Below are 72,089 nucleotides of genomic sequence, written 5' to 3' on the forward strand. Positions count from 1 at the left end.
TCGACTCTTGGCATGCCAACTATACCCCTAGCTCTCATGACACAAACATGGGTATTATCTTTTATATCCTTTTTCATATTCATGTAACCATATCATATATTCATATAAGCTCATGGTTTCCTTTACATATACATGTAATCAAGTAGTTCATATCCATTCTCATATGAGTTCATCCATATAAACATAGGATTCACTTTCACATATCCCATATACTTTCTCTTCATATAACTCATGTCTTGTGATCATGTAAACACTATCACATAAAAAACATGTCAAACATATCACGACTGATAATATCTCATATATTCATGTAGTCAGTATCACATATCTATGATCGTATAAATCATGTCACCTATACTCATGCATACATAAAATTCACAAATCAAATAACTTTTAAGAGTTACTTATTACCATAGTAACTCCGTCACTGGCTCATTGCAAGCCAATGCTTATTCGATAACATAAGTACAATGAAATTGCACTCACCTGGCCTCACTAGTCCATTCCAATCTCTTATCTTCCCTTTTTATCGATATTACTGTCAATGATTCCGGAACTCGTTTAGGCTCTGAATCTACATAATATACATTTTTAAGACAATTATTAGATACCTACACCTTGTAATTTGATACTAGCAACTTAAACGAACTTATTAAACCAATATTTACAATTTTCCTTTAGGGGGAATCGGTTCCCTCCTGTGGGGGTATCGGTTCCCCCATGACATTCTGGAAATTTTATTCCTTGAAGGGGTATCGGTTCCCTTGAAGGTACCGATTCCCCTAGCCCATAATTACATTTTCAGCACGAAAAATACTTCATTTCAACTTAAACACTTCATATTTCAACCTCTTTTTCATTCTTAACTATAGTACACATACTTAAACCAATCTATATTCATTTAATTCATCTTAAACCTCAATATCCTATATTCCTTATTTAATTCAATAATTACATCAATTTTGCAATATGTTTCAAATCCAATTCTATTACTCCAAATCTCTTAATTTAACTATTGACAAGTCAAATTCAACTTAAAATTCAACTTATCAACTTTATTTCAAGATTTCATTCAAAAACTCAAAATCTTTAATCTCCTAATTCCACCATCCTTTGTTTTAAGATGATTTAAGCTTTCCTTAAGCTTAGTTATCATCTAATAATCAAAACCCAACCTTAAAATCAACAATTCATTTATAAACAAAGAAACTTACCTTTGGCTCTTGGCTTCCACGTGAAGAAGAAGAAGAAAGGAGAAGAGAACTCTGGAGAATTCTCTCCCTTTCCACGTATATAATTCCATTTTTTTTAATTCCTTAAATGATCAAATGACCATTTTACCCTTTATTTCCTTTAATAATTACTAAATAACCTTCATCATATATATCCAATAATCATTGAACTATTTCATTCTTCTACTTTAGTCATCAAATTCTAAAACTTTACAAATTGGTCACTAACCCATAATTTGGGATGTTACAGTTGTTCTTCCTAGAGATCTCGAGTTTGAGTAATTATGTCTGCATGGTGTATGTTCATTGTCAATAATTAAGAAAGATTCTAAACAAATAATACATTATATTCACTCAAACTATTAGAAAATAATAATAATTAGAGATCATATAATTTAATACTTAAAATATATTAAAAGAAATGAATACAATATCTTTTAATCCCTAAACTTAATATTTTTTAAAATTGATCCTTACACTTTCTTTGATCCAAAATAACTTTCAATTTAACAAAAACTCAAAATTTTGTATCATCAAAATAAATAAAAATAAGAAATGTTAAATCTAGAGACTAATATGGATAAAAGATTCAGGGACTAAATTACAAAAAATTGTCAAGTTCATGTATCAAAAGTTACTTAACCCAAAAAAGAAAACTGCAAAACGTGTGGAATAACAGTATAACACAGATAACAAACTCGTGTTTGCAATATGGGCTGTTCAGTGAAAAGTTCAATTTTTTATTGAAAAATGTTCCTTTTGCTTTTAAGAGAGCCACAAAGCCACTCTCCATTCACAGTGACGGCTACCAAAATTTGGAAAATTTTATGTATAAAAGAAAACAACGAAAACCCAAGAGCTCCGAGTAGGCAACTGAGCCAAAAAATACAGCAAAGAACACCCAACAGTGGAGAAAATAAGCTTCTCCCAAATATATGTTTCTAAATGTAATCACTTTTCTTCTCTTTCTCTCAGTACCACATCTCTGATTTCTTCATATCCTTGCTGTTTTTTTGGGTTTTATATGTCTTATTTATTGTTATATTATTCAAATGTGCGAGCTTTTCTTTTCTAGTGGTGCAGATCTTGAGGCTGTGAAGGCAGTGTTCGAATCTATATAAAAAGGTTTTTTTATAAATTCTTTTGGGGTTTTAGGGGGTTTCAGCAATGACATCTCCTTATCCCATTCCGGTTATTGCTACTCAGGTACTTTAAAAAAACCTTTTTGTTCATTGTTTTTTCTCTTTGATTCTTTTAAAAAAATTTGTTTTTTTTAATGTATGGTTGAAATGAATATACATAAAATCTGGGTTTTTGTGTTGTTCATGTTGTTGGTTTTAGGTGGGAACATATTTTGTTGGGCAATATTATCAGGTACTTAAGCACAGCCGCACTTGGTGCACCAGTTTTATAGTGATTCCAGTACCATGGTTCGCCTTGATGGCAATAACAGGGAAACCGCCACTGGAATTCTGGTATTTCTCTAGTTTATCGTTTAATCTTCGACAAAATAAAGTTACTTTGATGCCCATTTTGTTGCATTTTTTATGGAGTATAGTCATGTGTCAATAATTGTATATCAATAAAAAGTGGTATTATGAACTTACAAATTGTAATTGATACACTTCTATGCAAACCTGTGATAGGGATGGTGCTTTCATTCTGTTTGTGTTGTCGTCAATTATCTATGTAATATATGCGCTTAGCTATTTAAAATGTTTCTCTGTTCTCATATGCGTACTTAAATTTACTTTCATTGTTCATAACAACCAATTTTCATTCATGGTCTATTTCCCCATTTTAATGATTTTTATTGTTTATTTATGCATTGAATGAATGGAACTAGGCTTATTCTTTCCTTTTTTTCTTTTCCTGTTTTCATTCGGAAGCAAATTCATGTTCTTGTTATGTCGCTTAACATCACCAGGATTGAGATAAAGACATCGTATTCCCTAGAATCGTGGAATGGAGGTGTTCTGGTGATGGTTTCCGGTGCAATGCAAGTGAAGGATTTCAATTCCAGGAGGAAATTTGTGCAAACATTCTTCCTTGCACCGCAAGATAAAGGCTATTTTGTTCTAAATGACATCTTTCACTACAATGAAGAGGAACAAATTCACCAACTTCCTGCCATCTATTAGCCCAGTACAATCTTGATCTCAAACTCGATGCTTTCGTAACAAATCCTGAACCAGGTATTCTCGTCTAATTCATAATCTGAAATTTATGGTTCCTCATCAGTGGCCTGGTATGAGTTTTGGTTCTGAAATTTATTCAAATTACAAATACAATTTAATGTGGCCTTATAACTTACATTTCTTTAAATGTACTTACCATCTTAGAGAAAGTACTATTTTTATGATGGCTTTGATCTGGAATCATAGGTTGTTGATTTCAGATTTCTTTTAACATCTGATTATAAGTGATTCTGTAATGTGTCTAAGCATTATTATTGTTCTTGATAATAAAATTTCCCTCAAAAATAGTATTGCATCGAGACTAGGATATCGTAGATGTTTTTGCTGATTGCACTAATTCTCGTCGTAGTGCCAAGCTATATGCTGGGAGGAGATATCCGTGGACAGGAACTTTTGGCTCCCGTCAATGCCAAAGAAAATGGTCTCATTGACAAGTATAGCTTCCCGGAGCAACAACTACGGCAAGATCTGGAATCTGAAAGTATCGTGGAGAACAGTTGTGTGCAAGAGTCCAATGGTTCATTTCTACATACAGTGAATACTGTCCTAGAGCATGTGCCTCCTGCTGCTGAAGAACCTGTTGGGGAACCCCAAAAGCAAACCTATGCCTCTATTGTATGTTCTACGTGTGGTGGTTAATTTTATGTAATTCATATGTTTATACACTCACGAGTCATGAAATATGTGTATGTTGAGTTATAATATTTTCTTCTTTCCGCGTTACTGATTTTTTTTTCTGTGTGATTGTCAAAGTTACGAGTTCCTAAAGGACAACCTGCATCATCTGTTGTTCCTCAGGTTTCTGTTAACATGAACACACCACCCGCTTCCGACTCGGATCATGACACTAATCACACTGCTCAGCAACCCGTTTTATCCTCTAATGCAGTTGAAGTGTCCAACACTGATATCGTTGATGAAATTTCACCTGCTGAATATGAAGGTAGAAAACATATGTTTAATCGTTTTACTATACGGGATGGTGGCGTGTGTGAAATGTAAATTTCGTAGAAACTCTACAGGATTTTGTTGCAAATCTCGAAACATTCATCGTGTTTGCAACTTTAGAAAGTCACTTCTTGGCTAGAATTTGGAAGCTAAAATATATGTTGTTAATTTGCTGCTCGTTTTGTTTTAGGTGAAATAAAATCTGTTTATGTAAGGAACTTGCCCACTACTGTGTCTGAGTCTGAAATTATGGAGGAATTCAAGAAATTTGGCGAGATCAGTCCCGATGGAGTGGTGATCCGTAGTCGCAAGGTTAACTTTCTAGCTTCTTCCTCGGTCCGAAGATTGTTTCTGCTTTTAATGCTAAAATATTCCATTTGTGTGCAGGATGTTAGCATTTGTTATGCATTTGTTGAATTTGAAGATACGACGAGTGTTCGTAATGCCGTCAAGGTCTGAATTTACTTCCAGAATAAATAAAACATTTCTCTCGTTTTAGTAACTTTCCGTGTTTCTGATTCTTGCTCCAATTTTCCTTCTCTGCATACATGATTCCTCTAAATTTCTCCGATTAAAATCGATCTTCCTGTCCTTTTCCATCATTCCTGCCAAGCACACTGATAGCCCTGTAACGCTTATTCTTCATATTGGACTTTAATCTCGATAGATATTATATGCTAATTTAGTCAAGTCTTATGTAGGCGGGCAGTGCTGAGGTTGCCGGACAACAAGTGTACATCGAAGAGCGGAGACCGAACAGCTATATACCGTCTCGAGGAGGGAGTATGAATATCTTTCCCTTTTCTTTTAATGGATGTAATTCTTTCCTATCGGTATATGCTTTATTGGCATCGTACAATCTCCGTATAGCTGTCTAACAGGTGGGCGGTTGTCTCACCGGGTCAGCATCTGTGTGGTATAGATATGTACACACATACATATTGTACAACCACTGTATTGCCGTGAAAATTACCGATACGATTCATTTCATAATGACATGTGACATCAAGAACATCATTTTTTATTCTTTAGTGGTGGATAAAATGTTCCTGACAGGGAGGGGGTAGAGGCCGAGGGGCTATCCAATGGAAGCTTCAAGGGGACGTTTCGGCGGTCGAAGTTATGGCAGGGGCAGTTCCTACGACAGGAACAATCAAGACTACACTCGATTACGAGGAAACGGATTTTACAGGGCGACTCCTCGCCAAGATCGAGTCCTGTCCCGGCATCAAGTATCTAGAAATGGACATACTTCATAGATTCACAGCATCTTTTGTATCTTCTTAAAGGATGGAACTTCATACTTCAAATTTTGTTCTATCAATATTTAATTGGCAATATATTTGCAGTTTTGGGGCTCGGTTATGCTCCTTTTGTACTTTGGTACGCCTTCAAATATTTTTGTCTATTTTCCAGTATAACATTGAAGGTTTGATATTTTCTCTTTTTAGCCCCAATAATTGGCTCAGGCTCTAGCTATTTAACATAGTTTTTATTTCATATTATTTAAAAGTGTTTTACTTTTAATTGGGAGTATATTGTTAACTTATCTGATATTGTGTTTGGTAGGAGTATTATTTGTTTCTCATGTTTTAATACACGAGTTGATAAAAAATTAACTTCATTTGGTAAATTTTAGCAACTATATGACCTAGATTGAAGAAAAATATTGTTTAATTTGAATATATATTGTTTTCTACTTGAGGTTTTTCCGTCTTTTAACTTCAAGCTTAGATTTATATTAAGAGTGTATTTGGTTTGAGGAAAAATGACGTTTTTATCTAAATATCATCATTACAAATTAATTTTTTAAATGGCCACTTATTAAGACTAGCAATTGTCTTATGTGACACACACACATATATAATCAAATTAAAAGAATTTTAGAAGTATAGGACTAAAATAAAAGATTCTAAAAATTGAGATAAACAAATCGTTTAATGTGCTATTTCAAATATGATTATATTATAAAATTTTTAAAAAATCATAGTCTTATGTTTGAGTATTTGATTGAGGCGAAATTATTTTTATTGCATGTAATTTTTCGAGATCTATGCGTCTTGTCAAATACATTGATAAAGAGTCTAGTGCTTTTATCATCGTTTTCGTTTCGAAAAATATCATTTTCACTTTTAATTGATCATATGACAAATTTTTAACAAAAATATATATTAAGGAACTAACATGATAAGAAATAAATTTTCAAGAGTTGATGTGAGAATTTTACTATAATATGGGTCAAAATAGGTATTAAAATAATATTTATTATTCTTTTAGGAAATGATTTGTCAATAAGTAAATACCAATTAACTTGTACTTATGATATTATTAATTCAATAAAGGGATTAATTTTATAAGGATGAGAATATTTTCAAGTTTTTAATCATACTTTGACATAATTCATTTATGAGTAAACTACACGTTTAATATCTCAACTATCACTTTTATTCTGTTTGGGTCACCCAATTATTTTTATTTCAAAATTATATTTAACATTACGGGTTGTTTCATTCTGATCGCCCACTGTCAAAATATTAATAATAAAATCATCGTATCATAAAGTAAATCATATCATCAAGTAATATCATATCATCATTTTGTTAATTTCTTTTAACCGCGGGTGATGTATCTTACTACACCACCTAGGAAGAGAGCCACCTCTCATGACTGTCGAAAAATAACAAACAACGGTTTCGTCTCTATTACCACAAATCTCGCACCATTTTTCAATTCCCTCCATTTCCTTTTCATTTCCCCCCCCTATATTTCTCGTTGCCGATTCATTTTGCCCTGCCAGTTTTTGTCGTCGTACATGGCTTAAGTCGGCAAAGGGCCGACCTTTTATCATCAATAACGACGAAACGTCATCGGCATACAACTACAAAAACAGAACAGAAACACCGACTTACTAGGTTTTTGTCTTCTTTTTTAGACCAAGTTATGACTGTCTTGCCACCACCATTCCACTTATTGGAACTCAATATCATCTCCGCCCAAGATTTGCAGCCGGTATGTCGTCGGAATATGCGAACCTACGCGGTGGCTTGGGTCCATTCGAAGCGGAAACTCTCCACCCGAATCGACACCCAAGGCCACACCGATCCTACATGGAACGATAAATTCGTTTTTCGTGTTGACGACGAGTTCCTCGATAGCGAGACCTCCACTTTAATGATCGAAATCTACGCCGTGCATTGGTTCCGCGACGTCCATGTAGGGAGCGTACGAGTCATCGTTAAGAATCTTATTCCACCAGTTTCTCCGATGCGCGGCGGCCGCCAAGAACTCCCACTAGGGATGAGTTTCGTGGCGTTTCAGGTTTGAAGACCATCGGGTCGACCCCAAGGGCTTGAACATCGGGGTGACGTTGCTCGATAATTCGATGAGGAGCATGCCATTGTATTTTCAAATCGGGTCGTCGGCGGCGGGTTATCGACATTTGATGGGGGAAGAAGACGCGTTTCAAAGCTCTAATAATCTCAAGATTCTTTCGAGCACAAAGCAATGCCAATAACAATCACCGATCAAACCTGAACTTCGACGAACGAAGAGCAATTCGAGTTCGATTTTGGGAATTGAGCCTAGACAATCGATGAAAGAATCATCGATTGTCAATGGCAATCGATCGTTAATGATTTTGATATATGAAAAAACAACTACAAGGTTGATTCAAGAGGTAATTCGTTGGTCAATTATGTGTTTGAAAAAAAGTAATGGGAGAGAGATGAAATCAAGTTCGATTCTTGATGGTTCTAGAAAAGGACAAGAATTTGGACCAATTCCGAAATTGGTCCCTCGTCATCGGAAGTGGCGGCGGCGGTGACGAGAAACATGAACCATAACAAGATGGAAGAGGTGGAGAGTTCGGTGGGAGAAGAGTGGAGTTTAGATGGAAGCATTGAAGGGCTCGAATCGAAACTAGGACGGTGGAGAACTGAGCTCCCACTGGTTTATGACCAAAGTAATGAAAAATCGAGTTTATTTTCCGATGGGTCCGACGCCGATGACTAAAAGGTCAAGACATTCTAGAAAACGGTCTCACAAGAACAAGAAGGGATTGTTTTCATGTTTTGGCACCATTTGTGGATGTGAGATTTCAGTTACTTGTGGCCAAATTTGTTGAATGTCGGATTATTTATTCGATGAATTTGACGTGGTTAATGATATTCAACTAATATAATAGTATTTTGTTATTTTTAAATAATAAAATAAAACATTTTAAATTAATCTAATCAAGTTTTAGATAAACAATTTTTAATCATCTAAATCTAACAAAAACTACAAATATTTCATCTCATATACATCAGTGAAAAAAAACTATTTTACAAATTGTATCGGTATCGTGTTTTATTTAAGGTTTAAAGATATAATTTCTAAAATTTAAGATTTTGATTCTAAAAAGAAAATACACTTTATTTATTTATTTTATACAGCATATTCAGAATTTTATGATTATCAATATTTTATTAGGAGTTTAATATATATCATTATTATACCTAATACTTTAATGATTTAATACATGCAAATGATGGGTTAACTGATGAGATGGCGAAACCTAGTGTTCTAACTGCAAGTTCTAATACATCATTGGTTAACACCCCCTTGACGTGGGTACAACCCCCTACTGCCTGGGTCAAGACAAACTCGGATGGTACAGTTAGATCCAGTGATAACATAGCAGCTGCAGATGGAATTCTTCGTAACTCAGAGTCAGAGGATGAATGTATTTTCGGCTTCAAGATGTCCAATCTTTATTGCTGAACTGTGGGCTGCACACGATCTCTTAATGCATGCTTACAAGTTAGAATTCCGATACGGGTAATCTTGAGGTTACAAGAATATATATATATATATATATATATATATATATATTCATTCTTCAGTGGCTTCATCCGGAAGTACATGGATAGATGCGATTGTGATTGGATTACAGAAGGACAGGCATGTCCGTCGAAAGCAAAATGCAGCTACGGATAGATTGGCTGCGTTGGATCGTGGTACTTCCATTGGTGTCACTGTATTCACGGAGCCTCCGGTGGAGTTGTCTGCGGAGTATTTTGCATACGAATCTTCTTTTTATTTTTATATTAAGAAAAAAATTAATGATTTAATAATTATAGTAACATTCATTACATTTGTAATTACGAGGAGCGTATCAGTGTATTAATTATTATGAAAAAAGTCAATGTGAAATGACAATTTAAGCCCGTGTCTCGTGGACATATTGCATTACAAAACAAGGAATCTTTGAGTTTTTGGCCACTTTAAATTGTCGAGTTCTTAGCATTCCAATATTGAAATGCAACTTGCTTGACTCCTGATAGATAAGAATAAGAGTCTATGTTATATAAGTCGAGTTGAATAAAAGAATTTCGAGTTATTTGAGTTGGTGAAATTTAAATTTATATTATAACTCAAATTTTATTTAATTTTTTAAACCGAGTTGAATTTATAAAATTTGAGTCGAGATAAATTGTTTGAATTTCTATTTAAATTTAATTATAAATATTTATAATATTATGATATTTTTTTTGGGATAAGTAGTTGCGTATATTATCCAAGAAAAGCATAAACTTGTTGCATCCAAATAGGATATTCAACAAAAAAAAACCTACAAATTAATACCCCAGCTAGTACAAAGACTCCTATTTACATCATCCCTCTTATCAATACTCTTATGAACAAGCTTAGCTCTCACAATTCCACAAATATTGTCAAGAATTACCCTCCAATCTTTAGCAACATTCGTGAATTGCTTGCCATTCCTTTCCTCCACATAGTAAACAAGTGCATTTCTAGCTACCCTAAGGATAAAGGAGATTAGAGTTTAAATAATTTTATGATATTATTTGGTTCTAATGTAAATAATTTTTTGTAATCATATATAATACATATATCATTATAAAATTAAACATTAAAATAATATATTATTGATTATTTATTAAAATAACACCATTTTGATATCATGTACGTTACGTTAATCGAGTTTTCATTTTACGTAAAAGATTAACGTGTCCAAGAGAAATTATGAAGGGGGTGCTTAGTTTATCTCATCCACAATTTTCCTATCCAAATATTGTTTCTTCATGTGATTTATTTTTTATATAAATAAAATAAAACAACCTTATCGAGACAAGGACGACCAGTTCCAAGATTCTAGGGTCAGTATTATTACCACAATTCACAAGATTCTATCCTCAATTAAAGAAGATCAACCTCACCCTTTTAAGAAAGCAACTATTTATCGCTTTAATACATTAGTATTTTATAAGAATATTTAATTTTAATTTTAAAGATTAAAAAGATATAAGGCTATATTAACCTTGTGTTTACTGATTTCAGGTGTTTTTATTTTGATCATCAAAATTGATTTTTTATTTGAATAGTATGATTGATTAAGATATATTTGTTCAGATTTTTTTTTGAACAATGACAACTAGATTTCATTAATAAAAATAATGGAATGAATCTGAATTATAAGACATCTAAGCATAAAGAGAAAAATGGGGACAATAATTATAAAAAATTCATACAAAAACAAAAAGATTAAACTTAAAGATACAAAAAACAAAACAAAACATTCCATTGAGAATGCATCCAACATTAAAAGAACCTAGTAACCTTCATAAAAACTTATTGTTTCTATTGAACGAGAAGCTTTATGAAGTGATAGAAGAGTGATGAGTGAACCAACGTATATGACAAGTTGCTTTGCTACATAATTCTAACTATATCGGCAAACAATCGACAAATCAATTATAAAACAAATGTTGTGATGGCATTTCTACGAGCATAAAATTAAACAACCGCAAAGGTTTGCGAAAAACGTGCCAAAAGTCATAAGAAACATGCCACGAGCATAGAAAAACACTCCACAGTGACAAATTTTTATTCAAAATTAAAAAAAATCAAGAAAAAAGAAAAACAAAAGACATAATATGAAAAAAATGTAACTGAAAACTAACATTAAAATTGATACCGTAGTCAGATAAATAAAAATCAAAGAGAAAAAAAGAATGCAACACAATAAGAGAAAATCTAAATTAAAAATATTAATTTAGAATTGATCATTGACAATTCACAATAATTATCTTACTAAAACTCAGTTTATAATAAAAGAAAACAAGCAAAAATTACTTTTAGATTAAATTCGAAATCGATAAAATTTAAAAATTATTTTACATAAGATTCAGTCTACTTGATATATGCACAGTGGATTGAAAAGAAAATGATTATTATTAGAGTGAAGGATCAATCTTCATCATTTGAGTGCCTTGCTTTTAACTTTGATCTTCATCGTGATAAGCATAAGCAAGACCACCGTGCCTCGTTAAATCCATGCCGGCCATTTCATCATCGGCCGAGATTCTCAAGAGTCCAAGATATAGAACCTGTACCGCACCAGAATCTGTACTACCTGCGCCGCCACCAGCCTCCATCTGCCGCCCACCAACAGCCCGTAGTGAGCTGGTCTGGTGGAGTAGACTTCCCTAACGTACTTCTCCGACGCGAACAAGCCCGTGAAAAGGACACCCCAAGCGCCGCATCCGCCGTGCAACTGGGCGGCCTCCAGCGGGTCGTCGAACTTCACTTTCTCGGCGAGTTTGTTGCACCCGATGAGGACTAAGGCTGCTACAAAGCCGCAAATGATTGCGGCCCATGGTTCGACCACCGAGCAGCCTGAGGTGATGGCAGCGAAGCCACCGAGTAAACCATTGCAGACGTCCGTCACGTTCCAATGCCCCGTCAGGATTCTTTTACCGAAAAGGGTGGTCAACGCCGCCGTGCATCCGGCTAAAGTGGTGGTCACCGCCGTCCTCCCCACCGCGCTCCACTGGCCATAATATTTCTCTCCAGAAGGGTAAATAATTGAGATTTTGTTGAACGAACCGGGGTCTACCCGTATGATCGAACCGGCCGATCCTCGGTCCCTCAATAAGTGCACCCCATAAACCGGCGACGCCTCCAACGACATGAACAACAACGCCGGAGCCGGCGAAATCGATGACACCGCTATTAAAAAGGAAATTATTACCGTTTCGAGAAGCACTGGCCCAACCCTCACTCGCCCAGAAACCAATGGGAAACAACGGGGTAAACGAAACCGGTCAAAAACGATGAATATATAAGATAAGCAACGAATTGGGTTCTTTCAGCAATGGAACCACTGGTAATTCCGGCAGCCGCAATGGCAAAAGCCCAGTGATAAAGGAAGTTGCTGTAATCAAAGGAACACGAAGGGGTCGATCCCAAGGCAAAGTTATGGCGGCCAATGAAGCCATTAGAAGGTGACCCGAAGGCGAAGGCGAAGCCGAAAAGGTAGTAAAACAGACCTCCGGTGGCTGCATCGAGTACGTTGGTTAACATGATGTTCATGGTGTTTTTGGCTCGGACTGAGCCGGCACAAAGCATGGCAAAGCCGAGTTGCATGGAGAATACGAGGTAGGCTGAGAAGAGAAGGTAAGTGTTGTCGACGGCATAAGAGGCATCTCTGAACATGTTGCATATATAGTCGGCGGCGCCGGTGGCGTTGGCTCCAAGGAGCGGAGCTAAGTCCCCTGCACAATTAACCTCCCCTGCACAATTAACCATTGACCTAAAATAATCTATTAAGTGTGAGGAAAGAGAAGGAAAGTTATCGGCAGAGCAAGATAAGTAAACAGTATATATATACCGGGAAATGGAATACTTTTCAGTTGGGATAATCACATTTTTAGCCCTTAAAATTTCTAAACAAATCAGTTTAGCTCTTCAACTTTTTAGATGTCTTTTGTCCTTGAACTCGTTGAACTGATGTCGATTATACAAATATTAGTTATATTTTATGTAAAAATGGGAGTATAATAATTTTAGAATAAAATGGTATACCCAAAACCCTCCTAAATATGTATGAAAGTTTGATAAAAGGGAAGCGCGTTATTAATTTTCCTTTCATTGCATTTTAGTATTTATCTGCCAAATTATTAGGTGTTATCATTTTTTATTTTTTTTAAATTGAATTTTATTTTTTATGGTAAAGTTTTGAGTTTTTTTATTTAGGCAAAATGCCAGACATGTTTTCCTTTTATTGCATTTTAGTATTTGGCTGCCAAATTATTAGGATAATGGTACTGTCTGCCTTCGGTCAAGTAATTGGTACTCATATTCTGTAATCATCTTTAGGGTAAATTATCTCTTTCACCACCCATTTATACTCATATTTGTATTTTGAACATCTAACTATTATATTTTAAAAATATATCCAATATTACATTTCCTTTCTAGTTTAATCACCCATCAATATGTTTCATAGTTAACTTAATAAAAATAATAATGTGACATAATGCAATAACAATTTTAGTTCTTAAAATTTATATATTGTACCGATTTGATCTTAATTTAAAATAATTCTATCAATTTTACCTTTATTAAAATTTATACATTATATTAATTTGGTCATAAAATGAGGACTTACATGTAATATCATGTGACACGTCCAATAAACCTTTCCTGGCTAAAATAAAAAAATTCATCCTCCACCCTCCAGTCAGTAAACGTAACCTTCGGTTCACAACTTAGGTAAGGTTTTAAGTACTTGTAAAATTCTAGTGGACGAAAATAAATTATCAAAAAAAAATATTTAAAATATTATCTATAATATATAATAATTTGAATTTTCAGGGGAAATTGTCTCGTCCTAATCCATCTATGACCGTCATAGACGCCAAAATAGTGAAAGCCGCCGACGGCGGAGTCCTGGCTTTGGTGGTGGAAAGATAGATGAATAAAACGAAGTCTTCCATATCTATTCTCCTTCCACTAACCGAAGCGATACCAAAACTTAGGATGTAAATCTCAATCGGTCATGAGATTCAATAGTCCATTTTACCCTCTCTTCATTGGAAGCAGAAATTTCATTAGCGTTTTCACAATTTAGAAAAAATTAAAATTTTCCTCTCCTTATCAAATAGAAAGATATATTAAAAATTTTTACCTTCATTTTTTTAATTTTTTACCTCCATTTTTACAATAATATTATTTTAAAATTTGAATTTATTTTATTGAGATTATAATATATATCATCACTACATCTAAACGAATATAAATAAATACGGAAAATATAGTATAATTTAAATGAAAGATTATTTACGAAGGAACCTAATCATGCATGTTGCATGGGATACAACCCCGACTAAATGAAGACAAGCAAAAGCAAGGTGGTATCAAGAATTGGATAATAAGCTATACATCATTATTATTTTACTATTTTGAGTTATCCATGGTTGATGTTCATTCATTCTTTTCTTTAATTGATTTTGTTTTGAGATTTTTTTTATTTAGTTTGAGAATATAAAATAAAATTTGTTTTTAAATATTTTTAATTGTATGATAATAAATGTTTTATAAATTTATGTGGACGTTGTATTTAAGTCTGAGACATTAAAAAATAATAAGAGTCTTTTAATTATTAAAACCTTTCGATTAGTTGTTCGATAACTTTTTTATTACAAGTTCAGAAAAATTCTTTGATTCTCCTATTCAATTGATTTCGTTTCGAGAATTGTTTAGACTTAATCTTAGGTCAGATGATCCACTTTAAGAGTCCGTATGGGATCCAACGGTTCATAAGAATTTCAGAACAAAAACGTTACACGTGTCATCACATTCATCGCCTAATAAGGTCATCACTCATCATCATCATTTTGTATAGATTTGATATGACCCCATAACTCCAAGATTCAAGATACTATGAAAACCAAATTCTATTGCGACCCTTCTCCAGAAAACAACAAGAAAAAGCAAGTTAAACAACAAAAATGGCTGGAAAGCTCTCAAATTTTCTCATTGATTCTCTCAAACTATTAGTTTTATATTCATGGCCTCTGATTACACCACTCAAAACCCTTGTCTAGAACTTTCTCGCTCTCCAAACACTCAAGGATTTATATTCTTTCTTCTTCTTGGAGCAACATATCCTCTAATTGTTGGAATGTGGGATTTATAGCATACTTTGTTCCCCTATCAATTCTCTTCAAGCCTCACCAAAGGCAAAACCATGGTTTACCCTTTGATTTCCATTAAAAACCCAGTCTTTTTAACCAATCAAAATACCCCAAGAATCCAGGAGAGATGCTCAAGTATTCAACTTTTCAATCATTCAGGTCTTTTCAGCAACAAAAGCCCAAAGCCCAGTTTTTATACCGTGTCATAGGAGCTAGTCCTGGTGAATTTTCTGTGGGAGAAAGGAGGAAAAGTAAGGGAAGTTTATGGCAAGATGGATTTCAAGAGATGATGAGATTGTGTGGGTTGGGGTATTGGGTTCAAGGGTTTAGGTGTTTTCCATGGTTGACTTTGAACTTCCACATGGCTCATAATCTTAACTTGGACCCTTCAACATTGCAGCTTGTGCAGAACTTTGGTAACCTGCCTATGGTGGCTAAGCCACTTTTTGGAATTCTCTCAGATGCTCTGTCTATTGGGGGTGCTCATAGAATACCTTATATTTGCATTGGAGGTCAGTTAATATGATCTTCCATTCAAGTTTGTTTCTTGATGAATTTCACTGCATTTTGTTACCTTTTTCTTTTGATTCAATTATATTGTTTGTGCTTTTGATTTTGTGTTCTATAGTTCAAGTTTGGTGTTTGTGTTTTGTTGTTCTTTTATTCCTTTGTCTGGTTTCAGGTTCTTAACATTTTTTTCATATTTTGAAGACTTATGGATGTTCTATATCTGTTGAAATAAACCTGTTTGTCAAGAATTAGGTTATGCTTTTTTTAACGAGTAGCAGATGCTAGAATTCGAGCTTCGTATTTGTCGTCTGGTAAAGCTTGAGTTTATGTACTAACTAGACTAAGCACCTCGTTCAAGTTTGAGTAACTTCAAATTTATTATTATCAGAGAAGAAAATCTAACATCATGTGTAGGAAAGGAGGAATTCATACTCTTGACTTTATTGGCTTCATTGGAAGCATTTTAAATTCAAGAAGTTTTGAGTCGTTGATTGAAAAATTGATCGAATCTTACTTAGAATCCAACTTTCAGTCCTTATGCAGGTCCTGTCTTGGGTCAATTGGCTTTGTTTCCAGATGCATGTCAAGCTCTTCCCGCTCTCATGGCATGTGTTCTTCTCAGTAATACAGGGGCAGCCATTACCGAAGTTGCAAAGGATGCTCTTGTTACAGAGTATGGCCAAAAAAACCGAATTAATGGACTTCAGTCTTATGCCTTCATAGCTTTAGCTGCTGGTGGGATCCTGGGGAACTTACTAGGTGGATATTTCTTACTCAAATTACCATCCAGAATGATGTTCCTTGTTTTTTCGGTTCTATTATCTCTTCAGCTGGCAGTTTTTGCATCCGCAAGAGAAGAATGTCTTGGTTTAGCTCGACCTTTGGGCCATATTACAACAGGACAGTCGGTTTCGGAAAATATCAGAAAACAGATATCTGATCTTATGATTGCCATTAGTGAAGACAGCATTTTCCGGCCTTTAACTTGGATTGTAGCTTCCATTGCCTCGGTTCCTATTCTGTCAGGCTCAATCTTTTGCTACCAGTCTCGGTGCCTACATCTCGATCCTTCAGTTATTGGAATGTCTCGAGTAATTGGCCAGTTGATGCTTCTTTCCTTGACTGTGCTTTATAACCGTTATTGGAAAGAAATTCCCATGAGGAAGTTGATCGGTGCTGTGCAAATTTCGTACGCATTTTCCCTTCTTCTTGATCTTGTTCTGGTAAGACAGATCAATCTCTGTATCGGAATTCCAAATGAAGTGTTTGCCCTCTGTTTTTCGGGTTTAGCAGAAACCCTTGCGCAATTCAAGATCCTTCCTTTCACGGTGCTACTTGCAACTCTGTGTCCACGGGGTTGCGAAGGATCTCTTACTTCTTTCTTGGCATCAGCATTGTGCCTATCATCGATTGTTAGTGGATTTTGGGGAGTTGGGTTGGCTACTTTTCTTGGAATAAAATCCGGTGATTTCTCAAAGTTGCCTATAGGAATTTTGATACAGTTCCTTGCTGCACTGTTGCCTTTAGGATGGATTCATCGAGTACCTATGTCTCTATCTGATGAGAAGAAAAGAAAGAAAGGTCTGAGTAAAAGAAACCGAAAACCAGAAGGGTTGGAAGAGTTGTGGTTGGTTCAGTTTATGCTTACCGACGAGAAAGAGAATCTGATGCAAAGTAGTAGAGAAGCTATTTGGGAGCTCCTTATGAGCATATGACCTGAAAAAAACAAGAACATGCCAGATAGTTGAAGTCCGATATTTTATTGAGCTAGGGTCATCAGCAGTATGAACCCAGCAGTTTGGCAACATACAACAAGGTCTTGTTTTTGAACATTGCATTTCTTTTTTGTTGAGCTCTGACTCGAAGGAGATCGGCATATGCATTACTTTGGAATTTAGTTGAAATGTAGAATCTATTTCTTCTCAAGCTTTACTGGTCTGTAATCGGCTTGCAGTACCAACCAGATCATGAGGCTGTTGCTGCAATCAGTTCATATTTTTGTCTCGGCAGTGACAGTGTATCCGTCCGATTGAGTCTACCATAGATTTAGTATGACGTGCAGACGAAAATATTGTAACAAAAGTTTTGAATGGTTTATGTTGTTTGCACTGTAACAAAGATCCTAGTTTGAGAAAAATGAGATCACTCCCTGTAAGATTATAAATAACTACCAAAACAATATACCATAAAGCTAACTTGGAAGTGATAGATTTATCGAACTTTATCCATGGCCGAGGTTGCCGCATTGACTGCAAAGGTGCTCTTCGATTAGCAACTAACCAACTCTTCAAAATCAATAAGATAATCAACTCTTCAAAATCAAAGTGAAATGAGAAAGTGCCTTATAAGCCACATAAAAGCTGAGTCTTGCTAGTGATGCTAATCCAACTACATCCAGGTGCCTTCAAGCCTTTTTCCTTCATCATTTTCCTTAATCTTGCCACAACATCACATCTTTTAGAAGAAGAACGTATATTCGAAAGTGAGATGTAATTTGATGGATTCGGGTTCTAAATGAATAAGAAACCTGTGAGCAAGTCGACAACAGAAGCACTGATCTCAACTGTCGGCTCCATCCCATATTTGTTTGTTATTGTGTTGTAAAAATGAAGACCTTCATTTATCAATCCCGACATAATGTAAGCAGAAAGCACGCCTACCACTGTTATCATGTCTGGTTTACTCCCTAGCAAAAGCATCTGGTTATACAGACTTATGGCTTCGTCACCCTTTCCATGTAATCCATATCCACAAATCATTGAACTCATGATATAGCATCTTTACGGAACGATCCTTTATCGAAAACAGCCTCGCACTATTCAGTCTGCCGCATTTAGAATACATGTCAATCAACGCATTACACATTTGACATCACTGGTCAGGTCTTCGCGAAACCATGAATCTGTTTCCCAGCCATTAAACCAGCATAGGAGCTACAAGCGGGAAGAACACTCACTACAGACACTTTATTGGGTTCTATTCATCATTCAACTGCATTTCCTGAAAGAATCAATGCTTCATCAAAATCTCCATTTTCAATATAACCATTGATCATTGCTGTCCAAGAATAAATATTTATCCATTTGATCAAGAACATTTCTACCCATCGAAACTTTACTGCTTTTCGAGTACATATCGATTAAACTACAACCCAAAATGAAAATTGAAACCGATACCGAATCGAGTTCATTCTTCAGAGTATAACAATGGAATTCCCTCCCATAGTTACGACCCCAAGTAGCCTCACCGCCACTCAAAGGCAAAAGGCTCGAAAGCTTGAATCCATTAAGTTGCCATCAAGTCGCATACTTTTAACAACTTCCCGCAAATCCTTAACCAGACTCCAATCCCCTGAATTCGAATAACCCGAAATCAATGCATTCCAAGACTCCACGCTTATCTCAGACATTTCGTCGAACACATTCTTCATCTCCTCAAACTCTCTACATTACCCGTACATTGAAATCAAAGAATTGGAAACAACGATGTCCAACACCAACCTAGTTTTTATACCTTGGCAATGAATCGATTTCCCCGCTACCAAGTCTCTTAACCCGCAGCAACTTTCGAAACCGTTGCCAAATTAAAATCATCAGGCTTTACGTTGAAACGACCCATTTTGCAGAACAAATTAAAAGCTTCAACATACGAGTAATTTTTGAGACACCGATTGATCATCGAGTTCCAAAGATAAACATGTCTTGAACCGAATCAAAAAGGGTCTTTGACTCGGTTAAGTGCCCAAAAGAGGGGTATAAAGAGAGGAGCTTTTAGGCTAAAAATGGGTTACAAGTGAACCCAAGGAAGTAGACTCGCGCGTGGGTTTGCTCGGAGAGTTGGAGAGGTTGATGGGTGAATGAGAGATTGAGATGGAGGAGAATGAAAGGCGAGTCGATCGCAGTGGCAGATACGTAATAAAGGCCGGTTTTCAAAGCAAGTAAATTGCGAGTAAGGAGGAAGAAGAAGGTCATTCGGATTTTTGGCTGTAAATGATAAATGATTAATGCTAAACGATTTGACATGTAAGATTCGGAATTCAAAATATTAAAAGATAAAAATAAGTTTGTCGATTATTGAGATTGTTTAATTTATACAAGTAAATTTGATTTTTTTTTTATTTTTTTTATAATTGTGAGTTGAATATAAAATAGAATTTATTTAAATACTTTTTAATTATTCTATAATAAATGTTTATATCTCTATATACATTATTGATATCATTTCATTTATGCTAAATTTAAACTTTTAACTCTAAGATTTGGACAAATTTTCAATAATTTAATTGAATTTAAATTATTATTAATTAGTTTTTTAAGGTTGAGATCTATTTTAGATCTTAATTTTTTATTTAATGTTATAATATTTACGTCTGGGTTTGTCTAAATTTATTTATTTATTTTGTTTTTTTTACTTTGTTAAATTAATTCTTAGAGTTAATTACATCATGTGTCTTTAAATTATAATTTTTATTTTAAATCGGTCTTTAAACATTTTAATATTATAATTTCATCCTCAAACTATAACTCTCATTATAGATTAGTTCTTAAATTTTTGAATATTCTAATTCCATCCCTAAATTATTACCCTCTTTCTAATTGGTCCTTAAATTTTTGAATATTCCAATTTATCCCCAAATTCATCCAAATATATAATTAGTTTCAATCATAGTTTAACCTAAATTTTGTTTCCCCCCCCCCTCAAACATATAATAAATAACTTGGTATAATGATTTTACTAACAATAGATGTAATTAGTATATGCATATAAATTGGGATGAAATTGGAATGTTTAAAAATTTGGGGACCAATTTAGAATGAATGTTATAGTTTGAGAATGAAATTAAATTCTTTAAAAGTATGAGGATCAATTTAAAATGATAGTCATAATTTAAAGATAAAATTAAAATATTTAAAAGCTAAAAGACTAATTTAAAATGAAAGTCGTATTTCAATGACATATAAAACAAACTCTAATTCTTATTATAATTTTCAAATGTGTCGATTATGTTATACTTGTATGCTCTTAAAAATATATTCTCGTGTCAATAATTTATATAACAAATAATTAAAAGTTTTTAGTTAACAACTCTTTTCTTTCATTAGGTTACGAATCTAATATCTATTAGGAGTAAATTTTTCCTTCTTCTCCCAACTAAGAATTGTCGAAAAATATATTATCATTATTCCGTTATTTTTGTTTTGAGTTTACAACTTCATGTCAAGTCATATAAATAAGAAATGACAAAATTATTTTAAAAATTAATTGATAGATTTGTTTTAATAGATGTAAAAGAATACGACATATAAGAGTAAATATAAATATACATATTAATCAATAATCTCTATAGTAGGTGGTTAAAAACTCTCACATGACACATCTCTTTTAACTTAGGTTGTGAGTTCAACACTTATTCCCATTCTAGCGGGTATTAAACTTATGATCTAAGTAATATTGATAATTATTTTAAATTTGATGAATTTAAATAATTTTATATGACGATTTAAAAATTAATTCTTTTAATTAGTACGCTACGTGTTAAGTTAATATTAGTGGTTTAATGTTTAAAATATAATAAATTAATAATATAATATAAATGATCTTTTTTTTCTTTTTGAAATAAAGGATTAACTCATGAAAAACTATAAACTAAAAATGACCGGTATAATTTATCTAACTAAGATCAACTTTTCCATTCTGATGACCTCGTAGATCCCTGAAATCAAACCTCCTGGAAATTTTCCATTCTATTTTCTCATCAACCAAACAGACAATAATAATAAAAAAAAACTAGAAACGAAAATTGAAAAACAGAGAAATGGACGAGGTGGTGGAAGAAGTGGAGAAGACAAAGAAAGCGTGGGACGAAGCCTATTCAAATACCGAGAAACACATACAAGAGATTCAAGAATATGGGAAATCAACAATGGAGGAAACTAAGATCAAAAATTCATTGCCCAGATTAAACGGGTTGGCTCAAGACGGTTTGGCTTTGCTTAATTCATTGCAATTCAATCTCGATCTTCTCGCTCCACAGCTTCCTACCGATGAAGAGGTCCAGTCTGCTAAAGCTATTCTCGAAACTTGGAAAAGTCAATCCCAAAGGTGAATTTAAACACCAAATTTTGAGTTTTGTATCGAAAATGCGATTTTTTTTTTGTTATTTGGTTTTGGGTTTTGGGTGTTGGGTTTTGCGTTTTAGTTATTGTTTTAATAGATTGAAACTTTTAATTCCAATGTTAATTGTGTTTAGCTGCAATTTAGCAAATCTTGTTAGTATTTTAATTGCATTTAGTAATGAGATCTCATTGTTTTTACTGTGATTAGTTTGAGATTGAGTCTGAGGAATGCGAATTTACAAGCAAAGGATAATATGAGGAAAACTACTCAGAAAGAGGTAGGAAATTTCATTTGCTAAACTGATAGTAATTGCCATGGATTGTCATTTTCTTTATGGTTTCGGTGTACTTTGCTGTCGATATTTGATTTAATTGTGTCCATTAGGTCTGCAACCGAAATAAACATCATGCAATCGGGAATGCGGATCGTAATTTAAATCCCCAGTAATAGCCCTTTGATGTGTAAAATATTTTTGTTTGTGACAGTATCTGAAGATGGTTACTTCCCTATGCAAAGTTTGATAGATATGTTGTTAATTACATTATGAGAAATGTTCTGTTTTTCGGTTTCTCACAAAGTCATAGTTATATTTTTGTATCTTTTGTAGAGAGAACTTCTTCTCGGTGGTGGAGAAGAATCCACGGTTCGTCGGCGCAATTTGCAGTATGTATTAGATTTTTTTCTTCTATTTATAGTTTCTTTGGCCTTCATGACGTAGTAATTAGCCTAAAATCCCAGAATTTTATGTGGTAACTTTTTTGAACGAAAATAGAATAATAATCTTCTGCTTTTTTCGATATAACTCATAATCATTTTCAGGACGAAGGCTGGAATGACATCTGCTGCAGAAAGCATCACGGAGAGCCTTCGCCGTTCTCGTCAATTGATGGTTCAGGTTGGTAACATGATTTTTTTTTCGCTTCTGTTTCTTCGTTTTAATTTATCTTTGATGGTCTTATAGTACAGCTCCTTATTGTTTTCCCAATATGGTTTTGTTGCTTTACATATACGTCTATATAGGAGGTCGAAAGAAGCACAAACACCCTCATGACTTTCGGTATGTCTTCATATCCCCATTCCGAAATGTTTATTTAATGAAACTTACTGAAAGTAGTGTGGTTTTAGAAAATTCGTTACTTACGAATGGAGTCATGTTTGTCCGAGGTTTGATTAAATGTTCATGTTCTCCTTAAGAAACTGATATGAGAATTATATCTATGTTGCTTTGGCAAATCTGTTTTGGATTTTTGGAACATAGACTGGAGTTAGTGCATTCCATTTGTTGACTTATATCATGCATGTTGCAAGTGTAGAGGAATCTACGGGAGTATTAAAGAAGGCTGAAAGTGAATACAAGGGGCACAAATCATTGTTGTCACGAACTCGGAATCTACTGTCGACGATGCAACGCCACGATGTTATTGACAGGTATTATCAAGAAGTTTGGTTTCCCTTTATATTCTAGGACGTCACAGCTTATGCTGCATCATGTCTGGACAGGGTAATACTCGTAGTGGGATTTTTATTGTTCTCGTTTGCTGTACTTTACGTTGTTTCAAAGCGAATTGGCATACTTAAGTTGCAGAGGACAATTACAGCAGCCATAAGAGCCGGAATGGCCGGAAAACCGGAGCTTGCTCGCAAAGCCGTAGAAGAAGGTATTAACCAAGGTCGATTCGATGGTAATGTAGTTCCTGATAAGGGACTGCCATTACAGCAACCTATGCACGATGAACTTTGACACTGATATTTTCACAATTTTCCAGCACTGTAATTGAACCTTCTTAGAGGATTTTTCTCTCCTTTTCTCCTTTATGTTTGGTTAGAGGGGAAAAAGAGCACTGCATTTCTTTGCTGTTCCGACTCTTGTTCTTCTTGTACAATCAGTTTCTGATACATATCGAGACGGGTAAGAGAATATCCTTTAAGGACTCTTGAAATACATGAAGATTCAAGTACTCATTGTGAATCGTAAAAAAATGTCGATTATAAATGATTTATTTAATTAAATTTATGGTTATATATCTCGATAGATTTCAAAATAATTCGAGAAATCATTTTCTTAAACTTAATTCTCAATATTTATATTTTCATCAAAAGAATAAGTTGAATTTGATCTCAGAATCTAATTACCCTATATTTCTTTTCTAAAACTAAATTATTAATATTTTCCAACACTTATATTAATTTCATCCATTTTACGTTTAATCCCTAATGAACGAAATGCCCAAATGATTCTATACGACAAATAAAAGGACATACAAACCAAACCTGTACTTTGTTAAGGAAATAATGTTTCAATTATATTTGCATACCTGGATCCGAGTATCGAATACAACCAATCGACACTTATTATGAAAGCACAGAGACACACCCCGATCCAGGTATCGGATTCGGACACAATACACAAATATGTAAGTAAAGTACGAAGACTGGTAGCTAGATGACTCGGACAATCGCCTTCGACGACTTTGAAAATCAAATAATACCAGACTGCATTGACATTCCTAAACAAGATATTAGACTGGCTTACCATTTTATTTATATACTCTCTTATATCAAAGGTCAGATAATCCTTGCCCGAAACTCTACTTTCCTTGGAAATCAGTTTCCACGCCACGGATGATCAATGCTTGGAACTAGCATTCAATAGAAGTAGAGCAAACAAGGAGAAGAAACTTAGCGTTTAAGGTTATGCAACCGTGATACTTGTTCGATTTCCTTTATAATTAGTTCCTTTTCCTCCTCGAATTCCTCATCTTCACCACCTGTGACAGATAATTGTTTCTTAACAGATGAGCACAACGACAACTGAAGAAATGGTTACGAATGGAAAGTTTTTAACCAAACCATACATCCAGTGTCATTCGTACAAAAAATGTATGGCCAAAAGAAGTACCTTTTACCGAGAGATTTTGAAGAAGATCTACCAACTTCTCATGGTTTTTTGCCAGAATAATCTTGATCTCTTTTGGCTTGTTCGGATTAGCAACAAAAACCTGCACGTTAATAGCAAAATATATAATAAATTAGAACAATTTTAATAACCTTTAAATGTTTTTTTTTCGCTTTCATACATATATGTAGGCTAATAGTCCAAGTAATACGTTGAAAATGCCGCAGAATTATACCCAAATTCATAATAACCTGAGGTTAAATTTCAATCTCAATGGTCAAAATTGAACACTAATATCTGCAGAGATGTCGGGCAGAACATCTTATCACCATCATGAGATGCAAACGAGTTCACATTTACCAAGACATATTAAAGTGAGAGAGAGTTGAGACATTGAGAACCATAGCCGAGTTGAAAGAAGTTAACTTGAATGACTCGGCTCGTCTCTTCAAGTTACTATGGTTAACAAAGTTCAGTGTGGTGCATACGAGTGCCGTCTCTATCAGTTTCAAACTCATTATCATCAGTCATCTTTTTGTGTCCGATTATTAACAAATAACACTGCCACAAGGCTTTCTTTATGAAGAGGCTTTCTAGAATTCATGACGGAACATATTCATGTGCACGGGTAGGCTTGTGATGGGGACTTGCGAAAATGATGTGCATGTGTGTGAACGAGAGAAAGGCGAAATGGGAGAGGTAAAATATCACCTTGAAAATGTGGAAAGCTGAAATCTGAATGTTTTTGCTTGAATCCTGGTTTGACAAAAAGGATACGAAAATAAAAATTCAAAGCATATAACCTACAATTGCAAACAAGTTACTCTCAACGGTTAAGATACTTAATACTATAAATGACACTCATGTCTGAGAAATTTTTAGACAAGAGTATGTGAATTTGACCCTCCAAATACACGGAAAACTTCTATAAGAATTGATGATACTTATGTGCCACAAATCCGTATTTTGACACTCACTCCCAAGTCCGAGCAACATTGATTTAATAATGTAACCAAGGAAGTAGACTACGACAATATTATCAAACATACAAGTCAAACCAGAGAGCTTGAATGGTTAAACTAGGTCCTATCTATTCAAAGTTGAATATCCAAAATAATGTCTAATAAGTTCAAGTTGTTTCTATAAAACATAAATACCAACTGAAACTCCCGGCTTTCACTCTTGCATTGCTGGTCTTTTATGTCCCTTCAGGCCCAGTGGATGATTCAACCCAATTAACACCAATAGAGTCATAAAGGAGCAAAAGTATAGTTAATAAGTACCTTCAGCAATGTCATCATGACTTTCAAATATCGAACTTCTAAAACATAGCGCTTCATTATATTGGAATTTGATGGCTCCAAAAGAAAGTCCGATAGAAGCTAAACAGAAAACAATGCAGCATTACCAATCAAAACATAGCAATAGAGCAAAAACTGGAAGAGAAAAAGACCTTAGAACCGACCTTTAAAGACTGCCTTCTTGTCACATAATTAGAAGATGTCAAAAGCTTTTCATACATATCGAAGAACTGGAACAATGAAACCTCATTAGCAAGCCAAAAGCGAAAATGGAAAAATCAATATTTCAACAAACTTAAGAAAAAAGATATCTTCACAGCTCTACACACCATATGCAGATTCATCAGGTGTAGTTTGATGTCATTTACCAAAAAGGTATATATATATATATATATATATTGTTGAAGAAATTTGTTAGTTCAGCAGGTTATCTAGTGAAACCTTTGATCAGCATACAATTCTAAAGCAAAAGCAGGCTCAGCCTAGATCATTCTGGAGTCGCATAAGATATGAGATAAAGCACTATGTAAGTGTACCTCATCATAGTGAGCAGTCAAATATTCAGATACCACTGTTCCATGTTTTGTAAGCAGATCCTGAGAAAATTCAGTGAAAGACATATAAGAGGAAGAAAGCATGGAACCCAAAAATGTATATACTTAACACAAAAGTACCATTAAGATTTAAAAACTAAACCATCTAACCTTAAATGTTGAAAATGAATCAGAAGCAACATCAAAGGTGGGCAGCTCCACATATTTGAAGAACAACACAAAGCTAGCGGAATTTAACATGTATCTGAAAAACCACTACAAAATTTAACTGGTGAAAAACTGAAACTTTCGTTTCAGTAAAATATTAAAAAGAAAGACATGAGCTTAAAATGAAGAAAGTGATCTAGTAGCTAAATTTCCTCCTTTAGGTTACTTGGACTAGTTTGTAGAAATAAATCAGCAAATAGTTTGACATCCAATAAAAGCAGAAACCATCACTTCTAAAATAAGTAATGTGTCACCACCCTCTTAACTTATCCAGTCCTGAATTTTCCTGTATGCAAGGTGCTTTTACACTTGATCTTTTAAAGCATCCCAATTTGTAATATGAAAAAGAAATTTATGTGCAGGAATCTAATCTTCAGTTAGCATCAACATAAGATATTGGAAGTGGCGATTACCAAGTATCTGAATGTTAAACTTAAAGATCATATTTCATGCATGTTTCGCTTCCTCACCTAAAAAAAGTACATAAAATTGTACTTGTAAAAGAGCATGCAAAAACCTTTAAAAAATCAGCATACAAATGAATGTGATAATTGGTAACATGCAAGTTTAGATGATATAAAATATAATTAAAGAAAATATCTCCTCCAAAATCCTTAACAATCATTATTGGGGAAGAAGCAACTTCTATAACCATAGCATCATTTCAGCAACATCATTAAGTACTTCAATCATGTTAAAGAAAATTCATAAAGATCATATGCCTTACTGTGCAAGTGTTGGAAATTTGATGCACTCCCTCAACATATTTCCGCAATGTAAAGCAATTTCCTTGTTATCATAGCTGCTTGCAAAAGATAGAAATCACTCTTATAAACCAAACTATAATGAATTTTAAATGTTATTTCGGTAAACAAACTGGTCAATGCCATCCTATGAAGATGAACAACCCACTCTGAATAAAACAAATAGAGAAGAGAGAAACAGTAGCACTAAACCTGGTTTATACGCATTTGATTAGCATGTAATAGACAATAAATTATAGAGGTTTTCAAGTTGAAAAGAAGAGAGAAAAAAAGGCATCGACAAAGATGAACGTGAAAAATGGCATTCATAACCTTACCAAGCTACAAGAAAGTCGAGTAACTCCATATGGTTCTCAATGTACTCCACACAGCAATATCTGGAGTCAATTTGTTGCTTCAACAATATGGACCAGCAGTGTACTAAATCTTTTCTTGCCTGTAAACAAATATATCACATTGGGATGCTTAATAAATAACCATATATGAGCCAAAATGGTAAAAATATCAAGAACTTACTTCCCATCCTAGAGAGGGTAACTCGTGAACAAGAAGAGAAAGGACATCCTCTTTAGAAATTTCAAGTGCCAACTCTAAGACTTGATCCACATCCGGTTCAACCTCCCCATCTCCGGAAAGCATGCATCTCATTGTCACGAAATTCTTTTCCACTTCTTCCATAGCCTAATACTTAAACAAACTATCAATATCCAAATTCTAATCCATTCTTGATGTATTCCCAAATATAAAATCCCTCAGAAACAAGATCACAAGGTTTTCCTTGATACCATGAGACAACATTAACAGACATTGACACCAAGCAAGCATCCACCCCCCAAATAGCATTAGAAATTGAACATTCCATTTGGAGGTCTCAGGTTCAAATCAAGGGAGAGCTACCTCAATTTCAATAGTTCATAGGGCAATGAATTTTCTAATTTACAGAAACAAATAGGGGGATTCACCATTTCTTCATATCCCAATAAAATGAATAAAATGTGAAATATTTAAAAAAAGCAAAAAAAAAATCGTTCCCAAATGAAATAATTCATGAAACCCATTTCATAATTTCAATATTACAACGAATCTAAGATTCACACACTTCGTCCTAATCCAAAAAAAATGAAAGAATGCATGAAATTAAACCAAGATAAGAAAAAAATGACCCAGATCAAAAAATAAAAAGAAGAGAAGAAAAACCTTTTCGTGAGATTTAACTTCAGAAATGGTTTTGATGTCGAGTGCCATGAGACTGTCCTTGATCGCCTTGGTTACCTCTGTCGGGGTTTTGGGCCTTGACGGCTTGAAGAATGAGAAGGACATGATGGATCAAAAGCTCTGATGAATATACGACTCAAAATTCAATTCTCTCGATTCCGTTTCGATGAAGGATTTGTAGATTGAGGGGAAAAAGTAGAGGCCGCCCGTTTAAGCCTGCACTTAACCCGTGGGTTTTGACGTTACGGGTTTAAACGGAACTGGTTAAAAAGTCCGTATTCATAAACGGTTTTAAGATTCGCGGGTTGTCCATTTAATATATGGGTTAAACGGTCTTATTTACGGCCCGTTAAATAAAAATAATTTTAAATGCTTTAAATGCAATAAAAAATAATGTTTTAACTTATTACGCCTTTAAAAATGATCGAGCAACTTGAAAAGGAAGGTAACACCTTCAAAATAATAAACAATATTTAAATTTTATTTTAAATAACCAGAAATAATTATAAAATAATATATTTTTTAATTTTTTAATCATTAATATAAATATATATATAATGATATAATTACTTAAACTCAAATTAAAAAATAATATTTATTTATATCACCAAATTGAAAAACAAATAAAATAATAATCACATTATACTTTTATAAAACACGATTATTTAAAGTTATAATATGAAGATATCGAAGTGTCTAAAAGCAGAAATTCAAACATAAAAATTCAACAAAATCAAACATTATACAAATCTAACAAGAAAGTTGTCAAGTTGTCATAATGATTGTATTTTATGAATACTTTAGAGAAAGACTAAAACATAATATAAAAATATAAAATAAAATACTTATAGTATAAGAGTAAATTTGAAAGATATAGTTATACTAAAATTGATAAAATATAAGTCATTAATTTGTTAAAATATATTTATTTTGTAAAAGTCTTTAAAAGTTGAAAAATATGTTTTTAATTTTTTCTTTTACTTTTCTTTCTTATTTTTAATTTAAATATTACATGTCATGTGATATATTATTAGAATATCACGTGACTTTTTATAATTAAAGAATAAAATGGATAACATACTTCATGAAAAAAAATGAATGTCAGAATTAAATAAAAAAATCTTTAAATACCAAAATGATAATGATGTATATTTAAATGAAAAAAATATTAAGAAGTGGCAAAATTATGACAAACACCCTAATAAATTTAAAAACTACAATAGTTATAAGTAACATCATATTTATAGGTAATTTATTTTTTTCTATAAAATTCTTTAAATTTATTTTTTCTAAAATTTTATGAATTTTAAATTAAGCGAGCTTTAGCGGGTTTCACGGGTAACCTGTGGGTTTAATGGTCCGGACTAAAAAATTCACAATTTAAACGATTTTCAATTTTTAAGGTCCGAAACCCACACGGATCACAAGTTAATCGAATAACCCGCGGGTCAGCTCTAGGAAAAAGCGTGAAAGGATCCGTTGATCACTTCGAATTATGGGAATTAAAAAAAAAACTGCTAAACAAAAGTCGGGAGAAAAAAGCTCGGTAAATTTACGTTTTGTATTATTATTTTAGAATTATAATACAAGTCATTGTATTATGATTAAATTTTCAATTGGATCGTCATATTTCAAACAAAAAAAATTTAAATTAAAAAATTTACAAAAATTCAAACCCACATAAACACAAATATTTTCAATATATATATATATATTAATTCTATACCCTTAACTCAAATCGATAAAAATGTATGTTTCTTTTTCCTTATCATTTTTATATCAGAAGAAAATAGGTAATCAAATATGATAAAATTCTAATTAACTAATTTATGGGTAAGCTACATTATTCATCACTCAACTATCTTGTCACTCTTATTTTTATCACTAAAATATAAAAGTTTTCAATTTAATTACTCAAATTTCAAACTACTCAAATTTCAATTTAATACCATGTAGGATTATAATAAAAAATAAATTTAAAAATCTTAAATTATACCTTTAAAATTTAGACTCAAACCTTAAACCTCAATATCAAACCTTAAACTCCAAATTGTATCCTCGCCCCACCCTTATCCTCGACAGCCCAACTTTGTATCCTTCAACAAATCCCATCTGCACAGCTTGGCCAGTCCAGATTGCAAGGATGATCTAATTATAGATGAGGTTCGGGTTGTCTAGGTAGTCAAGGCCACCCTCGAAGAAGATTTGAGAACCAATCTTGAACCAAACCACCTTCTGAAACTTCAATCAACGAAAGAATTCTTGTTAAAACTTTGATCAAAGGAAAAAGTAGAGCGAAATTACCATTTACAAAGGAGATCCAAAAAATACAACAATATTAATGATTAACAGCATTAAATGGCATAATAAATCTATGAATTTATATATGTGCCTAACACTTATATTCAATTAACATTGAAGAACCACCTTACCAGTAATATAGTGAAAGCATAGTGGGACCATTTCTACAATCTGTTTCCAAATTGTATGCGCGTGGTACAGTAGCTCTCAGTAAAGTTCATTAGTGCTCCCAAAGCTTAAAAAAAATACCCATCAAGTAATATTGGGCATCATTTTGCACAATATTGCAACATGTGTGGTAGATGTATACGCATGCAAAGCATACATATATATGGCGGCTAAAGGCAACTTGTTACATGCCCCTGTAAAAATCAATAGGGTAAATTATAAAAAACTTATCGAATTATTATAAAAGGATCATTATACGTTTGATGGGTCAATTCGGTCTTAACAGCGCTACCTACGTACTCTATGTAGTCATGTTATCCAACTGCCAATGGAAGCATCAAATGCAAACCTGAGTAAAACAATACCAGGGCTCAATCGCACAACTGGAATCCACCCCTGGAGGCTTGGTATAAACTAAAGACGGATGGGGCTCGAAATTCCAACTCAGGTTTGGCCACCTGTGGCGGAGTAATTCGAGATGCCAATGAGTAATGGATTGTGGGATTCACAAGAGCTATGGGACGTTGCTCGGTTTTGGAATCAGAATTACGGGAAATATACACATGACTACGATTAAATTTTTTAAAATTATAAAATGATCATTAACTTTATCAAACTACGATATGATAATCAAAATTAATACAAAATATCATAAAATTTATCAAAAATTTATCAAATAATTATTAAATTTATCAAACTTTTATAATTTAATACAACATTACAGTTCATTTTGTGAAAAAAGGTTAAATTTTATAATTATTTTATAATTTTTAAAAATTTATTAACTAAAACAATCAGGTAAACATGATTCAATGATCTATAATATACTTTATCTAAAATTTTATGTATAATCAATCTTATATCTAAGAAATTTCCATTCAACATTATTAATTTATCAACCAATACAATGGATGATTTGGTTGAATCACCAACTTAATATAATTATTAATTTTATCTCATTATTTAAAATATTATTTCTATCGTTTAATTATTGAGGAAAATAATAAAAATGTCTTTAAAGGTAATCAATTGATTCGATAGATTTATTTTTATAAATATGAAAGAATTAGATATATAAAAATAAAAAAATATTATTATTTATTATTTTTTAATTAGACGTTTTTAATAAAAAAAATTAAAATCTAAAAGGAATAAATTTAATAAGAGGGATGAAATATTAATTTTCCATCGATCTATATGATTCTAACAACGACTAAATCATAAGTTATTTATGAACAATACTGTATTCCCCATGTAATTAGATAAGATTACATGTCTCATCAAAGATCTCCCCCCAAATGAAATTCCAAAGTTGACAACGTTAATCATCATCTTCCTCACTTCATTATGCCTGCAAATCATCATTCTTCCTTGCCTCAACCCGCATGCCTTCCCACTCCCAATCTCCCTATAAATTCTCCTCTCTCTTCTCCTCCATCAAACTCCCACCGGATTGGTCTTCTTTTCAACTCTGTTTTTCCGATTTGGTAATGTTTTTCCGGCAATGGCTGTTTCGGGCTTTGAAGGCTTCGAAAAACGCCTTGAACTCCATTTCAACGGAGACGGCAATGGTTTCCAGCTGATTGATTTCGACGCACTTAAAATCGATTTCACCGGCCGTCGGAAACCATTACTTTGATGCTAACGTGTTGTCGGAATCGAGTTTGTTTATGTACCCTATCAAGATCATCATCAAGACCTGTGGGACCATTCAGCTTCTCAAATCGATTCGGCCGTTAATTCGTTTGACGAACAATCTCGGCCTCACGTTATGCGGGTGTAGGTACACTCGAGGCAGCTTCATCTTCCCTAAATCACAGCCGTTCCCTCATCTTAACTTCAAGCAAGAAGTGGTTTACATTGAAGAGAATTTTCCACACAATCTTTGCTTCAGGAAAGCCTCCGTTACGCCATCGAGACTCCCTTCGTGTTCGTGGCATGTCTTATCCGCCGTAGACGGTGATCATTTCTTTTCCGGCGACATTTTCACCGTCGAAGTTTGCACGACGGGACTTGACCGAATCATGGCTCGAAAATTCTTCAAAACAAACCACGACTCGTTGGCTGCAAAGGGAATGAATGAGTTGGCTGGAATCGACAACATTAATCCACGAGCTTTCGTTTGTGATTTCGAGTTCGATCCTTGTGGTTATTCCATGAACGGGGTCGACGGTGATCGTTACTCGACGATCCATGTTACGCCTGAAGATGGGTTCAGTTACGCGAGCTTCGAGAGTGTTGGGTCTGTTTACGATGACCAGGACGACATGTCGAGACCTTGAAGAAAGCGGTTCAGGTCTTCCAGCCGGCGACGTTTCGGTCTCGACGACCAGCCATCGACGTGAGGTTTGGACGAGGGTGGCTCGTGCCATGGAACCGCTGGGACTCAAATGCCGGAGTTTTGCTATGGACGAGTTCCCCGCCGCCGGTAACGTTGTTTTCCAAACGTTCACGGCGGCTTGCCGGAATTGATATTGGAAAAAAGGACAACATGATCAACGACAACAAAAGGTGGATAAAATGTTAGAAACAGTGAAAGCAGATAGGTTGGGGGACATTTTTTAAGTCAAATTGTAGTTTTGGTCCTCTACTATACTAAATCATTAAGACTTAGTTCCTATATTTTATTTTGGTATAATTTGATCATCTATTTCTACAATATCATTAGTTAGTATAAATCATTAACATTGTTAACTATTTCATTTAAAATATTAAAGAGTTTATTTTTCTTTTTGCTATAAATATATTTTTCAACTTATCATATTAACACAACTTTTGTTATGAAGTAACTAGGTTAATAAGATGTATAACGACATCACTTATAAACTTTAGAATACTCTTTTTCCTTTTTAATATGATATTCATATCTCTCATCTCTTTAGAGCATTACATTTTTTCTACTTTATTTTGCGATATTTTTGTTACGTACTATCTTGTTTATCTTGTTTAATATGACAATTGTCTATCTTGTTTATCTCACACATTAGGATGTTCAGTGTAAAATCAAATATTCAAAAGAATTTAAAATTTAAGAGAATTTAAAATTTATAGGGGTGCAGCCCCACCCCAACACCCTCTATGAATCCCTTATAGGATGTCTTATAAACCCAAGGATTGTTTTTACGATATCAGATTAATTCATTCCACTTCTCAAGGTGTGACCCTTGCATTATTTTCTTCTACGTTGAAATGGGTATATTTAAGTAAAACACATTAGTATTTTAATTGAAGTAGTTGATTATTTAGATTAATTAATGATATTATACAATTAGAGGATTATATTATGTTAAAATTATATATGTGGATAAGTTCCAATTTTAAGCATAGTAGAGAGATTAAAATCAAATTTTGACCAAAATTTTAAAAGGATAAAAAAGAGCGGTTGAAAACATATGATGACGTGGACGGATATGAGTGGTTAGAAAGGGTTATGAATTTGGGGTTGACTTAAGTAAAAGTAAAAAGGTTAAAAGAACGATGGTGATGGTTTGGGATGATGACGTGGCAGCATCAGGAAGGTGGGGGGAGCATGGTTTTATTTTTTTTATTGGTAAACGAAATTAAAAACAAGCTTAACATAAATAATATATAGTAAAAGATCAAGTTTAGTGTAGTACGAGATTGTTTATCTCTGCGGACTAGAAAATTATAATATACTATAAATGTAAAATCACAAAAATATTAATATATGATATCTTATGTATTAAAATTCGATATATATATATATATGTATTAATATCCAGTCCTAAAACAATGATGAATGTTCATAGACTTATGGAAATATTATCTAGTGAGATTGATGTCAAAGATGCGTTAAGTGGTACCATAAAGATGATTGTTCTTGTTGTTGGAGATACTCCTTATGTTGCTAACGTAGGTGCATGATTTGAGAGTTTATGGTTATTGATAGATTAACGGATAGGTAGATTTTATTTTTAAATAATAAATATAACTGATAACGATCATATCGAGGGATTATAATTAAGTGAAAGGAATGCCGGAGTTATTTTCGGATGAGCCATGGAATATATTCTCCCAATTGCTTATAACGCTAAGGTATATTCATCGATACATCATTCATCTGTTGACATTCAAAAGCATGCTGATTCCTTTTGATTTGCAGGCAGCAGAGTACAAAGGGATGCTCGTGCTGCAAGTTAAAGAATTAGGAAATGCATTTGTAACCAAAATGAAATTTGCAAGTTAAAGTTCTCGAGCTCTAATCTTACACCATGTCGAACTCGGAAAAATCCCATTAACAAGCTCAAAGATTATTATCATAACTCGATAAAATTGAGTTTCCAGAATTAAGAAATATTGTTCTTTCTATGTCGCCTACACGATGATGAAGTCACAACCATAGATGTTTTACGATTTATGTACAACAACAATAAAAAAACATCGATTACAAATTGAATCGAGAAACTGGTAAAACGAATAAATTTTGAACTATCAAATAGTAATCTTGTAAATTCTAAAACATCAACCGTTGTAACATACATGATTTTTGCTTAATTTTTATATATAGATCACTTTTTTTTCTTATATATTTAAATTCGAGTTTAATACGTCTTTTAAATAAATTTAAGTTTTTGTCCGAATCCGAGTCTAACATAAAAATTATTATAAGTTGATTTAATTATTTTGATTATTTGATAGTTTGGTAAAAGGTAAGTGAGGAAAGCTATATCTAGCTCGAACTAATTAAGTTGGGTGTGACTCTACTCCATTAATTATATTCACAAATATTATTTTAATAATAATAATTAAATCATGTTAAAAAGTTTAGAGACTAATTTAAGATAACGTCATAATTTGAGGATCTATGGTGCAATTAACCAACTTTTAGTGTTAGAATTTGAAACTCGAAAAAATAAATAAATAATGTCTTTTAAGTACTTTAAAAAAATATTTACTAAAATATTGTTTTGTTTTTGTAATTATTTTTAGGGTAAACTACATGTTTAGTATCATAATGATCACTTTTGTTTCATTTTTGTCACTCAACTATTATTTTTTTCAAAATCATACTTAATGTTATATTTTGGTTTTATTTAGCCATCTGTCATTAAAAATTTAACATAACTACTGACGTGACATTTTAAATTTTTTTCAATTATAACTTGGCATTATCTTATGGTGACACATAAACATCACCATTAATTTTTTAACGGAGGGTGATCAAAACATAACACTAAGTATGATTTTGAAACAAAAAATAGTTAGATGACCAAAACATAATAAGAGTGATAAATAATCCAAACATAATAAAAGCAATAGTTGGGATACTAAACGTGTAATCTACCCTTATTTTTATTGATCAAACGCCGTTGTTATTATTTCACCTAAAATAACAAAATTCCAAACCACTGCCAAAATTTTAACTTAACCATGGTTCCAAAAACACATCGAGCTATTATTTATATAAAAAAATTTAAAAATACTTTTATATAACATATTTAAAAATAATATGATAATAAATCTAACCTTTACTATTATATACATTATTAATTTATCATATAAATTATTATATAAAAATCATAAAAATTAATGATTAAATTATCGTTCGGACCAATATCGTTAAAAGTTTTAACATATATGTGATCTGTTGAATAGAAACTGGGAGGTGAACATTAAACATATATTTTAGGAAGGTAATCAGGTTGCTGACGGCATGAGCAAAAGATGGAAGATGTCATCTTTTTCGCATCACCAGCGGATATAATAAAAAATCTCCTCTAAAGGAGAAGGAGATAGTTAGAATTACTAAGTGTTAATTCATCTTGTTCACCGATGCTATGAGATAGGCGAATTTTCTCAAACATATAAGCTTTCAATCGGGTATGTTTTCCGGTCATTGGAATCTGATCGTTAGTCTAATGACACGATGCTGTGTGTTACCTCATCAGTGACCCAAATTATAATTATTTTGTAGTATTTCGTTGATCTATTGATTTTTTAAATAGATTCTAATTTTGGACACTGATAGATTGAATTCAAATTTTTCGGTTTTACTCGATGGGTATGTTGTTAATACTTCTATTAATTAGTTTTTGAATCTGAGCTGTTTTACTTTTTTATTGATTTTTCCCTTTCTTTTGGCAGAATTTTAATTGTTGCTATTGTCAATTTTGATAGTTGAGATTAAAGGTACGATTTCCATTTTTTTAATATATAATATGAAATTATCAGTACTTTTAGTTTGCTAGTGAATGATCTATTGAGCTTGTTATATAATCCTTTCAAATTTGGAATTTGGATTCAGGATTGTGTTTTTGATTAAGTTTGGCGATTGGGTAATTGGATAATTTAGTTTTTGCATCGAGGATTGATAGATAGTTTGATATTGTTGTTCGTTCCTGATGCAGCTTAAAAATGGCATCAATGGTTCTTAAAGGTTGCAGTAGTAGTCATGTATCTCCATTTATGTCGATTCAAGAAAAAGGTAGCCGGAATAAGTGAAAATTCCAGGCTGATCCGCCATTAGGTGATCACAATAAGATTATAACCTCGCCTCAAAATGGTTGTCCAAGTTATGAGTTTTGTGCTGAGAAGTTCGAAATCACCCCAGTCCATCATCAAGCTAGTGCGTGCGACATGTGTGGTGTTAGCCAAGACCATTATGACGGATTAAAACTCGACCTGAGATTGTCTAGCACATTAGTTTCTTCTGAGGTCGGGCCGAGTCAGCCTAAAGACGAACTTGAGGCAGATGAATTCCAAGATGCTGATTGGAGTGATCTCACAGAATCTCAGCTAGAGGATCTTGTTTTAAGCAATTTGGATGTGATATTCAAGAGTGCAATAAAAAAATCGTTGCTTTTGGCTACACGGATTTCTACGAAGGCAGTTTTGAGATCAGGCCTTTGTTATGGTTGTAAAGACACTGTCTCGAATATAGTGGACAATACCTTAGCATTTCTTAGAAGTGGCCAAGATTATCATCCTTCTAGAGACCACTGTTTTGAGGATCTGCAGCAGTTGGAGAAGTATATATTAACGGAACTGTTTTGTGTTCTTCGAGAAGTTCGGCCTTTCTTCAGCACTGGGGATGCTATGTGGTGCTTATTGATTTGTGATATGAATTTGTCGCATTCTTGTGCTATGGATGGTGATCCGTTGAATGGTTTTGTTGGTGATGGAGTTTCCAATGGCGTTTCTTTTGCTTCGAAGCAGCCCCAGTTGAAGCCCGAAGCCAAAACCTCTGAATTGAATCTTCCAAATCCATGTAGACTGGTTCCGCCCTTTCCTTGTTCTCATAGTTCCCCACCTGAGGTACTGTCAATCGGACCTAACAACACTGAAAAAATGAAGAATTCTGTTGTTCGGAGTGGAGTAGTCTCAGAGAAAGTTGGAACAAACTCCTTTGCTGGTGGCACGGATAAAACTTTCAGTGTGGCAGGAACATCTCAATTTTCAACAATGGAAGAAAAGTTAGTGGGCAGTAGAAAGACTCACTCTACCAAGAGAGAATATCTTCTCCGGCAGAAATCGCTTCATCTGGATAAAAACTACAAGACAAGGATCTAAAGGATCATCGAGAGCTAAGCTGAGCAGTTTGGGAGGTTTAATCTTGGACAAGAAAGTAAAATCTGTCTCTGACCCTGGTGCTTTTAATATAAAAAGTTCGTTGAAAATTAAGTCAATAGGAGCCGATGTCCCTCAAGATAATGGGAGTCATCTTGTGGTTAATTCAGGACCCTCCTCTTCCACAACATTTTGCTTAGATAATGTTAACAATATTTCTCCAGTGCCTAAGACTGATGTAGCAACTATTTCTTCCCCGGTAAACATGCCACCTGAATTTCCACCTATGAATAACCCATCTGCATTAACAACTGCTGATACTGAGCTTTCCCTTTCACTGCCTACCCAAAGCAATTCACTTGTGATGCCACCTGTTTCTTGTTCCGAGGCTGTTAATCCAAGCTATGTTGGGATGCCATTCGGTAATTCCTTGGGGGATTGGGGCCCTCAGGATAAGAAGGATGAGATGATTTTGAAACTGGTACCGCGGGTGCAAGAACTACAAAATCAGCTCCAAGAGTGGACTGAGTGGACTAATCAAAAGGTTATGCAAGCTGCTCGTCGATTAAGTAAGGACAAAGCTGAACTTAAGACTTTGAGGCAAGATTAAGAGAAGGAAGTTGAACGGCTTAAGAAAGATAAGCTGAATTTGGAGGAAAACACTAGGAAGAAGCTCATCTAGATGGATGTTGCTTTGTCCAAGGCGAGCGGGCAGGTGGAACGTTATAATGCTACTGTCTGCAGGCTTGAGGTGGAAAATGCGGCAATAAGGCAGAGTCGGCAGCTAGCTGTCAAGAGGTATCAAAGAGGGAGAAGAAAACTCTGATGAAAGTCCAGTCCTGGGAAAGGCAAAAAACCTTGTTCCAGGAAGAGCTCATGACTGAAAAATGCAAGGTCATCCAACATCTACAGGAATTACAACTGGCTAAGGTTATCCAAGAACAACTTGAGGTATGTCTTAAAGAATGTTTAATTTGGAAACATTTCTTTTTCTTTAGTCCTTTCCCAGTTTTCTCCTAGAAAACAGTAGTAATCCTTGATATATTTGATAAACTCTTACCAGTAGTTTTTACAAGTTCTGTAAAAATGACTTGGTGAGGAAGACATCCATTGCATGATGGATACTGATACGTTGTCGTGTGACATTTTTTGAATGGTTAAAAGAAGTTTCCAAACAACTCAAAGCAGAAATGTCGACCTAAAATCTTTTGTACGGGAATCTCTAGGTGTCATGTTTCGTGTAGTCTTTTTGACATTTACATCATATAAGAACATCAAAGACAATTGGTAAACTCTTCTGATATGGCTGATGGATATGGTAAACACAAGTACATGGTGCTTGTAATGGGCTAGTGAAAGGTATTGCAAACTCGGAAAAAGGAGTCCAGTTATTTTCAGTTTGCCCGCTGTATGACATACTAGAAGAGTGTCGATTGCCAAAATTTCTCCAGATTTGTATGTTAATTCTATGTTTAATTTCTTTTCTTTCTTTCCGATTTTAGTTTACATAATTTATCTGAATTTTGATGCCAAAATCTATCAGAAACTAATATTGTCTATAGCTTATCTCCCATTTAATATTAGATCTTCATGTTTGGCGGTTGTTGGAGTTGTCCTATAGCATATTCATTTCACCTTATGCTTTTGCTCACCGTTTTTCTAGTTTTTCCGATAAATATATTTTTCGGACTGTTTGTGTATATAACAATATCAATTGTATGATATCAAGCCACCACTCATATCGGTATTTTTCGGTATGCTACTAGTTTGATAAAAACCGTTGGATTGTAATTGTGGCTTATGCTATGATGACTTTGTTCTCATTGAAAATCGAAAAGCCATGGCAGGTTAAATGGCTACAGGAACAGAAGTCAGAGGAAGAAGTGCTTACTCGGGCTAGTTCGATAAGAAAGGAATGAGAGCAAAACTAAAAGAGGACATGATCAAGTCCAAAGCGGAAACCAGTTTGCAAAAGTACAAAGAGGATATTCAGAAACTTGAACAAGAAATCTCTCGATTGAGACTGAAGACGGACTCTTCAAAAATTGCTGCACTTCGAAGGGGCATTGATGGAAGCTACGTTGGAAGATTTATGGATGGCAAATATGGCACAACTGGATGGAATCTCGAACCCCTTTAATCTCAGAAGTGGTGACGGATTTCCAGGACATCTCTGGGAAAGGAGATGTGAAACGCGAACGTGAGTGCGTGATGTGCTTGTCAGAGAAGAGGTCTGGTTTTCGTCCCCTATGTGCAACAAGCTCCATGAGAAGCAAGGGATGAAAGACTGTTCTTCTTGTCGGAGTCTGATCCAGCGCCGTATTCCCGTCCGGTATGCTTGGTCTTAATTTTAATATTCAAAGTGAGTCGAGTGAGTGTTCTGAATAATGTTTATGGGAACTCTTTGAATTGAATAATGCAATTTGAGATGCACTTTTTGAGAACAGTTGAAAAGCTGCATTTACAGTGCAATATAGATGCTTCATTTCATGTTCATCCTTATTATAAAGTGGTGATAATGCGGAGCTTGGGGGTGATGGTAAGGAGTCTTTCCTATCTTAACCAATGATCCTTATTTTAATGAAATATTTTAAATTTGAGATTAAAATCTATGATTTTTGGTGTAAAAAGTTGTGCCTAATAAAGCCTCCTCTATATAATGCGTAACCATATATTGTTTGGTTGGTGAGAAAACATAAAAAAGGCATGTCAAGAAATATATTTCTTTCAAGTTAGAATTGGTGGTGTATTCCAGATTATTCTCTGTTCATCATAGCTTCCTAATACAGCAGATTGCTTTTCATCACCCAATCTATCTGCAAATTCTTCATAACATGCCATTGTATCAATGTTTTTCAATATCTGAACTACTTTCCCTTGCTCTTCATCAATCAAAATCTGCCCATCAATCGATTTGTCGCCTTCCGCAATGACTTTGATGTGCATTTCTTGCATGGTAGGTTTCAGTTTCGGATCATCTCCACCCAATAGTACAGCTCCGAGGATTTCGCCAAAGAATATATCCTGCGAAATGAAACATATTTGGTTGTTTCGATAACAATGAAGGCATTTGTTATATCTATAATCGCAATGAACATGATGAACCGGAAACTTTACCATATGGTGATAACTGTGATGAGTTTGCTTCAAAGTGTATAGCCTGGACAATAGGCGCTTCACAAACTGAGACTCGGGAGTTCTTGTCAGCTGCAGCCACTCTAAGGCTTCAGTGAACTGACCGACTTTCCGTTGAGTGCCGAGCGGAACGAGCGTGATGTTTAAGCCGGATTCAAAGACTTTTTTCGCAGCGATCGGATCGAGAAACATGTTGAATTCCGCATATTTATTGGAAGGAATAGTGAAGACATTGCCTTTGTCAAGGCTACCTCGGCTGATATGTCCTCCAACAATATACACATTCTGCAATTAGATTTGAAAAAGAAAATCACTGTTTGATTTCATATTCGACACATACTCAAACATGTATACAAGGATATGATCTCCTAAAGACTCTTCAAATATACAGAAATATCGACATATACTCGTGTTCGATGCTCGCAACTGAAGGTAAAATTCGAGTACCTGTATGAATGGTACTGTATCTGTTTGAGCTATAATCTTGGCTAAACTTGTCAACGGTCCATTTGTCAATATAGTAATTTTGGATCCATGATCCATTGTTTTCAATACTGAATTCCAAATTTCCAATGCCAAAGGTTGTCTCATTTCTGGGTGATCTGTGTCCCTTGGAGCTCCAAATTTCACTGAGTTTTCTGCTGTATACCTGCAATAAATTGTTCATCCGATTCAATCGATCGAATCGATTCAGTTAATTTAATCGATTATCAATTTTAGTATTCGGCTACCTTCTGGGACTTCGTGGTAAGTCCCGGGCTAGGCCATAAAGGGTATCCGAATCCAGAAATCCACCACTCCCATGTGGTATAGCCTTGGCATATTTACAGTCACCAACAGGGCGAAAAATATGGTCAGATTGGTTCGTTGCGAATACATCTCCGAGACCAACCGGAATGTCGTCACGTCCCATCATGTGCAGCAAATCGTAGATGATATCGATGGTCGCCGCATTGGCCCAACCTGTTGGACTCACTAATATTGCCTGGATATCCTTATGTTTACAATGTTAGTGGCCGTGATTTATTGCATACTACCATAATGACATCCGTTATGTCTGCAAAAGATGACGAAACAACTAACCTTAAGGTCGATCATTTCAACAGGCACTTTGAGGAGATAAAACAAGGCCATGAAATCTCCGGCACTCATATCCATGTCGAAAACAACTGGTTTCCCCAATGTTTCGTCTCTGAAATCCGGTTCGTAAAAGACATGTCTGAAATGAGGAAATTCTGTCGTGAGATTGAATATCGCTGTGTTTTCGGGTCGATTTAAAACCTGCACTCATTCCGGTAATGTGTACGAGTAAGTTTGCAGACAAAAAATGTAACAATTTTTGTGGGAATTTTGATTTGAAGAACTTACATCCAAAAAGTTTACGAAGAATTCTCTGTTGAGTTTGCTGGTAATGTTTTGATTGGATTTTGCATTTGTTGCAACAAGAACACGAACTGCATCTGGACCTGTTTGCTCCTCCGTGTACCCATCCTGTTTCATTATACAAAAAAAAAGAAAAAAGCAGTACATCGCATGACATTCATTATCTTCGAGTGTCATGTCATCACTTTGGATAATAGAATTTACGGGTGAAAGTTAGCAACATACATAAATGTGCTTCGATCTACGTTATGTAGACTTGAGCTCGGTTAAGTGTCGAACACAAATATATTCATAAATATTCAATTTCGATATTTTAAGAAAAATAAAAAGTTTGGATACGATTTTACCTTGCACTTCCCTTTACCATTCTCGACGAAGCAAAAGGGATCCCGAAGTCCTGTTTGAACATGGCCGCTGTGCCATCCTCCTTCCTTCAATTTAAATTTGGGAACTTGAAGTCCATCGAAGAATGAATTCGAACCGTCAGATATTCCGTAAGGCTTATTCGAAGTAACCACACTTATGTTCATGTATTCCATTTCCGCGAATTCATTCTCCCCGTTCTTCTTCTCTGAATTCCGCATAATCGACGCCGCAACACCTGACGTGAACGAATCCCACATGAAGTAGCTCTGCGGATTACATAAGGGATTACATATGATAGAATTCAAGCCTAAACTTTCCAATCGCCACCTCTTATGGGTGGTTGTACGAATCGATTGAGTTGGTGTCACTGTCCGTTACCTCGTGAGATTACTCATTTTCTCTAGCTGCATTACATCAACATCATTGAACACAACTCGATATTATTCTCTCTAGATACCGTTCCTCGAGGCTTTATCATCTAAATGTGTGTCTCCAATTAGAACTAGGGAGGTACACATTTAGATAACAAATCCTCGGGGGTCCGCTAGGTATCCAAAGAAGATAATGCAACTCGAGAAAATGATAGTATTTTTCCGGTTGACGGATCTTGATGGTAGCTAGTGGAAACACGATATCGGGAATTACCGTATAGAAATGATCATCGAACCAAGTATCGCGGGCCATTTTCAACGATTTAAAGCAATATTGTGCTTCATAAGTCCGTTGGCTCTCCTCAAACGTCTTGAAAAACTCCTCGGTTATGGGGATGGTGTTTGTTGCATCTAAAGGAATAAGGGTGACCGGGATACCTGAATGAAACACCTACGAATAGCAATCCGAGGCGAAACTCGGGTTTTGATATCATACTACGGTCTGGAAGCCTAACTTGAATATAAATTCCTAGGCAAGTCGGGATCTAAACAGTACCTGATATGCCGCAAAAGGATCTCCGAAGATATTGAACTCGGCATAAGGATTAGTGTTGTAATCCGTGAAAAGATTTCCGGGGTCGTCGCACTGGCTAGGCTGGCAAGGGGAGGTGCCATTATGGGAGCAACATCCCGTGGGGTTCTTGGACCTTATTCCACCACCCATCACATATATGTGCTCGATATTTCGCTTTAGATGCGGATTACTCATAAGAAAAACAGCGAAATTCGTGTGGACTCCGATCAAGAATACAGTAATGGGACCAGCCGATGTTTTTTCGATCATCACTTGCTGAACCGTTGGCTGTTGAAGAGGAGAATATCTCCTACTCCCCTGATTCCATGAGTGAAATAAAACCATAACCTCTAAATATCTAAAATCAAACATATCTTATATTCGTATCCGAATATGCATACGAATGATTTGTACCTGCGGAAGGAATGCTTTCCGAAGGCCATAGTTAGTGTCAACATCTAATCGTCCTCCGAGGCCTACCGGAATCGCTTGCCGATACCTACAACCCCCGGCCGTTGACATCCCCTGATTTAAGTAAATTACAAACAAAGATTCCAAGCCTGAAATTTTCAGCATCCATCATATTCACAATCGAGATAAATATGACACAATTGAAAACGGATGGATGCGTAGTAATCCGAAAAGATTTACCTGTTCGATTATCGGAAGATATCCGCCAACATTCGGTAAAATGGTACCATCTTCGAGGATTCCACCTTCTCCTCCGACACCAACGGCTATGTCATCACGACCCATCATGTAAAGCATGTCGTAAACTTGATTCACCGCATGCCCGACATCAATCCATCCATTGGCGTTTATAGTGATTGCCTACATCGGAATCATAATTACGAGGTCAGCCGTAACACGATATTACAGTTTATCGTCACTTCAATAACGTAACAACATCGATAACACCGCGCCACAACCACAGTTTAAATCCTACGTACTCTGTCCAACTTGAACGATTTTACATCAAAGAAAACAAGAATGCAGAAAAAGGAGTTCACCTCCAACTCGAATTCCGATTTGTTAAGCTTCAAGAGGTACAACAGAGCGAAGAAATCATCGGTATCGACGTCGGTATCCAACAGAATCCGATGAGGTTTGGCCGGAACAGCATAAACCTTTGCTCCGAAAGCATCAACGATAATAACTATTATAACTATCCAAAAACTTGTAAGCCAAAGCATTCTTCCTCGACCGAAAAGAAAACTGTCACATCAACTTAACGACAAAGAACAAGGAAGAAAGATCAGTAAGACTGAACTATGGAAGCATGTGATTTTACAGTTTCAGACGAAGGAGATGAAGCTATGTCTTCACCAACAGTGCTGGATCAGATTCTTACTACTTCGATGTACAAGGGAAAATAAATGTTAATGATTCTTTCTCTGAACTTTAACAGAATAGTAATAGATATCTATTTAATTAGTTTATTCATTTACTTAATTTTGGTCTCTCATAATAAATATTAATAAACTACAGTTATAGATAGATTGTGATTGAATTATGATAATGTAAATTATCAATTCACCAACGATCCATCATTATTGTATACGTTTTTATGTAACTATTAGCACATGTAAGTTATTGATTTGTACACTTCCATAATATTAGAACAAATTTCTAATTTATATGATTAATTTACTTTTATATATATAAATATATATTCTCGTTGTAATTTTAGGTATTTTCTATTTATTTAATAAAATTAACACTTATTATTAGTTTATGTATTAAGAATTGTGGGCAAAAATATAATCAGTATAAATTAATTATATTATGAACAAAAACATTTAACGTGATTCAATTTTTTTTTTTACTAAATCGTAACTTTTTGATGAATTTACAAATTGACCCTCATTCCACTGTTAGTTTATCACCATAAAATTTACAAATTAACTCTTTGAAGCCAAACAAAGAAAGACCAGTGATTTAGGCAAAGGTATGAACTTCTTGGATTAAATTATTATAAAGTAAAATCGGATTAAAGGAATATGATTTTCATTGATCGATTCTGTCGTCCAATTTGCTATCAAAAAATCAAACACTTTCTTTTACATGGATATTGAATTTGTCACTTTCTTGTAATAAAAATAATAAAAAATTATCTTATTTGATTTTTTTTATTAATTTAAGACGATTACAAGTGTATTATTTATTTTAAAGATTCACAATCATTTGACAATGAGTGTTCAAATACCCTATGCAATTATTGGTGTTAGAACCTGAGATCTCTAGAGATAACAATAACTCATTTAATCATTAATTACTAAAGTAACTTGATTCGTTATGATATGATGATTTTAAATATATATTAACCGATATTATTGAATATTGATATCTCATCCTAAAACTCGATTGATATTATTATTATTATTATTATAATATCTTAAAGTTCAGTTATCATTGTTGTTATTAAAATATTATGTAAATTGTATTTTTTTTATAATTTAAATTGATTACAAAGTAATATATGTTCAAATTATTTCTTAATTATTGATAATACATACACACTATAAATATAAGTGCCTGAAACTGAAATTTTTAAGGAGAATAATATATTTTTTTATCATTGATTCAACGGAATTCTGTAAATTATATTCAGATGTGTTTAAACGCATTAATGATTCGTATTTTTTAGATTATAACTAATACTAAAAATTTTGGAATTTTTATTTTCATTTTAAAATAATGAATATTTTCATTTTATTTTTCGGAATAAAAAAAGCCTAATTGAATCGACAAAGAAGAAAGAGAAAATAAAAAGCGATTTGTCTGAGAAAGTGCGTAACGTTAAATGATTCGTAGACTTTGATGATAGAAGTTAATTTTATTGGTTCACGTAATTGTAATAATTTAAACAAAATCATTCCATTTTCAGCTCATCACTAACCTATATTACTTTTGCTTTTCAGTTTTGACGGTTGGAGCTGCACTTCTTTTATTTTCATTAATATTTAAAAATATTTATAAAATAATAATGAGTAAGGCTTAGTAGCCTATGGAACTCTTTTTTTTATCTAATTTAATTTTTTTAATTTTGAATTTGAGCAGTTGTGTTTACAAAATGTGTGTACATTGTCAATGACTAAAAAAAGAATATAAACATATTATCTTATAATCACTTCAGACTATTCAGAGAAAATGAATGTCAAATTTGAATCTCACGTATTCTCAAACCCTAAATTTTGATAAAAATTAATAAATATTTTGTAATAGTTCAATAAATTTTATGATAATTTTACAATTTTTAAAAGTTCAAGGACTAAAATGATTATTCGAACATAACTTGTAACCTTTGGTGTATTTACCCAAATCAATTGTGGTTTCCATTTCACCATATTGCAAGGAGCATCCCACTGAATGAGAATTGGCTTTACAGGTGGAGCTCCAAAAGTGCGTGCTTATATACGTGTAAAGGAGTCAGATATCTTCATTTTCTTCTATTAATATTTTAATAATTTAATTATAATATTTAATGCTCTATTCAAATATATTATGTATATTAAATATTGAATAAAACTAAAATGTTTAAATATTTGTTTAATATAAAAAAAATTGACTGTGAAATACTCGATAGAGATCATATTATGATACATAAAATTAGAATGCAAAATTAAAAAAGATAACTAGAAAATTTTATAGATTGTTGCTTTAAAGATTTGTGTTTTATGAAAGGAGCTGTGCTTTTACCACCAATCTTTTCTTTTTGGTCAACTGTCACTTTTTTATTCTTAATTATGATGCCTTAGGGCACACGTATTTTGTTTATGGGGACATAATCCATTATTAAACTTTTTTATATAGTCAAATGTATCTGATTTATTATCGATTAATTTAGATCATATATTATAAAAACATATTATAAGAATGATTTTTTATAATTATACTTTAAAACATCAAAATTAATTAATATTACTTAATATAGTATCGTTTTAATAAATATATATTAATCGAATCTAAAAAAACTCGCATGAGGACAAAATACATCCCCACACACACATATATTATTATTTTCAAACTTAGCTCATTAATCCTCAAATTACTATTTTAAAATTCATTTTTGTAATTAAATTTAAATATTTTTAATAATAAATAATAATCCTAGTTGTGTCTTTAAACAAGACTTTTAATCTTGTGGTCGTGGGATCGTGTCTCACGGTGGGCAATTCATAATTCTGACTGCCGGAGGTCTCCCACGGAAGCTGCTCTCAACCTGGCGTTGGGGTAGTCTACTATCCTACCTCCCCCTTACCCCATTACATATGAGAATAGGGTCAGCTAAAAAAATGCTAGACTTGTCTACTGATAAGGCCGATGACAGAATTGGACTCGGTTCAATCGGACCCAAATTAAAATTGATAATAAAAATATATTATTTAATTTAAATTTTATTATAAAAATTTAATAATAATTTACAAACAATTTATTATTTGTTAATATTAGAATATTGAATAAACTATTGAACCAAGTTGTAATGAGTCTCTATAATATTTAATTATTTTATATAAAATAATTAAAATCATAATATTAATCATTTTTATAATAAATCTCTACAATATTTAATTTACATTAGTTGTTTCTATCAGCTAATTTTTTTTCTATCATGTATTTTTGCATTATTTATCTAAATTAATTACTCTCGTAACAAAATTGTACTGTATTAGATTTAGATTAATTTGTTAATAAATTTGGTACGGATAAAGATATGATAATATCATAGGATTAAATTTCTTCCTATGTTAATAACACAAATTTCGCTTGTAAAAAGGGAAATGCAAACAAGGATCGACAAATAATCGATTAATCTTTCCATATTCAACGATCATGTAATGATTCAATGAAAAATATTCAGAAATAAATTTACTGATAATCTATGATATGCTTTTAGTTTTGGAAATTGTTGAATCTTTTTAGATCAATCATCTGCTATTTAGCAACAATGGAGAAATCGATGGCATGAATTTCTGTCGCTTCAAGGCTATAAATTTCTTGTTATTTTGATTAATTCTTTATCAAAAACTTAAAACAATTGAAAACATAATGAAGTCAGTTTTGATAGCCAATTTAGTACTTGCTCTCGTTGCTCTTCAAGTCCATGGATTTGTTCCATTTGATTTTGAATCTGAATTTCCTCAGGATTCTGTAGCTTCCGAATTTTATTATGATCCTGAGTATTTTTCTGAACCAAATCTTGAAAAACCTTTGTTTTTAGATTCTGGATTTACTCAGGATTCCCTAGAAACTCAAAATTTTCCCGAGAAAACTTATCAGTCTTTGGAATATGGATCTGAATATCCCATTGAATCTTTTGAAACCGAACAGGTTCCTTACGAAACATATGCACGCCATAAAATCAAATCTCCTTTACCATCGCCATCGTATTCACCATCTCCATCTCCATCAGAAGTGCCATCTCCATCGCCATCGTATTCATCATCCCCGACTCCATCTCCATCAGAAGTACCATCTCCATCGCCATCAGTAGCACCTTCACCATCTCCATCGCCATCAGTAGCACCTTCACCATCTCCATCAATTCCAGAAAGCACTTGTAAATACAAGTGTTCGATGAAATGCCACAAAGTAAAGTTCCCTCTTCTTCGCGAGTTATGCAACCACATCTGCAAGACGAAATGTTTACTCCGTTTCACGGAGCTGATCTATAAATGTACTAGTCTCTGCGCAGATTCCATGCCCGGCATCTTCAAATCTGGTAAAGTAACATTCTTAATTTGTTATAATGTCATATTTCATTTACATTTATTTTTTTCACGAGAATTGTTTTCTTTGTTTTTTCTTGTTTTCGCAGATAAGAAGAAAGCAGCCGGTTACGTCGAATATTGCTTCAAAAAGTGTTCCAAAAAATTCTATACTTTACCAATTTGATGTTTTTAATTTATCTATAAAAGTGTGAATTTTTTGTTAATATATAAAATAAAATCTCGTATAATTATTTTTACCAGTATTTCTTGATATATATGATTATTCACTGTTTGGTATAAAATGAAAATACAAGTAATGATAATAAGAAATAATAAAAATAATTTGATTGTTATATATGATCATTCACTGTTTGGAAATAAACTTTTCTGAACGAGTGTAAAAATATGATTGTTATATTATAATGATTCTCTGAGAACATCGTTACGAGCTAGGAAGTTCTTCATTCAATACGTATCCCTAAAGGCAAGCAGGATTGAATGTCGATCAATGTAAACCTTGTGGAAATTTTTACTTATATTCGATGGGACTTCATCTATGATACTTTGTTGATTCTCTATGTTAAGGCAAATTTTTGTGCATGCGGGTATTATTGAGATAGTTCTCTCCCAATTTGGTTATTTCTCAGGTTATGAAGTTAGCAAGATGAAGACTTAGATGTATTTCTCCTAGAATACTCATTAGCACCACCATTAATGGCTTTCAGGAAGTTGAGTCCATGGGGAAGTACTTCGGTGTTCCGGTCCTCCATGGTAGGGCGAGCTATTGGGTGAAATACTACGATAGTTACAAGATCAAGTGTAGTCTCATGACGGGCTGTGGACAAGCACCTATCAGTGGAGCAAACATGGTTGAAGCCTTTGCCTAGATGATTTTCCTTAAATACGGTTGGGGGAGTAGCACCTATTAGTGGAGTTAGATCGATTAGGGGTGTGACCCTTGACTCGTACTGTGTATGGATGGTTAGTTTTAACAAGAACATTGTGTCAAGTTCAATCTTGTAAGCCGAACTTAGGGACATATACGAGGGACTACTCATTGCATGGAACTATTGGAGTATGTGCCTCTTGATTCAGACTGATTGTGCCCAAGTGTTCTTAAAAATGTAATTTAAAATTTAATTGTTTAGGATTACTATTAAAAAATAATTTTAGAAAAATAAAATGTCAATTTTAGTTATTATATTATAAATTCAAAATATAGTATTTGAAGATAAAAATATAATTTCACTTCAAAAATGGTAATTAAAAATTCGAGTTTTTGAAGTTAGGTTGAAAATAATTTTTTTAACCATGCTTTTAAATCAACTTTTGAACGTTTAGCATTGCCTATGGAGTGGGATATCATTTTTTTCATTGCCAAAAATATTAAAATTTAATGATTTTAAGATGATAGTTTATCTATGTTTTTAAGATGTTTTTATAGTCTATATTATTTATTTTATGTGTTACATTTATAAATTAATCATAATATTAGTCATTTTCATAATGAATTCTTATAATATTCGGTTTATATTAATTACTTTCCTAATAAGATTTTGTGCATTCAATCTAAATTAATCGATTAATAAATTGAATACTAATAATTAAAAAAATCATACGATTGAACTTCTTTCTATATTAACAAATCACAATTTTTCTTGTTTTAAAAAAAAATAACACAAGGAAGCAACCAAGGATTGACAAATAATAGATTTATATTTCCATATCCAACGATCATGTAAAGAGTCAATGAAAAATATTCAGAAATAAATTTACTGATGATCTATGATATGATTTTACTTTGGAAATTGTTGAATCTTTTTAAATCAATCATCTGCTAATTAGCAACTATAGAGAAATCAATGGCATGAATTTCAGTCGACTCAAGACTATAAATTTCCTGTGTTTTTGATTAATTTTTCATCAGAAAACTAAAATATTTTGAAAACAATGATGAAGTCAGTTCTGATAGCCTATTTAGTACCTGTATTGCTTCTTCTTGTTGCTTTTCAAGCCATGGATTTGTCCCATTTAATTTTGAATCTGAATTTCTTCAGGATTCTACAGCTTCCGAATTTTCTTATGAACCTGAGTATTTTTCTGAACCAAATCTTGAAAAACCTTTGTTTTTACAATCTGGATTTACTCTGGATTCCCCAAAAACTCGAAATTTTCCCGACTCAAATGATGAAATAACTTCTCTGTCTTCAGAATCTGGAAGTGTTCCTCAAGATTCACTAGAAATTCAAAATTTTCCTTAGAAAACTTGCCAGTTTTCATAATATGGATCTGAATATTCCATTGAATCTTTTGAAATTGAACAGGTTCCTTACAAAATAGATGCACGTCATAAAATCAAATCGCCTGCACCATGTCCTTCACCAACGCCATCATATTCACTATCACCGTCGCCATTGTATTCCCCATCACCGTCACCATCACTGTCGCTATCAATTCCAGAAAACACTTGTAAATACAAGTGTTCGATGAAATGTCACAAAGTAAAATTCTCTCTTCTTCGCGACCCATGTCTGCAAGACTAAATGTTTACTCCGTTACTCGGAGCTGATTTACAAATGTGCTAGGCTCTGCGTAGATCCATGCCCAGAATCTTCAAATCTGGTAAACTGACTCTTGTGTTCCAGTATCAAATTTCATTTACATTGGATTTTTATGAGATCTGTTTTCTTTTTTTCTTTCTTACAGATAAGAAGAAAGCAGCCGAATACGTTGATTACTGCTACAAAATGTGTTCCAAAAAATTTTACACTTTACTTTTTAATTTATCTTTAAATGTGTGATTTTTTTTTGTTAAAATATAAAATAAAATCTTATATTTGTGTTCTTATTTATACACTATAAAAATAGTTAAAATATATGTTAATAATGATAATAAAAAATAATAAAAATAAAAATATTATAATTATTTTATCATGAATGGAAGTGAACTTTTTAAGAGAAATAGATACAAAAAAGTCCAACAAACATGAAAATTTATGGCACTGAGTCCTTCAAAAATAAAAATCCAACAGTTAGCTATTAGATCAATAATTTATAATAAAATTAAACAAAAATTTGAAAATAAATAAATAAAAGACAACACAAAAATTTAATTTTACAAAAATATAAGCTAAGTTTTAAAATTTAAATTAGTTACATATATTTAACCATTTAAATTAAACCTTATCTTAGATTATGATTTCTGGAAAAAAAATAAGATTTTTGTCTAATTTAATTAACTTCTACAATTTAAGCTATTTATGATTCTTGACATAATGATAAATTTAAAACAACAAAATTATTGATTAAAACATTAATCTTTTAATGATTTTGAGATGATAATCTGTATATATCTCATGTTAACATGCATTATATGTATTATATCATATTTATAAATCATTTGAAATTATTGAAAAAAACCTAAAAGAAAAATATGCATTGATTGTCATACGAGATATGAGGTCAACCGTTTCAAAAAATTTAACTTTAAATTAATATTTTTATTAGAAAATGATTATTTTGTAAAAGATTTGAAGTTATTTTTGACTTTTAATAGAGTTAAATTCAACTAAATGAATAAAGGACCAAAGTAAAAAAATGTGTAAATATAAGAACTAAATTTACCATCATGTAATGATTAAGGGGCAATTGTTTTACATTTTATTTCCGAGAACATTGAGTAAATTTCAAGATATAATACAGGGAAGCACAAACGCCTAAAATAGCTAAACAATGTTCAAATTCAAGACTTACAATGCATATATGAAAAGGTACCTCGCCGATACTACATGTCACAACCTTAAAATTGTCATCTTGTGACTTACAAACTTCGGATTCCCAAATTCGTCGGATGCACTTGTCGACAATGTTACTCGAACACCTCTTTCGATGCGATCCTCTGAATATAGATGAAAAATCTTAGGGAAAGGAATTTCAGGAATTAACATCAGAACCAAGGAAGCAGAGCACAAACACATGCTGAAAGCCTGATTTTATCAAACCTAACATGCATTCAATCATTTACAAATGAGATTGGTAGCACTCCGTTTCGTTCGAGACCTTGCAGATTTTAGAGCTTATTCAACACCTACGACCTGTCGACAAACATCTTCGTATTGTTACTGCAAACTCACCGACCCTGTTAGGGTGAAACAAGACTGCACAGATCCCTAAGCAAATAGCAGCAGTAGCAAATACAAATATAGCCGGATAAGATCTCAAGGTTGTGGTGGCGAATATGGGACTACATGATTTTCTCGGGAACTCTTTATCAAGATTCACATTCAAGATAACTTCTTTGTTTAACAGCGGAACGGCCTCGCTTTCAGTCAAAGTAGTCGATGCCATCATTGTTCGGAATTTATCACTAGTTATTTCTTCCAAATCCTGCAAATAGAACATCGATATAAGTACCAAAACATGTTCTATATGTACAGTTATATAAATGATATCAGAGGTTTTCAAAACCTCTCATACTCTCATCAATGGTATTGTTCTAAATGAATCATATTAATTACTCGGTAACCAATAAGACAAAGCTTTGCATTCCGTGCATTCAAAAATCAAATTTTGCATGGCAAACACTGTCAGAAATTTCTCAAGATACATAGATACGTAAAATACGATGATGCTACACGATATATCCCAATATTGAATCATAATAGAAGTTGAACATGGCTTTCGAACAAGATGCTTCAAGAAAAACGAAAAGTAACATAAAAGCTTTTCGGCGGACTATGGATATAACATGGAACATATAAAAGCCTTGTACTTTATTTAGAAGCAAGAAAATAACATTGGTGTATTCAACAAAATTTTCAATCCTCACCTGAGAACCATTAGGAACAATAGATAGGCCATCATGTGTGAAGCTGCTTCGAGAAAACCATTTTCCTTCTCGTTCTATGTACTCTGAAATAAGTACTGGCCTTTCACCTTTTTGAAGTTTGCTATCAAGGATATCTCTAGCATAATCCATATATTTCCGTAGTAACGTTATATCAGCATTGTTGGTTCCACTAAACCCAGGCTTGTCCACCAAAACCATCAGATTTTGTAATACTTTCTTCAAAATGACTGTTGATTCGATTTGTATGAGAAAGCTCAATAAACAATTGAATCTTTGAATTTGAGAAGAGGCCATAGTTTCTTGAAAAATCTCAGGTTCAGGCTCTCTCAATAACCATGCTATATCTAAAACAAGTTCAGAATACGCTTTTTGTTGTGAAGTTGATGTTTCACATGACGAAACATTGCAAGAAATCTTTGATCCTCCCCGAAAAAGAGAGGCATCAAACTTCTGTTGTATTGCCTTCATCTCAGAACAAACCTCCTTGTCCGCAATTAGGACAGGAATAAAATTTGATAATCCAGACTGATTCTCAACCTATGAAGAAATCCATAATTGGAAGGAAAGAAAAAGCCACAATAAGTTAACTCAATTTATTAAACATATTATGTCAAAACCACATTCAAAGCGATATTAATTTGTTAGTCTGCAAACCATTTAACAAGATTGACAAGCATGGGTTGTAAAGTGTAATGCTTAGTCGATACTCTATTTGAGAAGAGATAACAACCGAAACATTTAGATAGAACTTTCACAGTACCTACCTCAATGAATACAGGACCAAAGAGATCTGGTTCAGTTTGAGGGACGTATATTTTGAATAATTGATGATCACAACTAAGAGAATCCTCTTTACCGTGGACATGTGTGGATGCAACACAATAATCATCCAGCAGATACCTTCCAGCAAAAGATACTAGAAACCTGGGATAATTATCATCTTTCTTAAGCATTAAAATAATAACAGTTGACCATTCTGGCACAATGCATAAGAAGAGTTGTACGAAAAGAATATAGGTCCAAAAAGGCTTTCATGTCCCCCCACCCCATATATATATATATATATATATATATATAATATAACAAAGGTAATATCTGTACCGAAATTTGGGCTGTAGCAAATTACTTCCGCAAGCAACAAACTCCATTGGCTTGCCCGCCTCAAAACATGAAGGATGGACATAATGAAGTCTAGGGGCCTGCACCTCCACATCAATTTTCACCAAAGTAGTTCCACCTACACACAAAAGAGATCTTAATCACACTTTGAGTGCCAGGAGGACTAACTATATCACATGCAGTCAGCTAAAAGCCTGAAGAATTTAAACCAGGAAGAAGGCACAGTGGAACAAATATGAAATCAGGCCTAGTCAATTGTAAAGAATCTTAAATCCTGCAACTAGCATACAGGTTAATTGAGGGCAAAGACCACACATGAGGATAAAATTAACCAACTCTAAATTACCTTCCAGAAAATTTAATCATCCACTTAAAGGCTTTTCAAAGGGAAGTATCAAATTTTAAAATAAAGTGGAAATCATGTGTAAAATTGTTAGTGAAATTAACATTTTTTCTTACCTTTCCTGGTACGGAAAATCATGTCGTTAAGATGAATAGTCATGAAGCCTCTCCCATATAGCATCCTTCCAGGTGTAAAGACAAAGTCATGCATGTAGGTCATTGGATTTTCAGATAACTGTTTGAAAGAGAAAATGAGGTTAATTTCCTATGAAACATGCCAAAACCATGAAAGAGAAGGAGAAAACTGCAAGTGGAAGAAGATATTCTTTTATGAAATAAATTAATCAAAATGTTTGCCTGAATTGACATTGACTATTTACATCTAACAAAATACAAGCCTGGACATAAAAAGTTAGAGTACGGGACATATTTCTTAAATGTCTATAAAGTAGATTTTCATGAAGTTGTTTTCTGCTTCACATCCACAGTAAGCATCGAATTTTCACCATTACAACAAATTGCATTCTTATATACTTTATAAGTTATCAGTGCATATACCATATACAAAATAATCATTATTGCTGATAAATAAATGCAGGTTACAAATATAGATTAAAAACTCAAGACTACTAGAAACCATGTTCTTAAGGAAATGTAAGTAAAACATTTTTTTGTCTAATGTTATTGGCTTCAAAATCAACTATTGATATGTGTGAGGACAAGTCTGCATAGTCAATATTATGACCTGATATAAGCTAAAATGATATTACATAAAAGCCATCTGATTGAACCATTACCTTTATCCACATATTCTTTGGCATTGAAATAAACACAGTCAAGATTGTGCAACCAGGGCGGATGTAGCCTTCCAACTCAACAGGCATATTGGCCAACCATTGAAAAATCTGCAAATTAGTTAACCACATGTCAATCAATTCCTCAGATCTCCAGCCATGAAGATGACTCTATTTATTGAAATACTAAACTGTAAGATAATTCTTTAAAATACTTGGTGCCGAAGTCTTCGTGGGAATTCTGCCGGATTCCAATCATAAAGCTTGAATGAGATCCTGCCTGTAGGGCACTATAATGAAACACAAAATCAATATATAATCATATGCATATTACTGGCAAGCTTCCTCCTATGAATAAAACAGAATATACAGCACAGCTAACTTGAACAATCAAAGAACCCACCATGGATGAGTAAGCAGTCTTATTGTCACAGTAAGAAGTAGAAATGGGAAACTTGGAGTTCTCTTTCCCTGCATCCATTTCAGGGTCAACAAAAGATACAACGCTATCATTATTAACACTCTGCACCATGGGAGCAGAGCAATGAGCAGAAACAAGCCCATCTTCAGACTCAAAGGTATGTTCTTCTTCAGCTATCTGGCCACTCAAGCTTAAATCATCTGTATATCACAAATAACAAATTATTTTCAACAAGGAAAACTTACAGGTCCTACAAGAAAGAATCATTCAATCCATAACAAGCTGCCTTAAATCAATTTATAGAACCTTTTCCTGCTTCACCATCACAAGCAATATATTGACTTTGCACCGCCCCTGGAGATTCTCTGTTCAGTGCAGTCCTAGAATCAGCAGGCTTCCTTCGCCGTCTATTGTTGTGACGCTCTAGTTTCCTTCGACAACTCCTTTTTCCTTCATCAAAATCCTTCAACAGGTGAAACCTGGCAAGTAATTTATAGGTAAAACAAACAATTTTATACAATAATCTCCACCCCCCAACAAAAAAAAAAACCTTCTAGTTCTATAGTCATCCATTGACCTAAAACAATAATGCAATGGTTGGGAACATGAATTTGAAGACTTGGATTTGGAATTCATTTACTATAATAAATTGTGAGAAAGATATGCATGCATTATGCATTAATTAGGATTCAATATCATTAAATTTTTTAAAGGTAAACATGAATTTCAGAATCCAAAATGTCTATAAGAATTTCAAATTCACTACTATATAGGCATCCAACAAATCCGTGGTTTTAAAATATAATCATGAATGGTACACATATACGTGTTTTTTCACACAACTAATACTATTTTTGAAGTCCAATCCAAGTTCCCAAATACCACCTTATTACAAACTGCAAATTCCGGTGAATTCAGAGAGACAAGAAATTGAATTACAACTTCATGGCTACATTCAATTGTTATGTGTTCAATTTATTTTTGCTAAAACTAAAATGTAACTGCAACAATAAAGCATAATTCATAAAGCATAACCAAAGAAACTTAAGTATAGCCTAAAAAAGAAAGCAAAGCTTACTTGCCACACTGTTGGCAATATCTCTTGGTTTCACCATCGATCAAAACGGTGCTCGAGTTCGCACACTGGAGACAAACTCTGTGCCTCCTATGGTAACCTTTAAGTTCCGTAATATCCGCCCCGCAACCCGGAACTTGGCACCGAAACGTCCCTGACCCGACACGTCCAGTTCGGGCTCGCTTCTTTCCCGGCACCCCCGCCTCTTCTTCTTCAAGCTTCTCCATTTGCGCGTCGATCTCGGGGCAGGCACACGGAATCAGACCAGCTAGAAAATTCGTACAAGTCATCCTCGGGTCCCGCTTCCTCACACGATCGGGTCCAGGAACTGGACTCGGACCATGAGCTGGAGCTGGAGCTGGAGCTGAATGTTCTGATGGAGGAGGAGATATGTTTTGGTCGTCAAAGGCGATAGAGAAGTGATCTTCTACGGTGAGGTCCAGGAGATCGTCCCAGTCCCAAACGGAGGAAGCCGGGTCGGCTTCGGTCGCCGGAAGATACACATCCATTTCGGGATCCTTAGACCGGTGAGCGACACGTGGCTTATTGTTGGGAGGAGATGCAGGTGGTTCCATTACAACAGAAACCCTAAAAATCAAGATGATTAGGTTCGGTTGGTGGTTCGATTAGTTGACGGAGAAGCTACGATATAAACGGAAAGGTCAAGTCCTTGTTATTTTAACGTTTTTATTATATATTTTTATTACAAAGAATGATTGCTATATATTTTGATATTTGAATCTGACTTTAAAGGTTATTTGATATTTGTTTTAATCCAATTAGGATTTTTAGGTTTAAATTGTTACATAAACTTAGTTTTTAAATTAAATTAATACCTACACTTTAGGAGTGTACCTACATTTTAGGTATTTTATTCATAAAAAATTAGACACTCACATTTTTATATCACGATTTACCGGTTCATAGTTATGTTTTATTTCTTCAAATTATATTATTCTTAGAAAAATTCACATGAAAAAAACTTCAAAGTTTATAAGTTAATTGAATAATGAAATTATCATTTTAAAAGGGTAAATTGCAATTTTCATTGCTGAACTTTACTGTTTTGCTCACTGAACTTTAAAAGTTTTCAATTTTCTCCTTGAACTTAATACATTGAGTTTTTTTGTCACTTGTCGTTAAATAGTTAACGGCGTTAACATGACATTATTTTAAAAAATTACCAAAACGAAGTCGTTTTACATCTATATAACAACACATTTATAATGTCGTTAATGAGAAAACGGCTGAGTAACAAAAAAACTCAATGCATTAATTTTAATGATAAAATTCAAAAGATTTAAAATACAGTGAGTAAAATAAGAGAAAAAGTAAAATTCAGTTATCAAATTTGTAATTTAGGTTTTAAAAAAAATCTTCTATAATCACACTAATATTTTTTTAAATACAACTATATTATATTCATTAGCTAAATAAAATAGCATCAATAATGTCTTGCCATATACATGCGAGACAAACACATTTATAACTATCATAAACAAAATATAACAATGAGAGATCAATGATAGTCTGATGAGCAAGAGCTTAAATAGTTGAGGCAACGACATACAAAGACAAAACACTTTGACATATCTTACAATCATCATAATGCAACATACAAACGAACGAAGAAACCACACATCTGAAAATCAAGTAACCAAAAAATTTCGTAGAACTACAAATCAAGAAGAAAACCAATAGAAGAAGCCTGGACCGAGAGTCTAAAAGTATCGATAGCCATGAACCCTTTATCAGATAAAAGATCAAGAGAACACATTATTATAAAATATGATAAAATATGACAAAAATTAAGAAAATCAAACTATAATTAATGGGAAAATAATAAAAAGAAGAAAAGAAATGGCAGGAAAGTGGCCGGAAAAGTCATTGTCACTATCCTGATACGTTTGGTTTACGGAATATAAGATTATCAGTGGGAATAAAATATTACCAGGGAATAGGATTACTCGGAATGTTGTTTTTGTGTTTGATTGGTTTAGCAAGAATGTAAGATTACCGTGTTTGGTTAAAATAATAAAAGATTATTGGAATGTATATTTGATCAAATTGTCCTTATTATATATATTTTTTAACAAGTTGAATTCTACTATAATATTACTATAAGATATTTATATATTTTCTTTGAAAATTTTAAATTCATAAAATTTATATAATTTTTTACAAAATTAAAAATATAAAAAGATTTAATGAAAGGGTAAAATTTTATTTTAACCCATGAACTTCATATAAAATTTTAATTATAGATTTTTTTTGTAAATCTGAAATAATTTAAGGATAAATTTGTAATTTAACATTTATAGAATTTTTATTATTAAATGACAGAATAAAGATATTTTTGAAAGGAAATTTTTTAAGGGCATTTTAGTCCAAAATGTCGGTAATCCAACAATACATAAGGAAAGGGAGGTAATAACATTCCCGATAATATACTCTAAAAATTCACTATTGGTAATGTAATATTACCGGAAATGACATTCCCGGCCAACAAAACGGAAGAATGTGTTATTTCATTACCATGAGAATCTCACATTCCCCAACCAAACACACTAATGCAAAGTAATATTATAACTGGAGAAAATAATCTCATTGACCAAAAATGCCTTATAATATACGATTTTAATCAACTTTTTTTGGATTTGCCAAAATGACCAACTAAATCGCAATGCGATCGATAATTTGTAACGCGATCTCCGGTATCCTAAATCAGTTTCCAGATTCGCAACGCGAACTTCGACTATCGCAATGCGAACTTCGACTATCGCATTGCGATTTACATATTCGCATTGCGACAATCGACTATCGCATTGCGATTTACATATTCGCAATACCGTCGTTGCGATTTATTCCAAGTTCGTTGCGATATATTCCAAGTTCGTTGCGATAGTCCAAAATCGCAACGACGGTATTGCATTTGTTTCTTAAGAATTTTCTCTAAAAAGATAGTATTCGCGCGGACGTGTCGAAGACACGTATTACCACGACCACGACCCGAGACGAGACGGACGGCGGCGGCGGCGCGCGAGAGTCCCCCTTGTTCTCTATCACTCAACAAGGAAGTGAGAAAGCCAAGCCTTAAATACCATTCCCAATAGTGTTTCCAATACTATGTGGGATTGAGCATTACCAACACTTGTTCCCAATACTATGTGGGATTGAGCCTTAAATAGTGATATTATTTTTGAATGTTTTGCTTAAAATTGTAATAATCGCGATTGATTGTATATTGACTTTTAATTATGACATATTTAATCGTATAATACTAATGCAATTGGTTGCTGATTCAGTTGTTTTAAGGTGTATGATTGTTAATTGTTTCCTGAATAACCACATTGTATTGGAAACAAGTGTTGGTAATGCTCAATCCCACATAGTATTGGAAACACTATTGGGAATGTTATTTAAGGCTTAGCTTTCCTACTTCCTTGTTGAGTGATAGAGAACAAGGGGGACTCTCGCGCGCCGCCGCCGTCGCCGTCCGTCTCGGGTCGGGTCGTGGTCGTGGTCGTGGTCGTGGTCGTGGTCGTGGTCGTGGTAATACGTGTCTTCGACACGTCCGCGCGAATACTATCTTTTTAGAGAAAATTCTTAAGAAATAAATGCAATACCACTAGTCGTTGCAATTTTGGACTATCGCAACGAATTTGCGATTTACATATTCGCATTGCGATAGTCCAAGTTCGCGTTGCGAATCTGGAAACTGATTTGCGATACCGGAGATAGCGTTGCGAATTATTGATCGCATTGCGATTTAGTTGGTCATTTTGACAAATCCAAAAAAAATTGGTTAAAATCGTATATTATAAGGCATTTTTTTGTCACTGAAATTATTTTCTCTTATAACTGCCAGGTACGAAAAAAAATACAATAGCAATATTGTAGAGGGAAGAATATTTAAATTTTAAAAAGAAAAATAAACTTATAAAATTTTTCAAACTAATAATTGAATGACGTGGAATATACGTTACTCTTAAATAAAATTACATAAATAAGAAAGTCACCTTTGAACGTTTACTTGGTTCCATACCGAGATTAAATAATTGAAGAAGTTAAATTTTTTTAAAATGATAATTGATTTTATTAATAAACTGAATTAAAATTACAACACACTCAAAGAGAAAATTGTGGACAATAGTCATCAAAAATTAAACTCAAAGATATAAAGAAAAACGAAATATTTCATTGAAAATGACGTCCAACATCAAAAGAAACCAACAATCTTTATAAAAATTTCTCTTTATCAAACGAGACGTTTTACGTAATGATCAAAGAGTAATAAGTGAACAATTTTTCATTTGAGAGACTGTTTTGCTAAACAATTATGATAATTGATGGTAGAGCTTTAACAGATTATTTGATGTGGCACAACAAATATATAAAATTATAAAAGGTAAACTACACAAATGACCACTAATGTTTGAGTAAGTTTTCATTGTTCTTACTGAAATTTCAAAAGTAACAAGTTGGTCACTAAAACATCAAATAAGTCATTAAACAATAATTTTATATCTAATTTACTCCAAAATTTTTCTAATTTTCAATTTTTTTAAACACCCCCATCACCTTCTTTATACTCACGTGTACCGCCCTTCATGCAACACCACCTGAAGGCGGCTTGTTGGTCGTACGATGAAACCGTTACCTTACTTCAAAAGCCATTTTCCCTCTCGTCAATCACCTCTTTTATTCAAAATACAGTAAAGTTAGAATCCCATTGAACACATTCGCATGTAAGCTTCTTTCTTCTCCATTTTGTTACTGTAATCAAGATCTGATTAGTTTCTGATACTGGGTTTTCAAAAACAAGCAAAACCCATGAAGTCACCCTGGTGTGTTCGGGATATTACGCATGAATGCATGATCTGTCATGTAAGAGACTTGAGTATCTCTTAAAATTCTTCACCAAAATGAAAACCATCTTAGCCTGACACTTTAATGAGAATATAATATGAACAAATATTTGATGATGATTGAAAATTTCAAAGACAGCCTTCTGAAGCTGTTGTAAGACAATAAGCAAGTCTCCATCTCTAATGTTTCGATATACATAAGCATTCAAAGCAGGTATAGGGAAAGAAAACACTCAATGATTTCATGAATAGTTAAGCTAAACCATCCCTAGAAAAAAATAACACGACTTACCAAATATTTAGTTTTGAATTAAAAAGCAAGATTTTTCATAGAGAAAAAAAATGAAGATTGAAAGTTTTCTGTTTTCAGGTTTGTGAATGGAAGTAACGCCCCCCTACTGTGTTGGTATTGCCCCCTGTTTTGGTGGTAGCACCCCCTGGTTCAGTGGCAAGGGCCCCTGCTTTGGCGGTAGTGGCACCAGCTTTGGCACCCAATCTCGTTGCTGAAACCATGATTGAAGAGTCCAAAGAGAAAATATCGAATTCGAGCTTTAAATCCGACTGTGAGGAGTTAAAAGTTGTGACCAATTTATTACTTTTGAAACTTCAGTGGAGAAAATGAAAATTTACTTAAACATTAGTGACCATTTGTATAGTTTACCTTTTTTAATTTTATATATACATTGTGTTTTATCAGCATTCCATTAAAAGTCTAACGTCAGTTAACCTTCGGTGGTCACATCTTATTTAAATAAAAACGAAAGTGAGCAAATATTATATTTTTTGAATTCAATGAGAAAAAATGTACAAAACTTAAACGAAAATGATCAAAGATATAGTTTACAAAAAATTTAAATTTGTCACTAAAATTTAAAATGTATATAAAAAAGAACCAAATAAACTGTGAATTTTAAGGAGCTTAAGCATTAGTAATTTACTTTTATCATTTTTTTTAACTTGCAAATGAAAGTGTAAAACTAAGAATTGAACATATAAACTAACACTAAATGAATATATTCGTGAACATATAAACAAACAAGTTTACGAACAGTAAATGAACATATTTGAGAACAATAGATAAACGAGCACTAAACGAACATGTTCGTGAATATATATAAACGAACATCTTCGCTAACATTAAATAAACATGTTCGCGAACAATAAATAAACGAACACGAACACGAACACAATTTTAAAAGGTTAAATGAACATAAACCGAACATGAACACCTTCAAAATTAAGTAAATGAACAAGAACACATTGTTAAAATTTTAAGCGAACATGAACACTTTAAAAAATAAACAAACTAACACGAGCATAACCTCGTACAAAATTATTTATAAAGCCAACTTCGCTCTCATAATCATCCTCAGAAACTTCTCTAAGAATCAGCCAGGCATGAGTCCAATTCCAAATTTAAGAATGGTGCAGCTCCTTCCTCCTGCGAAAGCATGGATCTTGGTGTCATACTTCATTAGACCTTTAAATTTATAAAACTGAAGAGTAAGGTGGACTTACCGAATTGAGCGTACAACTGACGTGAGCAACGAATGGTACTTTACACTCCGTGCAGAGATAGACATGCTCTGTAACATCTCTTTCTTCTTCACAGATATCACAATAATATTCTCTTGAATCATCTTCTTCGAAACCATTCTTATGAGTTCGAGTTAAAGGATGGATGTGATATTTGGACTTGAGTGAACGTGGCAAAACACATTCAATATGAAAATTGGTATCACATTCCATGCAAAAACAGAAAGGAATATGAGAAAACTCCCTTTTGCATTCACCGCATTCCTTTCTCTCCCTGTAATAGTAAACCTCAGTAATGAATCCAAAATAGTAGAGATGATGAGTGTGAGACTTAGATTTTAGGACCCGTTTCAAGGATTTTGCACAATAAGCATGGAGATAGAGATCACACTGCACGCAACTATAGCTTATTTGATTTAATATTCCTAAAGAATATTTGCAGACGCGACAACGTTGCGGTGGCTTGAAAAGAAGGTGAAGGGAGTGTAACGGATGATATTGGATTTGCATCTCCCATGGAATTTCAATACAACTTTCATGAACTGAATATCCACACTCAGAACATGCAAAGGTCAGACCTATAAGCTTTAGACCACAAAAACTGCAATCTCTAACAGCTGGAAAATTGGACGGAACGTTAGCGTTGAGTAAGTTATGGTGATGATTGAGAATGCATAACTTGGATTGTGTTTCCATATCCTTTAGCCTTCGAGTCTCATTTTTAGGCACCCATGATGTAGCACATTTCACATCCACTTTCAAATCACACGCATAACATACGTAAGCAAACCCTTGAGTCAAGTCTCGACATCCTTCGCATGTGAAAAAATTGAAGGCTGGCACCGATGCATACCAAGGAATCAATTTGAGAGAATGTTGGGGGTGAAGAGGATGTATCACTTGAGAGGGCAATCTAATGCATGTTTGTGTATTAATGACTGCAGATTTTACATGCATAAGCTTCATTTGAGATTTCAAGCAAACAAACAGGGCAGAGACCTCCCCTTCCAATATCCTCGTAAAAGATCAGTTGATGTCCACAAGATTTAATCTGTATTAAGTGAAAACAGCGAACTTAATGAATATGCTACCAAAATGTAACTGATACTGGTCCTTAATTACATTTTCCCATTTTATTTCAACCTATATGTATTGTAATATTTTGAAATAAATTCAATTAAAAGATAAAAATAATATAATAATTTTATGTTATATAAATATTTTAAGTTACATGATCTCTCACGCCTTACAAACTACAATAAAATTCATTATTTTAAATTGACGTCTTAATACATGTATTAGCATTATAGTATTTGTACTAAACATGACATAAATTATTAAATCAATACTTGATCAGTTAATCACAAATCACATCATATACATATAAAAAACTTGTTTTAATATATATCACTTTTTACCCTTAATAAAAGAGAAAAATCTAATAAATCAAATTTTAAAAATCACACTTTTATATTTGTAATTTATGTATTAATAATTTATACCAACCTCAAAATGGGGAGAGAAGTCTACATTTCTCTCATTTGTTTCATCTTTCTCCATCAGTTTCCCTATTGAATCTTTGTCACCCACCAAGTTACAGGTTGACTCGTCCTCAAAGTTGGCATCACCATTGATCTGAAAAATGGAAGAACTGATGATATTGCATTTTAAATGAAAGAACTTTATAGAAAGAAACTGTGAAAAGATTAAATAAGCCTTTAACTGTTGAAAGTCAAAGGAGAATTCGGTGCATTAATGCACCGAATCCAAGCGGTGGGATTGTCAAATTGCAACAGTTTTTTTTTTTTGAAATTTTTGCAACGGTAAAATTATTTTTAGTCATTGTAATTTAAGATATTTACAAATTAGTCCTTAAGCTTCAACTATAAATATCATAACTCATTTAGCTTCAAAACCATCTCAGATCATTATAACTTTCTTCTAATATTAGAGAATTTAGAGAGTTTCTTGAGAGTTGTTTTCTCCTTTTTATCAAGAGAAAATTATTATTGTTTTCTCCTTGGTAGATCGAGAGAAGTTGTAATTCATATTTTCTCATAGTGAAATTCTTCTACCGTTGCCGTGGTTTTTACCCTATATTATTTAGGGGTTTTTCACGTAAATTGTCTCTTTTTATCTTCATTTTTATTTTCTCAAATTATCAGTTACAATTTTGTTCTATCCGATAGCCGTCTTCCGCAACATTAACAACATACCTCATTAAGAACACATCTAATATGAGCACTAAATGTGCATTTTTTACAGTAATAGACAAGATCTCGTGGTTCTCTTTCTTCTTCACAAATATCACAGTAATATTGATCAGAATAATCCTCAAGAAAAACATCAATAAGCATAAGCTCATGTCTGTGATATCTAAGTTTAATACTTAATGGTATCAAACAAGGAATATGAAAATTGAATTGACATGACACACATCGATAATAATGATTAGCCGCATAATCTTCACTAGGACGAATCTTCTCGTTGCACTTCTTACACGGTTCTAATTCAAACTCAGGTGGCTCGGGTTTCATTGGAAGAAGGTTAGACGGTGCTTATGAAACTCATGTTTTAGACTAGGTTTAAATTTAACACAACTAAAATGAACGATGAATTGACACTTTCCACAAAAATATCCTTCTCTAATAGTCCCAGTGCGATAACCACAGACATTGCATGAAAAGGACCTATCAGAATCTTCTAACTGAAGTTGGTGGGATGGATGGAAATGATGTTTTGAGAGTATAATGGGCATATTGATCAAACATGTTTCATGAACGAAAGCCTCTGGTGGGGGACATTGAATACAACCATAAGAGACTCCAGACAAAAGCTTATGACACCAAAAACAACCATAGTGATGCTTGCTCACTTTATGATACTTGAACAGTGTCAATGAGTGACCACGATGACAGAAATGATGAATTCTTTTAAGTCTATGACTAATGATCGTAGCTGAAGAAGCACAAATATGATCAAGGACGAAGTCACAATCTGCACACCGATAGAAACAACACCGAGTAAGACCAGAACACCCATTACAAAAGAAACGGAAAGATTCATCGGATTTCAAAGCGACCATTTTAAGAGGGTGTTCTGAATGGAGAGGATGCGAAATTTCAAGAGGCAGTTGTTGCACAGCACATGAAAGGTGTAGCCAAAACTTGCAGATTTCACAAGTGAAGGCCCAACCATCAATTTGCTGATTGCATTTATCACAACAGCTCTCTTGTTTTTCATATTTATCAAAAAGCAAATTATGTTCATGAAGGAAAGGTTTGAGGTTCATCCTCTCAAATGTAGATAGAAGGAAAGATGGAGAATAGATAGTTAAAGATAGATCCAGGAGCTTGGAATATATATATATATATATATATAACCATGGAAAGAGAAAAAGAATATGTCACACTGCTAACGTAAAAAATAAATAAACAAAAAGGAATACTTGATATCTCTTGTTAGAAGTAAGGAATACTAGTTTTTCCTATTTTAATAAACATAAAAAAATTCATAGGTAACATGAGATTTGATGTTACTTTTAACTCAAGTAAAGAATATTGACATTACTTTCAAATTATTTTACTTCTATTCATATGTTTTTTTGTGTTGTTCATTTATATTCGTTTATTGTGTTCGTTTATGTTCGTTTTTGTTCATTTATTATGTTCGTTTGTGTTCGTTTATGTTCGTTTATCATTTAAATGAACGAACATGAACAAGCTATATTTCTTAATGAACGAACATGAACAAAAAAAAAATTGTTCATTTATGTTCGTTTATTTATTAAATGAACGAAAATAAACATACTTTCGTTCGTGTGCCCGTTCGGTTCGTTTACAGGCCTGATAAATACTAATAGAAACAGGTCTGCTTGGAAAGAAGGAAAATCAAGAAAGAAAAATTTTCAAACTCAAGGGTATCCAACAGCCATGCAAGTCTCCCAGAACAGCCTGTCTTCCATTCTATCCATTGCTTCTCCGCACAAATCGATACCCAAATCGGATTCTTCCTCGAATCGATCTTCATCGTTACAACCAATCAAATCTTCATAATCATCATCATCGTCGTCGAGAAGTCGAAGGATTACTCCGTAAAAATCATTGAGTCTTTCGGTACCGATCATGTCGCAGCTACATGATTCTGCATCATCTTTGTCACCGATGGTGGCTGCCGTAGCCATAGTTATATCTGTGAATGATTCGGAATCGAGCTCGGAGTCGCCGCTATGTTCGAAGAGGAAGAAACGAGAAACATCGACTAATCCATTCTTGTGGTCCATGTATATAGTACTGTTGTATTAAGAGTTATAAGTTTTGGTGTTTCAGAGTGTTAAATCCATTTAGTATTTATAATAAGCAGCGACTATACCGATTTCGTCTTTCGCTTGAAACTCCACTTTTATTGAGGTAAAATTCTTTTATTAGTCGTTGAATTATGTGTAAATTATGAATTTAATCCATATACTTTTCAAATTTTAAAATTATATTCCTAACTTAAACAATAAATGTTTTAGATTCATTTTATATGTAATTTGCTGTATTATATGTAAGTTATAAATTTATTACTTGTTTGACAATATGATCATTTTAAGTCCTTGTAATTTAATTTTTTTAATAGTCTAAAGTGATTTCAAAGTAATATATATATATACATAATCTTTCTTAGTCATTGATGCACACACACCATGTAGATGTAAAAAAATATAAAAATTAAAATTGATCAAATTAGAGTATAGATATAAAATTCATAAATTATGAATAATATAAGGACTAATGAAAGAATTTAACCTTTTAATAGTGGGATCACTTTCATTTCATCCAGTCATGATCTTTTCAAGTCATTATCTTGGCTTAATTAGGAAAAAAAAGACATTTTAAAATAAAAATTGGGAAAATGAGAGTTTTTATAATTATGTAGGAAAATAGATGGATATTAATAAAATCGTTTTAGAAGTTGATAATTTTTTTATAAAATCGTTCTATAAGTGAATAATTAAGGATAAAATATTTTCATTATGGGTTAAATCATAGAATATAATCGATTCGGTTCGAAAAATAAAAACTGAAATATATATATATATTTTAAAATAATTATTTAAAGCATCAAAACATGTCCATAAAAAAAGAGTAATGAGTAAGGAACTGAAATGATTAAAGATGAGGATATTAGATTGACTATGTCCATAAACAAGATTAACTCACTAATTAATCACATTGAAACGTGTCAATTTCGACCCTATGAAAAAAAAATCCAACTTAGTGGAGACTTTCTCTGGTTATTCTTCCAATTCATCTAGAACCTTGATATGATGCTGGGATGACGCAACCATGTATGGTTTATGGACATAAACAATTAATTCAATTGTTTTTTCCCCAAAAAAATAAGTGATTTAATCAATAACTAGATTACATTTTTTTTATGATCATAACCGAATTAAAATGAAAAATAAGTCTTTAATTTTTAAAAAATATTAATTAAGTCATTTAAATTTTTTCCCGTTCAATTGAACCCAAAATAAATCAATTATATCATTTGATCAATTTTGACCATTGAATTATAAAAGTTTTTTTCCTAGATATTAATTTCACGTGGATATATTGTGATTTTATTAAATAAAATTCACAAATTTTCTAAAAAAATAGAAAAATTAATAAAAAAAAATATATTTGAAAACATTGTGATATGACATACGATATAAATTGATCCAAAAAGAACGGTTATATTTAATGATCAATATTAATCTAAAAATGAATTGATAAAATGTTAAATATAAAAACTAATTGGATATTGTTAAGATTATTAAGACTTTATGGATCAATCGAAATAAATTAAGAGGGAGAGAATTGACCTTTTAAAACTCTTAATGCAAATCCACTAATCTGTTATTATCTTTCAAAGATAATATATAACATTTACAACTCTCTAATTTTTTCTCAAAGTCTAAACTAGAACCTCTCCCCTTTTACAAAAGTTTACTTTGTGTATACAATAAGACCTCTCTAGGTAGGGGTTTACAAGAATTAAGCTCACAATAATAAATTACAAAGATTTTTAATAAGCTCAAAACTTTATATACAAGAGAAAATAAAAGATTAAAGAATGAAACTCTTTTCTCTTGATCTTTAAGCTTGAATAGATGTAGTAACCTTTTCAAGTGTTGTTGGAGTGTTTTTATATGTTGGAATGAATTTCTAACTGTTGGGTAGTTAATTTCAACATTAAAATCTACCAAGACGAAGTAGTATCGGTACTCCTCCTTGCAGCATCGGTACCACCTGTGTTAAATTTAAATATATATTGTTGAGAAGCTGGAGTATCGGTACAATATCTAGTAGTATCGATCTTACGAGTGTCGGTATCATTTTTACATTCTAAAAATTGAACAACTTTGAAATCAAAGGGTTATCAGTACTACCAAGAGAGTATCAGCACTACAAGAATAATATCAATGTTGTTCATGAAGTATTGATACTTCAAGAACAATATCAGTATTATTTACCCATAAAGATATTTTTGTGTTCAAACTCTCATTTTAAAATGCAAAAATAATTGAGAAAATGTTTGAAAAGATTTGGCAAGTTAGAAATACTTTTAAAAACATGTTTTTTCAAGTTTATTTGTA

General features: G+C 33.2%; 4 protein-coding genes and 6 pseudogenes across 4 annotated transcripts; 5 read left to right on the forward strand and 5 right to left on the reverse strand.

Moving 5' to 3' along the window:
* Positions 1-2,344: 2,344 nt before the first annotated feature.
* Positions 2,345-5,671, forward strand: LOC120205435 (annotated as a pseudogene).
* Positions 5,672-11,658: 5,987 nt separating this feature from the next.
* LOC120205425 lies at positions 11,659-12,997 on the reverse strand (annotated as a pseudogene).
* Positions 12,998-15,198: 2,201 nt separating this feature from the next.
* Positions 15,199-17,636, forward strand: LOC120205432 (annotated as a pseudogene).
* Positions 17,637-17,646: 10 nt separating this feature from the next.
* Positions 17,647-19,864, reverse strand: LOC120205431 (annotated as a pseudogene).
* Positions 19,865-21,583: 1,719 nt separating this feature from the next.
* Positions 21,584-23,834, forward strand: LOC120205434. Its single transcript, XM_039205312.1, has 7 exons — positions 21,584-21,972; positions 22,195-22,264; positions 22,595-22,650; positions 22,807-22,882; positions 23,008-23,044; positions 23,301-23,415; positions 23,488-23,834. Exons 1-7 carry the CDS (start codon positions 21,686-21,688, stop codon positions 23,726-23,728), a joined length of 882 nt encoding a protein of 293 aa, XP_039061243.1. The 5' UTR covers positions 21,584-21,685; the 3' UTR covers positions 23,729-23,834.
* Positions 23,835-24,242: 408 nt separating this feature from the next.
* LOC120205433 (calcium-binding protein 39-like) lies at positions 24,243-30,426 on the reverse strand. Its single transcript, XM_039205311.1, has 12 exons — positions 30,385-30,426; positions 28,907-29,111; positions 28,226-28,390; positions 28,027-28,145; positions 27,673-27,747; positions 26,889-26,982; positions 26,721-26,780; positions 26,349-26,414; positions 26,167-26,265; positions 25,595-25,639; positions 24,887-24,986; positions 24,243-24,755 (listed from the first exon to the last, which is right to left on the reverse strand). Exons 2-12 carry the CDS (start codon positions 29,027-29,029, stop codon positions 24,667-24,669), a joined length of 1,035 nt encoding a protein of 344 aa, XP_039061242.1. The 5' UTR covers positions 29,030-29,111; positions 30,385-30,426; the 3' UTR covers positions 24,243-24,666.
* A 2,471-nt stretch (positions 30,427-32,897) lies between these two features.
* On the forward strand, positions 32,898-33,871 carry LOC120205424 (annotated as a pseudogene).
* Positions 33,872-37,078: 3,207 nt separating this feature from the next.
* On the forward strand, positions 37,079-41,416 carry LOC120205436 (annotated as a pseudogene).
* A 219-nt stretch (positions 41,417-41,635) lies between these two features.
* Positions 41,636-46,040, reverse strand: LOC120205437. Its single transcript, XM_039205313.1, has 12 exons — positions 45,760-46,040; positions 45,401-45,580; positions 45,164-45,274; positions 44,732-45,067; positions 44,450-44,626; positions 43,786-44,070; positions 43,424-43,546; positions 43,139-43,336; positions 42,787-43,040; positions 42,503-42,704; positions 42,038-42,340; positions 41,636-41,944 (listed from the first exon to the last, which is right to left on the reverse strand). The coding sequence occupies exons 1-12, from the start codon at positions 45,940-45,942 to the stop codon at positions 41,648-41,650; spliced, it is 2,649 nt and encodes an 882-aa protein (XP_039061244.1). The 5' UTR covers positions 45,943-46,040; the 3' UTR covers positions 41,636-41,647.
* An 8,051-nt stretch (positions 46,041-54,091) lies between these two features.
* On the reverse strand, positions 54,092-59,701 carry LOC120205438 (squamosa promoter-binding-like protein 7). The gene is made up of 11 exons (XM_039205314.1): positions 59,064-59,701; positions 58,292-58,464; positions 57,968-58,185; positions 57,780-57,854; positions 57,568-57,675; positions 56,888-57,005; positions 56,411-56,546; positions 56,074-56,233; positions 55,289-55,846; positions 54,548-54,846; positions 54,092-54,361 (listed from the first exon to the last, which is right to left on the reverse strand). Exons 1-11 carry the CDS (start codon positions 59,633-59,635, stop codon positions 54,121-54,123), a joined length of 2,658 nt encoding a protein of 885 aa, XP_039061245.1. The 5' UTR covers positions 59,636-59,701; the 3' UTR covers positions 54,092-54,120.
* Positions 59,702-72,089: the final 12,388 nt, after the last annotated feature.

Source organism: Hibiscus syriacus, unplaced genomic scaffold, assembly GCF_006381635.1.
Source record: "Hibiscus syriacus cultivar Baekdansim isolate YM2019G1 unplaced genomic scaffold, ASM638163v2 tig00012476_pilon, whole genome shotgun sequence".
Taxonomy (NCBI): Eukaryota; Viridiplantae; Streptophyta; class Magnoliopsida; order Malvales; family Malvaceae; genus Hibiscus; species Hibiscus syriacus.

Excerpts from the sequence above, each read along its gene's own strand:
- LOC120205434 (XM_039205312.1), top strand. The coding sequence starts at position 21,686 with ATGGACGAGGTGGTGGAAGAAGTGGAGAAGACAAAGAAAGCGTGGGAC. Across the intron at positions 22,651-22,806 it reads GTTCGTCGGCGCAATTTGCA|GACGAAGGCTGGAATGACAT; the intron begins GTATGTATTAGA and ends AATCATTTTCAG. Across the intron at positions 23,416-23,487 it reads CGCCACGATGTTATTGACAG|GGTAATACTCGTAGTGGGAT; the intron begins GTATTATCAAGA and ends ATGTCTGGACAG.
- LOC120205433 (XM_039205311.1), bottom strand. The coding sequence starts at position 29,029 with ATGTCCTTCTCATTCTTCAAGCCGTCAAGGCCCAAAACCCCGACAGAG. Across the intron at positions 24,987-25,594 it reads CAGCTTTCCACATTTTCAAG|GTTTTTGTTGCTAATCCGAA; the intron begins GTGATATTTTAC and ends ATTAACGTGCAG. Across the intron at positions 24,756-24,886 it reads TCAAAATCTCTCGGTAAAAG|GTGGTGAAGATGAGGAATTC; the intron begins GTACTTCTTTTG and ends TATCTGTCACAG.
- LOC120205437 (XM_039205313.1), bottom strand. The coding sequence starts at position 45,942 with ATGCTTTGGCTTACAAGTTTTTGGATAGTTATAATAGTTATTATCGTT. Across the intron at positions 45,581-45,759 it reads AATCGGAATTCGAGTTGGAG|GCAATCACTATAAACGCCAA; the intron begins GTGAACTCCTTT and ends ATTCCGATGTAG. Across the intron at positions 42,341-42,502 it reads ATACAGTACCATTCATACAG|AATGTGTATATTGTTGGAGG; the intron begins GTACTCGAATTT and ends ATCTAATTGCAG.
- LOC120205438 (XM_039205314.1), bottom strand. The coding sequence starts at position 59,635 with ATGGAACCACCTGCATCTCCTCCCAACAATAAGCCACGTGTCGCTCAC. Across the intron at positions 57,676-57,779 it reads CACGAAGACTTCGGCACCAA|ATTTTTCAATGGTTGGCCAA; the intron begins GTATTTTAAAGA and ends ACTAATTTGCAG. Across the intron at positions 54,362-54,547 it reads TGTTTGTCGACAGGTCGTAG|CAGAGGATCGCATCGAAAGA; the intron begins GTGTTGAATAAG and ends TTCATCTATATT.